Here is a 51,480-nt window from a genome sequence, read left to right on the forward strand (position 1 = left end):
TTCGACGTCGACGAAGAGCCGACGGGCTGAGTGGGTGGGGGAGCGGAGAGTAGTAATTGTTTACATATCTCATGCAAGTTTCACTATCTTCGGTAGTGTTTATAAGAGTCCCAGGGTTGCATTTATGTTGGTCCTTCGTAAATATTCATAGGATATTTTATTATGTTAGTTAGATGAGACATGTGTCCCGAGTGCAATAGGTTAGAGTGTGAATAACGACATCTGTTTCCATGGATGCTTTGAAGTTGGTTAAATAGTAAGGAATAATATCAGAAACCAACGAATGGATGGGAATGTTCACGACAGGTGGAAATGGTGAAATGATGAAATTGGTGAAATTGGTAGAATCGAAGTGTACCTAAATAATTACGGCTGGTGGCGGCTAGTGGCAGCTAGTGACAGCTGGCACATCATGGTGGATATTACCTAAGCCGTGTGTAACCTAAATTGATAGCATATTTCTTTATCGATAAGATGCATTTATGCCCATTACATAATTCATCTTCATTTCCATCCATCATGAAATTTCATACCTCACATCGCCATCAACCTTTGAAATATTCAACGACAGATGAACGCAACGAAAATAAGGCAAATTAAATTCCGATATGACGAGTCTTAAGAGACCACAGGGCGGTGACCCGAACTCTCCAAATCTGTCGAGCAAGATTTACGTGAGATCCACGAAGAGCGGCAAGGTCCAGAAGATTGTACGTGAGGTCTATCTCCGACAAGATATCCCGTGCTCCTCTAAGCTATGCTCGAAATGCATGGAAACTGCTCCGAGGAGCTTCATGGGTGAGAGTAAGTCTAAACGTCATCTCGATACCATCTACAATTAGCTGACGTCTACTCAGGAAGCCCCTTCGTCCTCTCGGACAAACCCGCGGGCACCAAGGCCTATCCACAGGGACATTATCTCGTCCCAGATACAAATGCTCTACTTAACGCCATGGATCTGTTTGAACAGAGCTCGGCATTCTATGATGTCATCATTTTACAGACCGTCTTAGAAGAGCTGCGCAACAGATCTTTACCACTATACAACCGCCTAATCGGCCTGACAAAAAGCCAGGACAAACGCTTCTATGTCTTCTTCAACGAATTTAGACTAGAGACCTATATCACTCGTGAAGAGGGTGAAACCATTAACGACAGAAATGACAGGGCAGTCCGACAAGCCGTCAAATGGTACAATGACCATTTGAAAGGCAAACGAGCGCCCGTTACTGTCATGCTCACCGACGACAGACTTAATATCCAAAAGGCGAAGAGTGAAAATATTCCTGTTATGACATTACGCGACTACGTTTCCGGGCTCGAGGACGCGGATCGACTCCTCGACATGATTCCAGAGTCTAAGGAACGAGGAATCTCTAGAGACAAGAATGCATCCGATTTCCTATATCCCGAACACTACACTTTATCCAAGATGATGACTGGTGTCAAGGGCGGAGTATTACACCAGGGCATTTTTAATGTGTCACCGTACAATTACCTTGAAGCCTCGATCAAGGTTCCCGCATTTCCGAAAGCACTTCTCGTTCTTGGACGAGAAAACATAAACCGCGCAGTAGATGGAGATATCGTGGTTGTTGAAGTGCTCCCTCAGGATCAATGGAAAGCACCCTCGACGAAGATTATCGAGGAAGATACTATCACGAAGAATGAAAACGCCGATAATGAAGATGGGGGCGATATCGTCACAGAACAGGAGAGACGGGCTCTGCAAGAGCAGGTAAAGAAGACCCAAGGTCTAAGCACGGAAGGTCGGCCACAACCTACCGCAAGGGTAGTCGGTGTTATCAAACGAAACTGGCGCCAATATGTTGGTCACATCGATCCATCATCCGCCAGTGATGCCGGAAGGCAAGGAAGGAAGCAGGAGACAGTCTTCCTAGTCCCGATGGACAAGAAGGTACCAAAGATTCGCATACGCACAAGACAGGCAGGCGAACTAGTAGGAAAGCGAATACTGGTCACAATCGACGCCTGGGATCGCGAATCCAGGCATCCTGTCGGTCACTTCGTTAGATCTCTAGGTGAACTCGAAACTAAGACTGCAGAGACTGAAGCGTTATTGCTTGAGTACGACGTCCAGTACCGGCCTTTCCCGAAGACTGTACTAGATTGTCTGCCTCCCGAGGGCCATGATTGGAGAGTACCTACAAGTACAGACGACTCTGGCTGGAAAGATAGAGAAGATCTACGCGGCCTTCTCATCTGCAGCATCGATCCTCCCGGCTGCCAAGATATCGATGATGCACTGCACGCAAGGCCACTGCCGAATGGAAACTTCGAAGTTGGTGTGCATATCGCTGATGTTTCACACTTCGTGAAACCAAGCAACGCCATGGACATGGAAGCCAGTATCCGAGGAACAACTGTCTACCTAGTGGATAAACGTATCGATATGCTTCCGATGTTACTTGGAACCGATCTCTGCTCCCTGAAACCGTACGTAGAGCGTTACGCATTCTCGGTGATTTGGGAAGTCAACCAATCAGCCGATATCGTCAACGCGCGGTTCACCAAATCAGTCATCAAGTCTCGCGAAGCATTCAGTTACGAACAGGCACAATTACGTATCGACGATGCCTCTCAGCAAGATGACTTGACCCAAGGCATGAGGACTCTATTAATGCTATCGAAGAAATTGAAGCAGAAGCGAATGGACGCTGGAGCTCTCAGCCTTTCTTCGCCTGAAGTCAAAGTCGAGATGGAATCCGAGACATCGGATCCAATCGACGTCAAGACCAAGGCCCTTCTAGACACCAACTCCCTTGTCGAAGAATTCATGTTACTCGCCAACATCAGCGTCGCAGGCAAAATCTACGAAGCCTTCCCACAAACCGCCATCCTCCGCCGCCACGGCGCCCCTCCAAAGACCAACTTCGACGAGCTAGCCAACCAGCTCAAGGTCAAGCGCAACCTCGAGCTCCGCTTCGACAGCTCGAAAGCTCTCGCCGACTCCCTAGACCAATGCACAGACGCAGAGAACCCGTTCTTCAACACGCTCGTGCGCATCATGGCCACCCGCTGCATGATGAGCGCGGAGTACTTCTGCGCCGGCACCCAGGCGTACCCAGAGTTCCGCCACTACGGCCTCGCGTCGGAGATCTACACGCACTTTACGAGCCCCATCCGTCGGTACGCCGACCTCGTCGCCCACAGACAACTCGCCGCCGCCATCGACTACGAACCCATGCACCCCTCCACCCGCAGCCGCGGCCGTCTCGAGGCCGTCTGCAAGAACATCAACGTCCGCCACCGCAACGCGCAACTCGCGGGTCGGGCTAGCGTCGCTTACTACGTCGGCCAGTCCCTCAAGGGACGGGTCGCGGAGGAGGAAGGGTTCGTGATGAAGATTTTCAGTAACGGGTTTGTGGTGCTAGTTCCTCGGTTCGGGATTGAAGGTCTGATTCGGCTGAGGGATTTGGCGGAGCCGGAACCTGAGAGTGTTTTTGATGCGGAGGGGTATGTGTTGACGACGAGTGGGAGTAGGGAGGTTAAGGTGGAGTTGTTTCAGAAGGTTCGGGTTAGGATTCGCGATGTTAAGGATGAGAGGACGGGGAAGAGGGGGGCTAAGATGGAGTTGATTGATTGAGTGGAGTGAGAGAGTGATTAAGGGGGATGAAGCTGAGATGTTAAGTGGCTTGGAAGACATTGAATTGGGGTCTTCTAAAGTAATGGTATGGGAACAATTGCTTAGGTGTAGCTAGTACAGCAGATACATTTCACGACAATTCGGCAGCAGAGTTCTTGTGCGTTTCTATTTTCTTCGTCTATTCACTGGTATTATTTGATTCCTCTGATCTAGAGAACACAGGCCGGATAAAGATTCACTTGGTGACTGGTTGTTATGGGTGTAGATTGATATATTGATCTTGATATGGACTACGAAAACTAAATGCATGTGCGAAGTTGATGAAAAGGAGGTAAACTACAATTAATCCTCGCGTATGAACCACAGAGTCTGTTTCTAACAGGCCTACCTAATAAGGGATTAGCATAGGCATATCCAATTCGTCGTATTATAACTCATGTTGGTATTCTATTGTTTTCTATCTGCAGATTCAATTATGTAGGTACATTACCTAGACACTTGAACTGTTTCGATTCTCGACCAAAGCACACGCAGAAGACCTTAATATCTTCGAACCTCTCCTAAACCAGATAATGAAATAGGGGTGCGTATAACTTCATCGCGAACTAGTCGATAGTTTCTATAAGCAGTAAAGTGCTTGCATAAAACCTAGTCGTATATCGGTATTCGCTATATGATAAACAAGCGTAAACCCCATGAAGATCTCTCTACTTGTACATATCTGCATCCCGTCCAACCACCGCCCGAGAGCGCATCTCCTCACCGCGACCATTATTACCGACAACAGACCCTATATCGGCGCCTCAAAACCCACCTACGTACATGCATATTCGCCAGCGAACCGACTCGCGACCTTGGGAACCCGTGCTCGGGTTCTACCGGACGGTAGCTATGCTACTGCACGCAAGTGATCCATGGGTCAAGTTGACAGGTCTCAACAAAACAGCCCCATACGCAGGCAGCTCCCGCGATCCTCTCCCGCGTCTCGTCCGCTAATTCTCCGCCGTTACCTCGCTAACTGTGCACCTACCTGCCTAAACACCCTGCTCTTAAGGGTCTGTATGTAATGTTTATCTGGGTGCCTGGCCTGAAGACATGCACGATCTCTACATACATACCCGTCTTTACCTATCTACGTGCCAGCGCAGGTGGATTAGAAGCAAGTCACTTGACTGGCAGATTGGTAAGCTAGGCTGTCCAGAGTATGTAAGGGCGGACATCATCCATATCTAGGTAGGTAGGGGCACTGGGGACTGGGGGACAGCGTCGGTTCAGCAGAGGCCCGTCCGCGGAACTTACCGCGTAAGTGCCGAGTTTGTCGATATTGAGATGGACATGCATATCTGCACCTGTATGTAGGTAGGTATGTATGTGTGTGCGATACAGACATGCATCGCGTAAGGTCCGCCAGTCGATATCGTTCGCATCGTATGTATGTATGTATGTAGGTATTCTCACATACATACCTACATACTAGCTGCTCATTTGCTCGCGGGGAGATTCTGTATCGCAGAGCGGCGGATGTGCCCCTGAACGGATGTCACGTACGTACGCACGCGTCGCCCAACTCACTAAACTACCTCTATCTCCGCCCATTGCCCAACCCCAAAGTGTGAAAAAATAATGGGGAATATCGATACCTATCCGATCTGGACCTCATTTTCACATACATACATACTTTCCCCTGGGTTTCCCAAGTCCTACCGCTACCTATTATTAAAGTGTAATACGTATGTTACATAGTCCGCCACCAGCAGCGCTACCTCAGGGCTATAAAAGTCCGAGTATAGCGCTAGACAGCGAGCTAGCGGTGGCCGAGTAGGAAGATTAAGCTTATTAGGAAATTAACTGAAGTTTGGGGGTTCAGGGGTAATTATCTACATAATGTTGCAAGCCAAACGGACGAAAAGATATCCAACCTACAGCGTACAATGCATGCTACAGTACGTACAGCACGTCGAAACCCGGAAAGGGTAATGAGCTCCTGGATTCTCGCCGGGGCGTCGATCGACAAGGGGTCCGTTTTGGGAAAGCTCGAAGACCCGATGCGGTATGCGCGCCCGCTGCCGAAGTCCGGAAATGGGGTAGCCCGGTGGGCGCGCGCATGGGTGTGGGCGCCCATTTAAATTTCTTTGGGCGATCGCGAGATGAGGTAGATGCATGGCATGCGCGTTTGACGTTTTTTACTTGGAAGAGGTTGGCTGTTAGTTAATAATACCTAGTGATTAAGCTATGTGTAAGAGGAGGAGGAGGTGAAGGTTCAGTAATCAGTGCTATATTATCGTGAATATACATGTTCTAGTTACATATTCTGGTGGAGTTGTTGTAATTAGTTTGGACGATTATCTGACTGAGACTTACGTGAGGCTATCGTGCATTTTACGACGTATCAACAAATAATTATCTGAGGCTAAAGACTCCAGGGATTAAGCGATTAGAGACGATAATTGCTTCCAGATCTCTTCTCGTATGTTTAGATAGGACCCTGATTTACATCCTAGGCGATGACGTAGAAGAATACGATAGCGAGGCTCGGGGCGTTCCACAGTTGAGATACCCGTCATAACCAAGGCGTTGTCAACAAAAATAAACTCCGGAATGTCCGCCTCGAAACTTCCATCATAGTTCCTGACGTGATGGATCATGTAATTATCTGGTAGTTTGGTTCACGTCTCGGGATCGTTAGGAGTAAACCGGGTGAGATCGCGGTTACAGCCTTCTCTATCCCGTCGCCAGCGTGAGCCGTACGAAGTCTAATTACGATTCGTAGCCGCTCGAAGCACGCCCGCCCTCGCAACGAAACGCACGTCCGTCCGTTCCAAGGCTCGTTCCTAGAAGCCATTTTCCCGAAGCAGTAAACGAGATGTCATCCATGCAACCCGATCAGGTGGGGAATGGGGGTTTGATGATGGAACATAAAATTAAAAATCTCCGAAAGAAGGTTGGTCTAGAAAGCCGAACAATCTGAGTCAAACCTGGGTTTTAAAGGGACCGAGTTTTTTTCTTTTCTGAATCTCTGCGAAATGACCTTGTTGCTTCGACCCAGACGAAGGGCATCCGTGGGTTAACCCACCCTTGCCGACCGTTTACGGCTTGGCGATTCGGCACTGTAGCTTGCTTAGCGAGGTCGCCCGTCTATCAACACCAGGGCTCGCGATATCGACTAATATCGCTACTCGATAATAATGATCGATTCGTGTGCTACTATTACGCCGGATCTAAATCGGGATGGATAATAAATGGCGAAATTATTTATTGCGCACAGATCAAGCCTTCAGCCAACCGAGAATGGTGTCTGTAAATATTCTTTTATGAAACTGCGCCCTCAATTTAGACGTTCTCGAATCAACCACTCTGTCACTTATCGAGGGTGGGTTGTACAGTAGGGTTATCATAACCCGGGTGGACCTGCTTTGTTCCACCTACTTGGAATCCGGTATACCTATAATATATCAACAAGACTCTAATATAGGGGGGGAGGAGGAGGGATGCCATTCAATAGACAGTCGGTTGTAGTGAGTAGATCCGTAGTATGCAGCTTTCACCTACAGGTTACCAATGCCTTAGTTACCTACCTAGTAGTATCGCTACGTAGTTGGGGGTCCAGTTTCCTCCGTGAGCCATATCTCGACATACTTGGTAGTCGTAATTTTCTTCACTTAGCCAAGAGAGTAGTTCTATGAGATGAGGTCAGTTTAGTGACTATCGTGGAGCAATGATAACCAATTACTCACCTCAAATCTGAGGATATCACGAGGCATCCGGACTATTCACGAAATCAATGTTACCACCAATATGTATTATGCCTCTACAGGCAACAGTCCCCAAAGAAAACTGCCCGGAGCACCCCCCACGGGGAGCCAATGTATGACCGGCGCCCTAGTATATGGTGGCGTGACTTGAAGCCGCCACAGCAGACCAACATTATTTCCTGCCCAACCTACCACAGTCTTGGGCGGCGCCTAGGCTCGCGAGGATAAGCCGGCTGCGCTCTCATGAAGTGGGATCATGATGAGACTGGATTTCGGCGCCACTCGCGAGTAATTTTTGAACAACCAATGTGCGACGGTTGAAGAAAGGAGTATTGGTGATCTATCACCTCCATCGAACCCCGTCTAGAACATCAGTAAGCCACTTTTTGCACATTGGTGAAGTACGGGGACAAACATTAATTTGACATGTGAGGATGAGTTTGATAACCTCTCTTGACTTACTTATGCCCCTTATTGCATACCCGTAAATGTGCTGTGCATTAATTGTTGGATCTGGTTTCGTAGTGTAACAGCTTTCTGAGTTCTTACTCGAGATGATCACATTGACGATGAACCGGGAATTTTCTTCTATGCTGTTGCCATTCATCGCGAGTAGGTACCTGGTAGGGTTGCACCGCATATGTCAAAAAGCTGATGGTGTTTCCGAGATATCTCGATATATCCAACACCATCCCCTCACCACCCTTCCTTGGTATAGTGTATACGCGTAGTATACCTATAGTATGAACTCCGTTGATATCCGGAGTAACGGCAATATCGCCGAGTTTAAGCTTGAATTAGTATCCATGCTAATCTGGGAATTTGGAATCAATTAGAGAAAATGGATATGCTGGTCTTTGTGATGTGGTGTGGAACAGCTGTGAGCCTAAACTACTATCGACAACATATGAGCTGCTAGTCTATTTGGCGGCTTCAGCTACGATGGGGTTATGGAGGTTGTAGGCACTAGGCTGTTCCATCGTGAATCTGATATACTAGCTTGCATGGATAGTTTGATACAGCTGAAAATTACGACCGAAGTTGAAATCCAGCTCTGAATCTAATCAAGCTATGTTATCATAAACTAGTCAAATAGAGAAAGCAGTGCCTACCAACACTGTTGCTAACGCTATGATAGACCTGCAAGTCATTAATGCAGCGTCATAGCTAAGGGTCCAAGGCGGATACCAACTCCACTTGGGGCTTGGGTCCTACATAAGAGCGTAGCATGCCGTAGCCGTGATTCATGATTTGCATGCAATTCGAGCGGGAAGAGCCACGTATATTGGACCCTTGTGTCTTTGGAAGAGAAAATAATGCGTAAAGAGAAGCATCGTGATTCATCTTTGGATGAAAGACGTCAAGTTACCCCCTGTGTATGAACCGGGGATAATAATATGACTCCAGATAACGATAGACGTCCAGCCCTATTGGCTTGATGTGTCTACTCGCATATTTAGTAGATGAATCGTCTGATCTTGATAGTTGCCATTGGAATAAGACAGCCCTATATGATCCCATTCACAAAAGACCTTTCAGCCACGCCTCGAGGTGGTGTGTTTCATGATATCCTGGAGGCAAATAGGTCAAATAACGACGTTGTAGGATCCAGCATGTAAGACTGGCGGTGAAAGGATGAACCAAGCTAAATCGTACTGGTGAAGAGTAGAAGCTTTCTAGTTGACGAGAGCGGGCGAATCAGAAGGGAGATAGAGCTGGTGGCCGGTTTAGCGCGTATCCCAAAGGGCTGTCACACTTGGTAGGAGGGACTATTGAATCCTTCACCACCTTCTCCGCAACAAGCCTTATCTACTCCATACTCTTCCTAGTCGTAGGAGAGAAAAGGCTGAAAGCGAAGCTAAGCTCTGAAACATGTCAGCATGCAGTGTATAATGCAAGCACTTTAGGCTTTTCCACGCATGTCCGTTGGATGACCGGCAGATAACCTAAATATATCTTCAGCATGTCAGTGTGCGCAATTATTCAACCCTCCGCAGTTATGTATTGCGTAGTAAACCGTTGCATACAGCATGTCGAGTAACCCCTCATCCTGTAAGGTACGGCGCTTAAGCTGCGCTGGTATGCGAGAACCTATGCGGAGTTCGGATTAGCGTAAATAGATTTGTAGACATCTGTCTCATGCTCCTCCGAGATCCGAGACAGAGCTAAGTGTCTATAAGTGTACGCATAGTATTACACGATAGATTCGTTGGCTAAACCATTTGGTCTCTTCTTTGATTGTTACCAAAGTTCCTTGGGGTCTCTAGCGGTAAGTAGGCTGGTAACATGGGTTATGCCCCCTTGTTACTTAGTAGTGCTACGCCTTGACGATGCATTCGCTAAATTAGTTCGATCAAGTCATGTGGCCGTCTATATTTGATTAGCTCAAGTGCCTATCTCAATAGATGTAATGGAGCTTAAGAACTAGAATGTAGATGTCATGTAATTTTTGACAGTAACGCAGGTATGTATTGAACAACAGCCCTACATAGAAACATCGTGAGCTAGTATCGTGATGACTCGGAGACTTAATGAATTATCCGAACTAAGCCTCGAGATGTGGTCTGAATTGGTAGCGAAGGTCTTGTTAATTGGATTAGAGATGGGTCACCGGAGGGTCTACCCAACTTTGGATAACGACAGGAAGTGTGGTCTGGTCGTCTTACATTGTGAACGAGTATTCTGTCACGGGAGGATGTTTGAAACCATCGTCAGCAAAATCTATCATAATTCATCAACGATATCCAGAACAAGACCTAAGTCCTATGTACCTACATGAAGGGTTTCTTATGGTACTTCCTAATGAAGAAAAAAAGTAAATGTAGGCCCTCTTACTATGTATTTCGTGCATAGGATTTGTCTCACTCCGCGCGGACATATGAGATCGGCATGAGAATGTTCGGTGTTCGGTCTAGGGTGTTGACAAGGTAAGTGATGGTTTGCAGAAGTGCTTTGACTCTAACGGGACTTCTCGGCGGAACCACGACAGACCAGACAGGCTTGGTTAAGCCGGCCGTAAATCAGAATATCAATTCGAAGATGATGTGCAATTGTTTGCGCGTCGATTCTAAAATCGTATCATATGCACCCCGGATATCGACGTGGCTGAGTTGCTAATTGTACCAACGGTAGGATGTGTTTGGGTTGTCTGGAGACGAAATGATGAAATAATTTGGATGATGGAATATTCGGTGATTATTTCTTTGGTTAAATTTTTGGAGAAAAAAAAAGGAGCTTGGGCCAAGATTTGAGGTGGTACAGCTACAATATGGCTCGTGCTTTCCCAAGCTAAGGTAGGTACAACTTAATTAGGTTTAAGCTGGTTAAAGCTTGGCGGATTAAATGGGATCTGCTGCGGTTAATTATGGAGTCAATGTTAGGTAAATCGAGAGTGAGTTTACACCCAGCGTGGTTTCTTTACTTACCTAGTTTCTCTTTAACTTAAAATGGATTGAACCAAAGTCCAATTCCTTCTAGGTTGCATCGCTATCTACTGCGTAGTACGCTTATTCAACATTTATTTCGCCATGAAATTGCGCGTCATGGTATTCGTCCAATCTGCATCTAGAGCCTCAGGAGTCTCTTTGCTTTGACCGCTACTTCCTACTTTTGACTAGATCATTTGACCAAACGCTCTCAACAGCTGTCAACATCATAAGCGAACAGTTGGATCGTAATCCCTTCTGAATTCCGTAAGATCATAGGGGAGGGATCATAGGGTCTAACGAATACTCGATATGAGTAACAACTATGAGTACCTATGAGTATGAATCTTTCGGGGCCGACTATTCCTACTTACGCCATCCTTATGGGGCCTTCTGGGAACTAGTCGAGCGAGGCTCAATATACTAGTCGACAAGCCAATAGAGACCATACACGACAGGTCTAGGCGGTTTCGTCACCTGCAGGTTAGAAGCAGCAATAATTACCTAGTATTCAAATCTTTCAAGTAGCCTCGATCGGCTACATACCATTCTCCCTGCCGATTCGACAGATACGAGATCTTGGTAGCTTACCTGTCACTGGCAGACAGGGTACCGTAGTTACAACAGGAATCAGGAATTCAAGAGGATTAAAAACTCCCGGACTATGGGGTCTTGGGATTGACCAATAGTCGTTCAGATCATCACCGAACTGCCAACGGGAGTCAGAACCTCGACAAGTCGAGCAGATCGGGTCACAATTGGACCGAAGCTGAATACGCTGTAGGTACAGCACATGAAGCACAGCATACAGACGCTTTGTTTCGAAATCCTTACTACATTGTGCATTTTGATGACGTACAGTAAGTTATACCTCTGCATACGAAACAACAGCCGCGGTTACACTGCGAGACCATATCTTTGCTTTTTGGGGGTCATTCGTATTGGTCACTACCTCCCTGTGCCGAGATTGTGGCTTGCTCTCGGTTCTAACACAATTGATAGCCGAATAAGAGATTACCTAGAGACATCAGTCAGGAGACAGTCAGGAGGCTATCGCATCTTGTCCGCTTCAGGCAAGATCTTTCTTGCTCTATTAAAGAGCTTGCATGATACTAAAGCTTGCACACACGGACAAGGCCAGCCCGGTACGTTGGCACCAAAACACCATCAATCGCTCTCGCAGCGATGTGGGATACACCGTAGAAATCAGGACAGGACCGACAATGGTTCCATTCAACCTACTTAGCTTGCCTTAGACCTAAGTGGGAAGAGGTCAGCGAAAGGCTCCGAGACAATAGCACATACGATCGACGAATCCCACACTCACGATAGGAAGCACGTTTCTTGCACGTTGATGCTCCGAGTCAACTTTAGTTCACATTGGTCTGTCGAGCCCTGCCTTACATACCTAATGCGTGGGAATGTGTAACCTGGTTCCCACAGGTTGTGACAGATACCGCTGCGAGGATCCGTTTTCGGTAGTCGAAGTAAGGTAGAGGGGAGGTAGACAAGTTGCTCAAATCGGTCATTGAAGCCCTGCGATTCGTTAGACCAGGACAACCCCTCCTGTACCTCGTCTGCCTCCCCTCTGCCTCCCCTCTATCTCCCCTCTGCCTCGATTCTACTGGCTGCCCTTTGCGCCTAACTCGACTGAGGTTAGTATACACATATCGCCCCACCCATCCACGAGGTCTGCACAAAGTGAAAAAGCCATCTCGAAGCTCTGATTCGCCGATGCTTGTCATTTATGCCTCGCGTACCTGAATCTTAGTCGGCGCCCTATGAGGAAATAATTCCACTGGATCCTAAAGTCGTTCCCAAAGAAGGCAGGCGAAGAAGACTTTTGGCCAAGGTATTGTCTCAAGAAGAAAAAGAAAGGCCGTGAACACATGGCACCATCCGGTCCTTGTTCCTGAATACCTCGACGATGATTGGCCCCGCCCGAGCTTGTCATTGCCAGAGATTTAGAATTGGCTTCCGTACGAAAGTTCGTGGTTGTGTTGTGGGAATGCGGGAATGTCATACAGCTACATACAGCAACCAGCCTTCGAATTTCATACATACATATCCAGAAATTCCTTGCTGTCTGTGCTAATAGTGCAGTACGGTACGAGATATGGATATCGGTACGGATTTCTTGCGAGCTAACCTTTACGGTCGTGGGGTCTGACCATGAATACAACCCTGGCTAGGTTCTCTATTATCCGAGGGGCGCCAACTAACGCCGCCCCTGTCCCTGGTATCATGTAAGAAAGTATCATGAGGTGCAGCAACAGGAGCTCTACAGTACTGCAGCGATCGCCTGCAAGCCAAAACCCAAGGTCCAACATTGTTTAATAAGGTCGAGACGCTGCAAGCTGCAAGCCATACGAGAATTCTTCTAATAAACAACAATTTTAACGGGCATAATGGTATTAAGGAAAGCAAGGCTGCTTATCCGTGCACCTACATACCAAGTTTCAACCACCGTATTCCAGCTCTCGTCGATCGTTGTGGTTTATGGGTTTATGGGTCCTGTATCAGTCAGTCTCTGAATTATACCCACATACACTGTTCTCGAAACAACCCGCTCGAATACACCTGGAACTCGCAGGCTCCGCGTATTAACAAGCTTGCACCTCTACTACCTCACCTTACCTCCCCATACGTACGTACATATGCCCAGCAGGTCCACTCCCCTCTAAATTACAACCACACACCCTCTTCGGCGGGCGTTACCCACATTTCCTTACGGCATGGTGTGCTGTTAATCCTCGTAACGCCGGACTAGGTGGATGCTCTCCTCCTCCACGAAGTGGGAATATCAAGATCTCCTTGCCCGTCTCCCCTCCCTCCCGTTATTTCCCCAAGCGTTGGGCTGTTTTTCTTTGCGCACGGCTTCGTTTCGTCAAGAAGCATTCATCGACCCCGGGTATAGAGCACACGCTCTTATACAGATGGGTGGAATACTGTAATTTCGTATTTCACCAGTCTCTCGTTTCAAGTCTCGCTTTCTACTACGGGGAACTGTCCCTTCTGGCTGAAGGGGCATCGGCTTTGTTGTAGAATTCGATATCAAGCTGGCACTCCCTGTTCCAGCCGCGGCCTTCAGACCCCATCAGGCTATTGTGAGAGAGACAACTTGCGAAGTGTTAGTTAATTTTCTTACCGCCTATTTCCCCCTGCTATTCTACACTTGTCGGGTTTTATTTTTCCTTGCGTTCGTTTTGTTTCATTCTACGAGTGATTCATGACAGCTGTGGCGGGCCAATGGCTGGATGTGACAATTTGCGATCGTTTGCGCGGTGGTGAGCTTTGATAGCTATTTGGACCAGCTGGGCTGAGATTGAACAATTGGGACGACCGCAATGAAGTTTCTCACGATCTTATTCTTACTCGGCTTACCTGGCGTAGCACGAACTTCGCAGCTAGACGCTCGACAGGTCACCCCAAGCGGGAATTCTTCAGTGACTCTCCCATCGCAGAGTCCAAGTTCAAGTTCGAGTTCGAGTTCGGACTTAAGTTTGAGTAGTAGTCAGATTGGTTCGTCACGGGCGGCGGTGTTATTGCTTATAATACCAAATATTCACCGAATGAGTTTGCTAATTTATTTGAATAGAGTCTACGGCACCTTCACTGGTAGCCACATCTACAACTACTTCAGCTACTACTACTGCTGCTACTACTTCAGCTGCTTCCTCAGCTACTTCCTCAGCTACATTTACAGAGGTCACCACCTCATCTAGTCTTACGAAGCAGGAGCGTGATCCACAAGATCCTGATGTTACGACTCCAGGACCGCCTCCCGCGCCGGCTCCTACATTTCTAACTTCACCTGTGGAAACGACGACCCCTGGAGATATTCCTGCTAGTTCAGCAACGACTTCAACATCAATTAGCATTGCAAGCACTACTGGCACGACGACACTCGCTTTTTCTTCACCAACTATTATAGCTTCGCCTGAGATTTCTTCAGCCCAGCTCACGACTGTCGCTACTACGAATACGAACCCTTCTCCGGTGGTCTCATCTCCATCGACTACTCTCATTACCTCCAAAACCACCCCGAGTGTCATCAGATCATCATCATCACCACCACCACCACCACTACCACCATCAACTGAAACATCTGAAAGCATTACTACTACCACTTCTAACTCTAAATCTATTTCCTCACCTACAGCAACAGCCACAGCTACAATGTCTAACGTAACTCCGACGCCGAGCAGCGTAAGCTCAAGCAATGATGGGAGCGGTACCTCAACATTAACAATCGCACTCAGCACAATCCTAAGCGTCACAGGTGTAGTTTTGATCGCAGTAGCAGCGTATTTGTGTACAGGAAACAGGCGGCGAAGATTACCTATGTTCAAGATAAAGAGGGGCATTACGCCGATTGGAGATGATGAGATAGCAACGTGGAAATCGAACCGGTCAGCAGAGAAGGTGACGGATAGGTATACCACACGACCGAGCCACTCGCAGAACCCGTCTACGGCAACATCGACCAGGAGAGCACCGAGTGTGATTCAATATCACAGTGGCGGACGACAGTCATACGAGGTGGCATCACCGAGATCATTTATTGACGGAGGAAAGTATAGCTTTGATCTTCCGCAAGCGCCCGGGGCGGTTTTGGCACGAGCACCGAATGCACGATCAGGTCTGACGGACGAGGCGGTTCCCGGCGACGATCCCTTCTTACCTTCCCCGAAGCGACACCCGTCGAGATTGCACAAGCTACCACCAAACTCGCCGAGCTTGCACGGTAGGACAAAAGGATCTCGAAGTAGTAGTCTTAGGAGCTACGCCGAAGCTGCATGGCGGGATGGTCTAGAACAGAGCTCGTCTCCCAGAGTCTCAAGCGACGCCCATACGCGGACTCACAACCGAATTTACTCCAATTCATCGATACCGCCTCCCCCGAGGTTGTCATTCGGTGACAACGACCAATTGACCGGTCTATCGCCGCCTCCGTCACGGCGGAACGACAGCACGATAGGATTGGCTGTCGGGTGAAGGGCAACGATCTGCCGTCAGTTTCATCATCCAAGCTCACCATCCCTGCCGTCCCACGTTTTCTCATGTTTTGGGGATTAACTGGGGTTCAGCAACGAACCACACCGAAACCGAACAAGCATTATTTTCGTCTTGTTTCGGAATTTTTTCCCTTCTCGAAAAAAAAGGCGCGGGCTAATGAGATGGTTCGGCACGAATATCCCTGCGTCCGTTGAAGAAACACTACTGCATCTTCAGCGGTTCGAAACAAGAACGCGAGATCCGTGCGCCCATTCGCCATATTATCGAGGCTATGCGTCTGCCTCGATAGGGGCACTCCCTACTATCAATCTACCTACATACCCCCTTCCGCCCGAAAACAACTAAACAAACGAATCTTACCGGCCTGTCAGCAGCACGGCCATATCTCATTTCACCTGTCACATCCGACGACCGCATCACTCTTACGGCATTTTTTTTCTTTTCCGTTTATAACCTCCCTACGACTTTACGTTCATCACGGTACCTCTAGTTTAGTACCCAAAGCAACAATTTACGTCCCCTTTAATCTTGCATTTGTTATTTGTGTTTTTTCTTCTTCTGACAATGGAGTTTTTGGAAACGTCAAGTCGCGAGAGAGACGCGAGACACGGAGGATATACCCCGGATTTTTTTTTGTGTTGTGTGTTCCGAGATTTGGGAGGGCGAGAAGCATTATGGCCTTTCCCCCGGAGGAGGGAATTTGAAATTGGGTCAGGTTTGTGTGTTTGAGAAGAGGCATTCTTGCATGGATTATAGGGCACGTTGGCAGGCATATTCACCATCATCATCATTAAGGACATGACGACGTTCGCGCGGTGCGAGGTCTAAGGGGTAGGACGAGGGATAGAGATGAGATGCCTTGGGCAGGTTAATCGGACTTGGTCTCCTTACCCGGGGACCAGATCCGGAGCTCTTGGCTAGGCAGGCTAGACGGAGGACAACGGTACAGGACAGAGGGAGGATAGGGGAGGAATGGATACACTTAGCGGGATCCCAGTTCCCCAGCGACTACTATGTATTAGCAGACGCAGATTCAGATTCGGAAACGTAAGTAGCTAGAGCTACGTAGCTTGTAGTTGGCTAGAGGCTTGCTGCGACAGTTCAATTAAGACGTTTAATTGAAACAAGTAAAACACCGTTCATCTCGGCACTTTTCCTTTCTCGCGAGACCCGTGTCTTGTCTACTTAGGTAGGTACCTCTACGCCTATTACTTAATGCGATGCCGTGATGCTGACGCTGCAGGTGGTGGCGCCGGCACTTAATTTTACGTTTTCTTCAGCGATCTCCTTTTTCGGGTCGAGCTGTAGGTCTGCCTACATGCTTACCTACATATACCTGTGCCTGCTGTACCTGTACCTGTATGTAGGTACATACATACCAAAGTTGAAGTGCGAATAGGAAAAGCCGGACATTACTCTCCGGGCAAATTTGCAAGCACGTTTTCCAGGTTTTTGGCAGCGTGAGATTGCAGTTCACACTTGACACCTGCTAATTATGCTGCTGTGAGGAACCCAAGACCTAGGGGGGGAAGACCGGACCGATGGTCCCCGGGGATCTCATCTTGCGGGATCGCGATTGAGACACGGGTTGGCTGGGTTTATCTGGCCAGGCAGTCTAGAAGGTCTGCTGCCACGTTATTGCCATGGGAAAATCTGGATATCGCTTTTCATGCATGCTGTGTGATTAATGAGGTGATTAGGTAGGCAGGTAGGGGAGGGTGGAGGGTTGAGGGTTGGGTTAGATTGATTTGAATGGGAATGGCCTGAGTAATCGGGTGCTCTCCCCTGTCGTCGATCAAACACGCACACACCCCCGGGACTTGCTCGGGGCGGATTCGATTGGGGAGGGCAGGAGGGGGGGGTTATGCCGAGAGATTCCGCTGGTTGATAGGTTACTTATTTACTGGGTGTTTCCTGGTCGTTACTTGAAACATACAGATGAAGATCTAAATATGGCGTCGTCGATTAGCTCTGAGATTAAGCCTTTCGTTGAGCTGATGCGATGAGATGTTCGCTCGGGTAGATTGAGATTGCTCATCTTAGTTGATTTGGAATGAGAGCTAAATATAGATTGTTCTTGGTTGAATTTTATACATATAATATCGTTGGGTTTTCGTGTGTAGACGGGTGGTGATACATGTGTGTGTAAATGTCAATATTCTTAACTTTTATGTGAAGAGACATCATAAAAGACTGATAAGAGTGTCATTTCTTACTGATAATAATTACAATGGTACACGATAATCTATATTTTCTTAACAATACATACATAGGTATATACCTGTGTATGTAATTAAATAGTATTTGGACAATTGAATATTGGATAAAAGTGGTGATGTCGAAGTTAATAGAAGAAAGTAAGGAAAGAGGTACGGGGTACCTTCCCTACTATATTCTAGGTCCTTTACGCGTCTCAGGCGCGTCAAACGTGGGGCACTAGTACGGGCTAGGTAACTCTATCTCCAATTTCAACTTTATCAACTTTATCAACTTTAATTGTTAGATTAGATCGTCAATTATTCAACCACAATTTGCTTTTTGCGATCCAATTGAATTACCAGCTTTTTAACTTCATTGTTCAAGCTACCGACGCCATCCAGTGACCTTTCGCTTACTACATGGTCCTGTTTTGTTAACATTGTTGCGCGACGATGCCTCCTCGAAAGAGTGACAATGCTCGATCGAGCAACGTATCTATGGCCCAATTTGCCTACGATGGCTCTGATGCCGATGTTTCTTCGAATGCTCTACGACCTGCAGCTGGTAATACGTCTGTCCCCTCGCGATCCAAGCCTACACCGTCTATAGAGATGGATTCCCAACGACCTTCTACCGATGGCGCGCCTTCAGCCGAGAAGGATAAGGAGAAGAAGGATTCTAAAGATAGCAGCCGGGACAATGTAGCTATAGAGGTATGCAATACGATCATATAATCGCGTGTAGATTCCAACTAACGAATCGAATTAGGACCTCAACCTTCCTAAGTCGATTATTACTCGTCTCGCGAAGGGAGTTCTGCCTCCCAACACACAGATCCAAGCAAATGCCGTCCTCGCCATGTGCAAAAGCGCTACGGTGTTTATCAACCACTTAGCTAATGCGTAAGATCTCCATATCTATCTAGATAGTGACATTTTTGACTGATTTACTGGACACAGCGCGAACGAGAAGACGCTTAGCTCCAACAAGAAGACAATTATGCCTGCCGATGTCTTCGATGCGCTCGACGACATCGAGTTCGAATTCATGCGCGAGAGACTCGAGGCCGAGTTCAAGAGTACGCAAACATTATTCAGTATAATAATATGGCACTATAAAGATCACTAACTCTACCCCCCGTAGAATTTAACGAAGTTCAGACGACCAAGCGTAGCACCTACCGTAGAAAGGTCGCCGCCGCCAAGCGCGCTGAAAAAGCCGCTGGTGCGGACCCTAACGCATCCATGGTATCGACCACGAGCACGGCCGCTGACGCTACGGATTCGGGCGCCCCACGCGCTTCCAAGAAGCAGAAGCCCAACGCCCGCGACGACTCAGCGATGGATGTCGACGGTGACGTCACGGTCGAGACCCAGGAGCAGAGCGATGCCGAGACAGAGCCGGAAGCGGAACAGGAAGAAGACGAGGACGAGGAGAATGAGGCTGAGGAAGAAGAGGAGGAGGAAGAAGAGGACGATGAGGAGGGTGGGGAGGATGATCCGGATCGTCTTGAGGAGCGAGAACCGAAGGATGAGCAGGACGATGCGCTCGACGATGGCGATAGTGATTGAGCGTTGTGTTGTGATATTGGATGTGGATTACGACTCTACTTTGCTCAACTTTCCCCTTGGGTCTCCGACGGCAAACCGTCTTGGCAGGCCTCTTGTGATGTTACTTGGTTGCGAGGTTGAAGGCATACCTCAGGTCCAGGGGCTAATTGGCTTAGCTGGGAGATTCTATTACCCACCATGCTGTCCAGGGCCGGAATCTTGATTCTTCGTCGCCGTACGCGGGTATGGATATGAGTCTGGAACTAATGCTGAAATTGAAAAAGGATCGCTTGCTAGGATTGGGCGAGTTTGGGTCTAGATACACTTCACACTCCGTTTATCACACGATAACACGCCCCTATTCCCGGTAGCTAGGGGGTATAGGATCACAAAGTGATGACCTAATGAAATGACTAATGAAAAATCTAGCTATGCGCTCGCTGTATGTGCTCCGATGCTTGCCGTGCGTATTAGACCGAATTGACACCCGCCTGTTGTGCTTGCGTATACAGAGAGGGGAGAGCTGAAGAGCTCATAGCTCATCACCCTTCCATGATCACCGTTGCAGCGGCGTGACTGTTACCTTGAGGATTTTCGAAACCTACCTTCCTTTACCTTACCCTCCAAGTCTTCTCGCCAAGAGGATCTGAGCATATCTTGGTTTACTGTATCAGTTTGAAAATTTCGGTAATTATATAGTATGTAAGTTGCTGCTAAGTCACAAGTGCTCTAGTAAAGAGTTGTTGTTTCTATTACCTAGGTAGTTTATGTGTGTGACTTACTGCGTACTAGTTACGGGTAGAATGTGGCCTGACTCTCATCTACACGGCTAGGAACCACAGATTATACTCATCGGTACCACCGTTATCGAATAAGCGTTAGCCCTTGTTAGAATAGAGTATACAGACCCGTTGTTAAACACGCCCCTCAACATCGAAGCGCCGATATCGAACTTCTTTCCTTTAACCCGTCTTCCCCTCTTTCCCCTTAATATTCCAAATCACAACCCTCGCTATGATTTATACTAGCAACGATAGGTACCCTCGTGCAGCAAGGCCAACGAAGCTGGACCCACGATACTAAACCCCGGCCATCCTATACACTCACCCATCACGCACCTATAGAAACCCAGTAGATAGGGTAGTCAGCAAGCGCGTTGACTAATCGAACCAAAACCTCAAACCAAACCCTCCCGCATCCCGGATCGCGTCCCGTCGGCACCCATGAGCTACAGAAGCGCCTCACCCACCACCTGCATGCACTACTTGAGCGACCCTACTTGTCGCTAACAAGGTCGAAATCCGGTTTCCAGCCACATACACATCTACTTACCTATAGGACCAGTCCGGCAGTCATCGACACATACATACCTAGTACCTACCGCCCTGCATCCACGATTCCACAAACTCCACCACACAACCCAAGAAAGCCCTATCTTTCAATACCTCACCATTGTGGCGTCCTGTGTATCCCAACCCACGAAATTCCCGAACTAAACCCAGGCACAGGGACTATCTACCTGGTACCTATGTGCCTACCTACATACCTACCTAGTACCTAGCTGCGAAGAATCGTGCCGTAGGTAAGAAGGTACCTAGGGTCTAGCCCATGCAGTATACTAACTCCGGACTCCGCTCCGCGATGCATTGACATCCATGACTTGGCTGCTTAGGACCGATTTGTATCCATACCTACCTACCCAGGTACCTATTACTAGCTTACAGCCTACATAGTACATACACCTACATACGTACGCACGTAAATACAAGTATGATAAGTATGTAATACTAGTGGTGGTGGTGGCGGTAGTTGTGGTACCTATCAGCCAGCCCAGCCCCAGCCTAGCAGCAGCATGGTGGAGATTAAGGGGGCGAGTTAATGCTGACAAATAACCAGGCGCATACGCATACATAACCCAGACATACATACATAACATAACACACGTACGTACATACATACACATACGTACCAAGCATGTAACTAGTCTACAAACAGACCATCTTACAAAAACATGCGTAACAGCAATAATTTCGCACGCCGGGACCGTACAATCAATCATTGATACAAGGGTATTAGTATAGTAGCAGTAGTAGTATCAGTGTACCTAACTTACAACTCCACCACCACCACCGCCGACGACGGCCGATATATCCCGGCCTAGCTAACATACAGTTCAGTTCAGTTCAGTTCAAGTCCGCATCAATCTCGCCCGGGAACCAAGAAAAAAAGGCTGAGACACCTATATGTACTGTACGTGCGTACTGCTCGTCAGGGTTAGACACAGCGCAGCACGGACGACAAACTTCGAACTCGACGAGCGACTGAGAAACCAGACACCTCCTCCTTCCTTCCACCAGACATCTCGAACCACTCCCCTGATATGTGCAACAATAAAACGCCCCAATTATGCAGAAGTGAGTAGGTAGGTGGATAGAGAGAGGGCAAAAAAAGAGTCGACAAAAAAATGACTCTCGACTCCGTCGCTCATGCAGCCGGACGTATGAATCTGAAGCCGTACAGTGAAGAAAATCTTCGCGAAAAAAATAAATGGGTAACCTCGCTGCCGTAGTCGTATATACACCTCCCTGCGCTAAGTAATATGTTATTATTGTTTTTTTTTTTCGCTTGTCCCCTTATTAACATCTCAGATTAACCGTGTTATGTTCGTGAGGTATTAAGGTCCGCTGTTGGAAGAGCCGGGTCCAAACTCTGATACGAGATCATCGTAGTGCGTAGAGGGAACCACGGCTGATTCGGACTCCGCTCGTGCCCTCCGAACGGACTCCCTCCTAACAGACTCTCTGACCTGCGCTCTCCTTGCGGACTCTTGAGCGGCCTGCATGCTGGTAAGAGGAAGCGACCTGTAGCTCGTGTTGGATGATTGTCGATACATCGTTATCGGAGATTCAGCTATAATATCTTCGAAGCATGGTGGTGACGCGGGTTCGCTAGGCAGCGCGCCCACATCCTCGTTCTTTTCAGTTACCAGATCAGAAGGTAAATCTTCAGGAGGCCAGTATTCCTAATAAAAGCCGTCCGCACTTCCCTTACTTCCCGCCGAAAAAGGATGTGGCGTGCTCGCCGAATTACTGCTTGTATCACTAGGAGTAGGCGGTTCAACGACTTGGTTTCGGATGCACATAATCCACTCGTGCTGGAGGAGCTCCACCGCGCTCGCCCTCTTCTTAGGATCTCTGACGAAACATTTGTTCAAGAAGTCGATCCCCGTCACGCTCAGCTGATCCGTGTTAGGAAGCTGCGGGGGATTCCCTTGAGCAATATTGTACATGATTGCCCATTCGTTATCGAGGTTGGACCAAGGTCGACGACCGGTAACCATCTCGAGAATCACGCATCCTAGAGACCATACGTCCACGGCTCCAGCACGACCCGGATTCTCCCCTTTAATAACTTCGGGAGACATATACATAGGTGTGCCGGTCATCGACTTGTTGGGCTTTGTGGCAGCGAGACCATGAACCAAGGTGCGTCCTTGGCGAGCGATGACTTTGGCGGCACCGAAGTCGACATACTTGATGACACCATTGTGATCAAGGAGGATGTCTAGGCAAGGGTTAGTACGAAAACAATACAACAATGAATATTAGAGATAGAACTTACTTTCTGGCTTAATGTCGCGATGAGCGATGCCACTTTCATGTAGGTATGCAAGACCCTCAAGAAGCTGCAACGCGTAAACCATCACAACCTGCTCATCCTCGATCCGACCGTGTTCCAATAAGTTAGCCAATGAACCACCCGAGCAGAATTCCATGAAAATGTAGACCCTGTCGCGATGAACCTCGATACCGTAATAGGAAACGACGTTGGGGTGATCGAGAACTTCTAGAACACCCATCTCGTCTTTGATCTGCGTAGCGATCTGAGGTATCAATTTGGGGTCTTGCAATCTGATCTCCTTTACTGCCATAAGATGGCCGGTATCCAGGTTCATCGCGGCGTATACATTTCCAAACGTTCCGCCGCCGACGAAATGTCCTTGTTGCCATCTCATGGTTACGTTGGTGGCAGACGATGATAAATATGCTAGCGATCGGTCGACTTCGTTGGAAACCTCTAACACTCGCCCAAGTCCCTGCCTCTCTTCAACAGTGCGCCTCTGTACCTCGTCGATAGTAGCAAGTTTTTCTAACCGCTGTTCCTGCTTATACTTGGTAGCCTCTTCGTCGGTGAGCATTCTATTCTTATCGAACCTCTTGAACTGTCCAACGAGAGCCTCGATTCGCTCCCGTTCCAGTTGCGCTGCTTGATTGGACTTGGCACCGAGAATATCGAAGTGTGAGATAAGAAGTGACATACATCCCGAAACTTTGGCTCGTAGTTTTGAATACTCGTCGTCACCGAGCCCTAGGATGTGTCGACCTCTCGTCATGCCCATGGCAAATTCCAATGCTGGTACAGCCCAGCGGAAAGATTTGCGATCGGTAACCTTACAATCGTCGCAAATAAAGCTGACCCAATCTAAACTGAGCTTGGTCAGCTTCATATTATTCATTTGCCGTCGATTACTGTCCATATATAAGAGCGATCGCTGCCCAAATTCCGTCGCAAAGACGAAGCATGTCTGGATGAGGTCTTGACAATCCAAACCCTTAGTTTGCTTTCGAATGACCTCAACACTGTCCATGAAAGTATTGGATAATTTGAAGCCGACCTTTCGAATCTCAAATAGTCTGGTGTTGACCTTGTGGAGATTTGAGCGTGCTTCTACGATGAGATCGAGATGCATATCGATCGTGTCTAAGAAGCGCTTCCTTGCATTTGCCAATCGCCCTTGAGACCCATCCGCAATAAGGCGCATTTGACCTAACTTGAGATCTATTGATTCAATGTTTAGGGATTGAGTTCGTCGATTTCCAAACCAGTGCAATGGAGCTTCTGGGCGAAGTATTAGTATGTACGGGTTTGTGGGATCCTCGGCCCTCGTCAGCTCATGGAAGCAGTTTCGTAGTATTGATTGGACTTCCTCGTCACGACCAGAAAGGGCTGGTGACGCGATGATTTGGATGCCGTCAACTTCGTCCACCAGGAAATGACCAGTTATCGAAAAACGTTCATACAACGTCTTAAGTCCCTCGGCACCGAGAGCGATGCTTATATCTGATGCGTTCTCATAGTGCTCGCTCAACATCCTCGAGAAGCGTTGAAGCATCCTTTGCCTCACTCGTACCGAGTCTAGCATTTGCGTGTATCTCTTACTCATATCATCCGCGCTCTCCTTAGGCTTCCTCTGTAACTCGCGCTCGAACGTCTGGCTAAGACGATTCAGAGCTTTGTACGTGAGATTGCTGAATTGTTCGGCAACTTCGACGTCGCCCCCAACAAGATGCCGACCAATCTCATTGGCGAATTCCCATTCCTGAAACAGGACTTCAGCCTCTTTGAAGGTGTTTTTGTTCCTGCTGAGTTTCCAATTCAACATCTTGAAGTAATATTTCAGGGCGTCGAGTACGACCTGGTCGAACGACTCATCGATACAAGGTGGTAAATTCCATCCGGGTTGAGGTTGGGAGACCATAAGATTCTCCTGCTTGATTCGAATCGCGAGTTTCAATAGGATCTCAAACTGCGAGATCATCTGGTCCTGGAGGATAGGAGTTTGTTGGGTAGTCTCTTTCATTTTTCTCGCATAAGCGACCCTGACCTTGATGATTTCCTCAATTAATCGCGACGGAAAGCTGATAAGGGTAAGTAATTCTTCGATATATGGAGGGAGATGTCGCTTATGAAAAGCCGCCGAGTTCATAATGAGAGTTTCTTTCGCTTTAGCAATCGTAGTCGAGATCGGCGTTAACATGCTCCTTCGGATGAGTGATTTGGTCTTCAACGCGTTTTCCAATGTCGCAGCCTCGTCATCTTCGTGCAACGATCTTAAGCTATCTTCTTTTAACAGACGATCTAGGAATGAGGTTTCGTCACTTAAACCGTTGGTACTCGGTGACCTCTGCCTTGTCCTCTGGAAATCCAGATCATCATTACCAACCCATTTCTTCAGGATTGATAGTTCAGTGTTGATCATTTCATTGGTGTTATACCAGGACATGACGGCATCGTAAGCTTCTTGGAACGATTGAGACGTGACCTGCGAGTGCGCTACTCCCAGCATCTGCCACGAGGGATAAAGAGACTCGCAATTTTCAATCTTCTTAACAATATCCCGAACTTGCTCAATGGCGGGTTTACCGGCTGCGGTCTCGCCTTGCACTTCGAATCGCGTGATTTCGTCGACGGTCCGATCAAGGTTCCCTCGCGCCTCCTCGACTACCTTTCGCTGGACAGCGAGAGAGCGCCCGGTCCTTTTGGATCTGATTCCAAGCCATAATTCGCCCCTGTAAGTAGATTTTCCGCCTTGTGATTCAGAGGTTCCGATAAGTCGCTTCTTCTCTTGCTTTACAACATCACCAGTCAAGACTGCTGCTAGCATACCATGCCACTCTAGCCTCTCGCGGTTGACTGGATCTTTAATGTCGTCTTCGGTGGGTTGTGTATCGTCGATTAAATTTTGGAACATAATAGTCTCGTCGTTCGGGAATCGATCGTCGAAAACACCTTCCGAAGAAGGGGTCTCGCCCTCGGACTCTTCGTCAGAGTAGTCTATGCTAGGAGTGTAAGGGTCGAAGTATCCATTAGGAGGTCGATCCTGACGCATCATGCGCAGATAAGCAGGTTCTTGGTCGCGAAACTTGTCGGCGGGATCCCGCCTACGGGATCCAGACCGGGTCGAGGTAGTGATGAATGACGGCGGCTGCGGCGGTGGGCCCCTCATCGGAGCATATGTGCTGGAAGGAGTTCTCGTAACATGTGGCCTTTGTTGCTGTTGTTGCTGCTGTTGTTGGCGGCTCCCGACGCCATTCGTGGCAGTATTGGTGTTGGCTTCGCCAGCAGATCCCCGTTGTCTCACGGTATTATTAGCGACCGAGTTCAGAGCTAGCGATGTCATAGAGCTTGAGAGACTGCTATCTCCATATGGGGGAAGAGAGCCTAATTCGTCCTGGCGCTCGAGCTCGTGAGCATAATCTTCGGATGAGCCCGAGCCATCGGAATCGGTGGAGATAGCAATGGGTCGCGGATTTTTGGCCTTATCTTGAACCAGCTCAACCTCGCTGGGGGAGAATCGAACGGCGCGTGGCGATGTTTCGGCGGGCATGTTGGCAATTAACGAATGCAACTCGCTGGAACCGGATCCAGAGGTTCTCAAATTGGTCAGTTTGTCATCCGGGGAATTGACTTGAATAGTTCGAATTAAGCTAGACCGAAGTTGCAAAACAACAGATTACCTAGGATAGACAGGTAATGTACCTAGGTAGGTGAGTAGACGAATAGGTGTCAATGATATTAATGAGCGACGATGGGTATCGGTGCTCGTTGGGTCGCAGTCAAAACAAGGTCGCCAAGCAAAGTCAGCTATTCACGATGGACCGGGCCGGGGTAATCCATGAGGAAAATACCCTTGGACTTTCAAAGTGGACGAATGTGGACGAAAGTGGACAAAAGTTATTGACTCGGGCTCTGCAGGTTTCCACGCAGGTTTCCACTTCCACTCAGTCGGGCACTTTCATATGATTCGACTGAATTGATCAATGCGATAAGGCGATGAGGAGCCTCCTTCCTACATGTGATTTTATTTAATAATAATTAAATGCATTAAGTTCCCAGATCGGAGGCTGACGTCGTCTTAAAAGGATAATGATTGAAATTGATCGAGATTCTGGTACGGCGACGGTGACCTCTCAAATAAAGTAAGGCAAGGTAAGGCAAGGCAGCTGGGTATGTAGATGGTCAAAAATCAAGATAAAGGTGACAATCACTTATAATAACTCTGCCGATTCAGAAGCTTGCATAAGTGCCTTTTGTAAAGTTGAAGCTAAACAAATTGTAGTACGGAAAATTTCTAATGATTGGTTGGGAGTTGGTAGGAGTAGGTGGGAAAATCATTGGGCAACTAAACCTTCCTAGGCTTGGGAAGTGCTGAGTTGGAGCTAGAGCTCCGCCGCCGCTGCAGTTGTCGCTGTATTACGGGAGAAATCTAGTGGATGATTTGCGCCTGTGACTGCCTGTGATAGGGCAAAAGTCAAACTTTCACAATCTCTAGCTGCTCTAGCTGCCCTAGGTGCTCTAAAGTTTTCTTTGTGTAGCCGTTTCAAAATGCGTGAGTGCAACATCGAACGCCACAATTTGAACTGTCGATTATGAAATATTACGGAACAAGTTCTCCGAATCTTGAACGTCTGAGTACCAGGTACTTCACGATGTAAGATCTAGATAGCGTTGGAGGTGCAGAATTGACTACAAGTTCAGTAATAAAGGATTCTTGTCATTTGAATCACACCATGATAATTACCTAATGACCTGTTAAAACTGGAAAGCCAAGGATTGCAAGAAAAGGCTACATGTCGCTTATTCCGAATGCGGCAATCACCTTACAATTCAAGCTCTTTAAGCCACAAGATCACCGATCATCACACTGTCTAGCCTAGTAGCCACAATCAACTTCCCCAATTTGTATGTAGCTGTGTGGCTGCGGAGGGGAGGCGATTTCTTTCTGTACCCCTCATCGCGCAAAGACGCGTGCTGGAACTTGCCCTACGAATTTAGCGTTTTGTGGAACAGTGACCATCCATTCCTCCCTTGGCGCATTTTAAGATTTACCAGCAATTAAACTGGCAACCTGCAAGTACACCGTACCCTTTTCGATATATCAATTAAAGATTCAAGATCTGGTGCATTCCGCACTACGCTACTTACCAACCTATAGACCAATCCATGATAGAATCACTATTATTTTCATTTCTTTTCATTTTCCTTCAAGCTCATTAATAAATGGAATCTCATTTAGGGGTTCGGTATGTCTTCTAGAGTTGCGCCGGTTGCGTCGCGTCGGTCATCTGGCGCGACTCTTCCAAATCCTCCACGCAAAGAGCTCTTGAACTCCAGTCACAACAACGCCGACATTAGCTCGAGCCAGAAATCTAACAGCGCCGTTGAAACTCTAGAAGACTTACTTAAGCCTTCAATTGTTGTCAAGGTAAGTTAAATCACAATATTTCTCCTTATCTACTAGGTAGTTATTATTAAACCAATTATAGCCGTATCCTCCAAAGCTGTCTATCCAACCACGAAGTCTTCAACCATTAATGCTCCTCCCTCGAGAACACCTCCAACTATCATACCTTGACCTGTCTGTACCTCATGGAACCTTCGAATACTCTCGCTCTTTCGAATCAAGTATCAAGATTCTTGATCTTGAAGGCCGTTTCGGACCTCGCCCTGTTGTTCTCATCGCTCGATTAGAATCCGACAAGTCTATCTACGCGCTCGAGAGGCAGAACGGCGGGTTATATAGTCTCTGCCATGTTGGCTCTTGGGTGGATCTCCAAGACCTCGAGAAGGTTGCTACGGTCTCTTTACCCCAAATAGTCAAAAAGCCGACTAGTACATCGAAAGACTCCCAACCTCCCGCATTACCTCCATTAACAACTCCTCGCTTGCACCATGAGACGAAGAAGAGGAGGCTTGCGATCGAAGCTTTGGAGTCGATAGTTAAGAAACCCGTGAGACCTCGTTCGGCGTCAAGTACATCCCAGCTTCTACCCCTGGGGCCACCTACCCCTGGGGAGACCGGTACCGAAACTCAGGTTGAAAGTGCGCGTATTCTTAGGGATGAATTACCTACTGGTATACTTGAGACTCAAGGGGAAAATCAAGCGGCGAAGATCTCCGAAGTAGATGATACGCTTACTGCGCCAACTGCAGGAGCTATATTCGAGAATATCCGAAACCAATACTTTGAGTCCCTATACCTCTCAATGGTAGGTTCTGGCGATATATTTTACTCCATTTATTGTCTGACATTAGTAGGGTTCCCTGGGATACTTCGCGAAAGGTTCTCTATCTCGAGCACGTGCTGCTTTTCACCTCGACTGTGATGCGAACCTCGAGATGAATGACCTGATAGGTTTCTTAAGAAGCCTTGTCATGACGACAACGCAGCTCGACAAGAAGTACCGTGAGACGATTCCCGACATAATAGCCAAGATGAAGTCTCTATTTCACGATTCAGACAGCGAACATGCCAATGCCAAGACTAAGAAACGGAAAGCTAAAAAAATGAAGCTTGGCAAAGATGGCCTATATCCGATGGAGGATGACCGTATTAGAAAGTGGTGGGGTATCCGTAAACCGCAATCTAAAAGGGACGAAGACATGACGACAACTGATACTGAGTCTCACGAGACCAAGCTTCAAGTAGCCTGGCTACGGTCGAGGGAAACCCAGCTACAAATGATCATCATCCTCGAGATTCTCGCGTTAGAGCCATTGGTTGCATCTCGAGACGAAGATTCTCAGCTCCCAGGCCTACCCGGTCCCGAACCGGCTGCGGAGGCGCCCAAGGAAGCCCCTCCCAAGAAAGGCAAAGGCCGCAGTAATCTCCCAGTACTTGTCGATCTCCATGCGGATCGGTTGTGCATCTGGCAGTCTACTTCTCTGGACGGGGTTAAGTTCCTCGCCGGCCAGGATAGTCAGGAGCAGAATACCCAGAAAGCCATTGACCCTTTGAAGGACTTTTGTGTCGATATTATCGTCCCATTGTAAGCCTACCTTAAATTACAGTTAAAGAGTTATTTACTGATATTTCCAAAGCTTCTCCGCTAGGTTACCAGAACAGTCTGATTCCATTAGCCGTAAGTTGGGCGGGCCGCTTATGATGCCGCCCCCGCCCAAACCTAAGGTGAAGCCGGAGCCTGCGCCGAAATCAAAGCCAAAACCTGGCTCGGCAGCAAAGCGGCCAGTGATGTCTAAGTCAAAGGCTTCTAAGTCACTCGAAAATGTTCTTTCTAGGGAATCTGAGAAGCATCGGCGAAGCATGTCGCGTGGCCCGAGCGGAGTGATCGCCTTGATGAGATCTGCCACCACTCCCATGCTAAAGCGGGAGGCTAGTGAGCCGCTGTCTTTGAAGAGCATACCAAAGGCAGATTCAACTACGCCAAGAGAAAAAGCCCCGCGCCCGTTGACAGCAGCGCCGCCCAAGAGATCAGATGAGAGGGCGAAGAAGGAAGCTCTGGTTCAGGCAGAATTGCAAGATGCCATATCTACACTAAGACGCCCTAATAGAGAAGTCGTGGGCAAGGATATGGCGGAAGCAGCAGAAAGACGAGCTAACACCAGTCTTTCCCAGCTGAAGAGTAAGTTGAAATGAGCTTTATCTTCTGCTTTGACTTGATACTAATTTATCTACAGAAGCACGAAAGCCCACGCAGCATACACGCCCCCAAGACAGTATAGTTAAAGCCACACCCGTGGGGAAGCGGTATAGAGATGTTTTTGGCACGAATGCCAATCACCGACAAACTCCTCGGGGACTGGGACCCAATGAACCAAGCAGCACTCCATTTTCCTTAATTCCTTCTTCGGGTATAAAAAAACGTACCCACGAGTCAGCATTCGCTCTGGAGAGTTCGCCGAGCATTACACCATTTGCACATATCGCAGCAACTCCAGCGAAACAATTGACTTTAAAGCAGAGCTTCTTGTCTGTACCGAAGCCCAATGACGAAGACATTCTTGCCTCTTCGCCTCTTGTGTCTCGGAAGTCATCATCGCTATCATTCCACGATAGCGGGATTGGGTTCGATGAACTTACTGAAACGCCTATTAAACCTCGCGCTGTCCCCATCCCGTCAGACGGGATTGTAGCTGGAACACCAACCAAGCGGAGGATTCTCGAATCAACTGCTGCTAATAACAGTAGTAACACTAAAAACCCCACCGCCGAGCCGGCTAGGAAGCTTTCGATCTACGAGAGGCTCGGGTGGGATGATGACCTAGACGAACTTGGCTAAGAGCTTGTAACGAGTATTGGAAGGATTTATGGAAGAGGAAAGTGTAAAGAGTTGCTTCTGTACATGGATCACGACGGATGACGAAGCGATATGAAAGCATTCAAGGCGTTGAAGCATTGTACTGTTTGTACCTACATAGAGCATTTCGGAACGGGCATAGCAAGCATGGCATATGATACACCTAATAAGCATGAGACTTTGTTTGCTGCTGTTGAACTTGAATTTTGGGACAATGAGACTTAATGCATCCTTAATAATAATATTACATCTACACCAACGTAGTATGCCGTCTGTGAGGACTTTAACCATTGGTCCCTTATTACAATTGTAAAAAAGAAAACCTTAAGATTTCAACCCATCCCACTTTACTCAAAGCGTGTTTATAGAAGTGATTATAGAAAGCTCCTACAACCTTAGGTACTTTACCTACCTATACTCTCTTGACCCAGATTCTTTTATCCGTGAACACGCCTTATAATCATATTTATTATGTACCTATCAAGGCGTCTTAAAATTTCCGATCTAGTAAATATATACACAAGAAGCAACCTCCCCTCTCTTTCCCCCTCCCCTAAAAACCAAGCTCCCTAACAAACCCCTCAGAATTAATAACCCCACACCGCTCCCTCAACAACTGCTCCCTCACAACCTTCCTCGCCCCATCCCCATCCACAGGCGAAAACCCCTCCTCAGGCCCTCCCGCCACAAACACCGAAAACGAGGCATTCTTCCCCCCATCCCCTCCTTTCCGAAAACTAGTTCCGAAACCCTGGAACGTATCTGTGTCTTCCGTCCCCGGAACCCCGAGACTCGCAAACGTAGACCAGGACCGCGAGCCGCGGCTCACGAGGGCGTAGTCCGCGGGTGTGGGGGCGAAGGGGTATCCGGCTGTGTCCCAGTGACTGATATTCCCGAACACGTAGGCGAACTCGCTGGTATGGATTACGCCTAGGTCTGCGGGGGCTTCGTTGAGGTACGCGAGGATGGGGTCGAGGATCGTCTGGTTCCATTCGTAGAGATACACGGAGTTACCTGCTGCGGCGAGGGCGGCGCCATAGTACACGGGTTCGCAGACCATGAGGATGTCGCGGAAGATGCGGGCCGTGCGGTGGAATTCGGCGGAGAGGGATGGGGTGGCGGTGAAGGAGGTGGAGGGGTAGAGGGATAGGAGGGCGTTGAGGTTGGAGGTGGAGAGGGAGGGGAGGTAGGAGGATAGGAAGGATTGGGTTTCGGCGGGGGTGGTGATGCTGGTGTCGGTGAAGAGGGCGACGTCGTCTTGACACCAGCCCATCATTACGTCTACGTTAGCGAATTTGTGCTCGGCGATTAGTTGCGAGGGCGCGAGGGGAAGGAAGTCGCCGTCGACGGTAGGGAGCCAGATGTCGCCGATGTTGTGCGCGATGTCGTCTCCGTGCGTGGCTTCTTCTGCCGCTTCCAGGGTCTCCATTGATAGCCCGCGTAAGCATTCGACTGTTTCGGGAGAGTGGAGTGCGGTTGTGTTGCACCCGACGTAATCAACTACCGCTTGCATCGCGTTAATGGTAAAGTTCCCCGTGATCCCGGGTTCTAGGGCTTGGCTCTCGCAGATGCCGCGCTGGAAGGGCGCCGGCTTGCTTCCGCCGAAGGCCATTATCTGCATGCCAACGGCGAGTCCTAATTTTCCGGTCAGATTCTGGATTGAGCGTAGTTGGAATTGGGTGCTTACCGCCAGATGATTGCCCAGAAATGGTAATTTTTGAGGGATCGCCGCCGAAGTTCTGAATGTTATCACGGACCCACTCGATGGCAAGGCGCTGGTCTCGTAAAGCGGCATTCTCCGACCCTTCTGAGTTCAGGGCGTCGGACTTTGCAAATCCCCAGACTATATGCGGGACGCGCGTTAACAATAGTCGTGACGCACGTGGCTTGATATACTCCATCATCACTTACCCCCAAGACGATAATTCATAGCAACATGGATAATCGGAAGCCCATTCTCGACGGACTCAAGGATCATGCCATCCGGTTGAGTCACGAGCTCGCTGTTCTGACCTGTCCAAAAGCCGCCTCCGTAGATATAAACTAGGACGGGTAGTCGGTCCTCTGTAGTGACATTGGTAGGCCTTATAATATTTAGGTTCAGGCAATCTTCCGAGATCTCGGTGACATTGCTTAAGGTGAGAGGAGGGAGACCCTCTCCTAGAGGTTGAGGGCAAGCTGGGCCATAGGTTTGTGCGTTGATGGTGCTCCCTGATTTGGGTACGAAAGCTCGAGGTGGTTTAAATCGATTGGCGCCACTGGTGTCCTGGCCATAGGGGACGTTTAGGAAGGCTTCAACTCCATTGCGGTTAAGTCCTTTGTAAGTAACATTGTTTTTCGTGTCAACAACTGACGGGTTGCTTGTAGTCGCGACCACGCGGCCACAAAGCACCAACGTGCCGAAAAAGGAAGGTGGGCGCATGACTGCTCGTTAACCACCAAGATCAGGCCTTAGAACAGCGTTGAAGCCAATGTTGAATCTCAGGCAGAGTGATCTCTCCTTAAATATCTCTTCTTGGCATCCCCCAGAACATGAAGGTCCCAACAGAGGGTATTTATCTAAGGTAAGCAGGTTTCTAGAAGTTGGCAGTGCGTAATGAACCCCTGTAGCTCTTATCGTGGGATTCCCGAGCTCGGTCCCTAACCGGATGCGGAACGGAGGTTGTGCCACGTCTTTCAGCTCCGAGGAGTCGATTGGTAAGGAGAAATGGTAAGGGCGAGTTAAAAGGAGGGATCAGGGCTGGGTCAGCTCTCAGCTAGACTTGATATGCATTGGATTCCGTGCCATGTGGAACTAATCGCTGCCTTCCGTGTGTATGTAAGCATTAGACATGCTCGTATCGTATAGACGGATCATGCGGTATTAACTTGAGTTGAAATTGTTGAAATAGTTGAAAGAAGACATTTCTATTATATATTAAATATATTCCTTCGACAAACCTGTGCTGCGCTAACTGCAAGCTGAACTCATAGTGTTGGTCATAGGTAATCTCAATAAATGTCTCTAGGTAAGGGACGGAATCTAATAAGCAGCCTTGGAGGAAGTAGAGCGCTGAGGGACCCTTGAACTATGCAAGGGATACCAACCAACGTTATTCCATGACTTTCGGGATGTGCCGTGCAATACCGTTTCATTTTAACATCCCGCAGTTGCGAGATTCGCTATGCTGGTATTTTATCGATATCTGTTACACAACAAATTGTGGCTTGTTGGTCTAGTATCTTTTGAGTATTAACAGGTAACATGTTGCATCTAGTTATCGGAAGATGCGACTGAAACAGACGTGGCCTTAAGTCGGGTTGATACATGTTACTGGTGTTTATGAATAAACATTCAATAAAAATAATTGATGTTCGTCATAAAGTAACAGTCTGATAACCTTCGTCTTGGCAAACTAAAGACAGAGCCGCAACTTCCTTTGGCAGGTACTTAGCTGGTGATGATGAATAATCCATTGATAGCATTGGATGTAACTCGGCAAAACGGGGCTATAACGGGCTCCACGTGATACCAACCCACACCACACAATATAATGTTTCTTAGCCTGTTGAATATTCATCAATCAGCGGGGATAGCTCAGCTGGGAGAGCGTCAGACTGAAGTCAACTTCTGTTTCTCAAATCTGAAGGTCATGTGTTCGATCCACATTCACCGCAGCTGATAATCTTTTTCTCTTTTCTTTGCTTCATATAATTGGATATTTTTTTGAGGTTTGCTCCATGTACAATTGCTTAGAACTTGGAACTCGAAGCATGTAGACTTGATGTTGTCAAGAGAACATCGTTGCATGTATGCTGCATCATTCGGGCACTACGTAAGAATCAGGGCAACGTTATGAGAAATTTTATAAGGTATCTAGTCAACTAGATAACTCCTTCCATTCATTAAGGTCTGCTATCCCATATGAATAAAACTCAATTATGTAATTGCTCATGTGTATTACATAATACGTTAACCCGTATATTAGATGCCGATCCCCCTCTTTGTCTTTTTCTTCCTTATCAACTTTTCGCATTTGATCACGTTCTCAAGCCACCAGTGGTTTGGGGAAATAGGCCCTTAAACCACTAAGTATGCGGGTGCGGAGTAAATACTTTTTAGTATGATTCCAGCGCTGGGGCATTTCATATCTGTACCAGTTGACCCAGCTGGTTTCTAGACTTGCAGATCCTCAATGCCGTGGAAAGCTTTGCATCTTGGTGAGGTTACCCTTCACGTGCTCAAATTCGCATCGCCGCAAGGGTGTCCATGATGGACGGCGCATGTCGAGTGCGTGGTGATGGCTCTCGGATCAAGTTCAAATAAATCCAACCAATAGATTCGCCGGATGTAGGGAGAAGACCTCTTTTGCCTCCTCAAACTACCCGACCAGACAGGTTGCTGGCAGGGCCGTGGACCCGTTTAAAAGCACCTAAAAAGCATCTAAATGCACTTCAAACTGAGACGCGGCTAGGATAAGGAAGGTTGCGAGCGTCCTAGGAGCCGAGACTCAGATGTTGCACATGGGATGGACCAGGATGGGGTCGAGATTGAGTCTGGGATCCAATCCACCAAAGCACGTTGTCGAATCTGAGCCTCTGATTGGCCACCCCTTGACTTCAGCCAATGTTAGAGCTCGAATTGATCGCGTGCCTCGACTCGACACCTTTCAATGCTTCGTTGACGTTGAAACTTTTCAATATGTCGGACATACTTCTCCTCGACTCTGACCCCTCCCGGAATCATCTTTTTTTTATCATCGAAAACAACGAATTTTCACGTTGGAAGTTCGTCGCTTACATCGTTCTCTTCGGCTTCTAAACCGTGGGGCTATGAATGAGAGTGTTTCATTCTCGCAACATCTACCACACTTCCAGGTTATCTTTCGGCACTTTACGCTTGTGTAACGGCTATTGGGTACCTAAGTAATTATCGCGGTACCTGATTTTCCGCTTCAAATTTGTGTTTTATTCGAATTCAAACGTCGGGATACCGTAGAGTTGTCGACTATTGAGTCCCTCCTTCGACCCACGTTAGGAAAGATAAATCTGCGATAACATTACGCCAATCATTCTTGTTGTGTGACCAGGCGAAGTGATCTAACATATCATTATTCAATATGACACGTCTAAAGATGCCACCAACTCCGGCGTCCTCTACCGAGATCAAAGGCCAGGATCACTCGCATCAGCTATCTACTCTGCAAATGTCTTTCGAACTACCTCCGTCGGCTATTACGCAAAATGCTAAGTCCCAAGCATCCGCTGCATCTAAGACATCACCTGTATCGCCATCTACCAAGACCACATATCCGGTACAACCAAGCGAGACAGTCAAGTCAAGGAGGCGCTCGTCAGCCGCGCAGAAAGAGACGTTTGCTTTACCCCCTCCACCAACGAGATCCCGCAGGATCATTCAAATGAAGCCTCGCCCCCAAGAAGAATCTGTAGAACAGGCGGCCTCAGACAAGGCAACTACCGCGAATACCGGAAAGAATGCTAGTGGCGCCGGGTCCAAGAAGAAGCAGCCATCGGCGACAAGTGCAGCCGGCAGGAAGATTGCGAGGAAGACGGCTCATAGCTTGATTGAGCGTCGCCGACGATCGAAGATGAACGAGGAATTCGCAGTGCTCAAAGGTTTGATACCCGCCTGCACGGGCGAAATGCACAAGCTAGCTATTCTTCAAGTACGTTTACAGAATATCTCCATCGCGTATACTTTTTCATACTAACCTTCACACCTCTAGGCTTCGATTGAATATGTGCGATACCTTGAAGACTGTATCTCGCAACTAAAGGAACAACGCGAGGACCAATCAACAACCCCGGCTCCACCCCAATTTAAACTCCCCCCATCTAACGACGACACATACGACATGGACGAGGACAAGGAAGACGACGAAGAGGAAGAAGGCCAAGAAGACGTCGAAATGACAAACTCAGAAGCTCCCTCGCCTGTCTACACCCAAACCCCCGCCCGCTCCAACCAATCCTCCATATCACCCGCCTTAGTAGCGCAGGACGCGCGTGGAAGACAGCAATCCTACTCATCGGTGTCTACCGAATACCGCCATTACAGCTACAGCGGGCCATCAGCTACTTCTCCCGCTTTTGGACCCCAGGGGTATCCGCAGCATGTGGGGCCCGCGTCCGCGATCACGAGTCCGGCGCTAAGGCCCCAGCAGGAGATCGATCAGGAGGCTTCGGCGGCGTTGCTGATGCTCAATGTTGATCGGAGGGCGGGGTCAGGGTCGGGGTCGGGATCGGGGTCTGGGAGGGGGATGAGTGTGAGGGATTTGCTTAGTTCGTGAGAACAGCAGTGCTGTTTTCTGGAAGGCTCTGCTCTGACGCTTAAGTTGCGTTATTGGTTGGTATTATGGTTTATCGATGGTTGGTTGGGTTGTGCGGCTGTCTGTTTCTGCATTTGCATCAGCGGAACGCACGCATGTGTTGCGGGTATGGCATGGATGTCGCGGGAGGCGGAAAGGCTTTGCTGTGTTTGTTATCATTGGTATCATGGATGTTTACATTGCGGAATAGGGTTGTCGTGCTCTCTTGAGGGTATCCATGGATATATGACGGCGTTAGATTTACTATGTTATGCAGCATCTTGGTATTCGATACTAAAATATGGGGCGGGGGATAATGATACCGATGCATTCTTTAGGATTGGACTCCTGTTCCATGGGGAGCGGTATTTGAGATAGGATGGGAACTGAATCCAATTCTTTGGTGCCCAGGGAAGAGGTTTTGTGTGCCCCCGTTCCCTTGTGATAGTGAAAGAACTCTTCATGATCTTAGTAAGTGCCTAGTTGCTACACCAAGGTCATTTGGTTCCTAACATCTACAAATTTCGAATCCCATCTTAACCTCGTAGTAGATCTTAGGTGATAAGATGTGAGGCGAGTAATTTAGGTAGGTTGAAGATTGTCATGTTCATTCTACATTTAAGAAATAGTGCGCAGTAGATGAAGCGAGTCGTAACTCACTTGAGCTTTCCTAGCTGTCATGTATGCTTCTGTGACCTGGCTGGAAGAGCAGTTTGTTTACCTAGGTAGGTATGACGAATGTTCGTAGTTGATAGGGGGGGGCCGCGGAAGTATTGTTGTATGTGCGCGTGTGGATGATGTAAAACCATGTGATGCTATCGTGGCTCATAGGCGCCGGGCTTCTAAGTGTGGCAGACTGGATAGAGCAAGAGACCGATCTTGACTTTTGGTGTTGCATCAATCCTTATTTATAGGATACCTCGACGAGTGCCGGGAGTGAGGCTTACCTTTTGCTTTATCGTCACTTCGCAACGGCATGCGGTATGTGATTGACATGAAAAGTCCGTAGTTGGACTTCAAAATCTTGAGGATTCATCTCGTTAATCTCACCCGGTCCGCCGTCGCTTGAATCGGCTAATGAGAAAACGGCTCCCATTTGAACGCTGGTAAGGCCGGGCTTCTTGTGCCAATGTATGGTATCCTAATCTCTTTAACGAGCTTCAGAGTAAAGTTGACAACATTGAAACTGAATCGGTAGGATATATTGAACGGACGGTGTGTACACCATCAATAGTACCCCTCTAGATGAAGGCGTTGCGAAATCCTTTCGGGGAGGTTCGGTAAAACAACAGGACTTACGTACTATTTAGAAATTGGGAACAGTAGCACTTCCTTGGTATGATTGGCGATATTCTCTCAGCTAAGGGTTGTCAAAGTTGAGAATAAGAGAGGGGGGCTGCTCACGTCCTGATTTTAAGACATCGGAAGAATCGCATCGAGATTATAGTCCTATAAGCCTTTCTGAACGCTCCCAACATATATGCGCTTAACCTAATGATGGTGCTGTTGTCGCGAAGTATTGATGTCGCTTGCTGTACCGTAGAGTCAGTGGCTGTGACTGGAGAAATGCCTCAATCCCCCTTTTCTGGAAAGTAAACTCTTCTGATCTTTCATTCTCTCCTATCATATAAAAAATGATCTGAAGTATAATTTTTATCCGTATAGTTGTTGGTATTGTTATAAGGTTGTTCAAGAGGGTCGCATAGGTATAGAAATGAGTTTAGTTAGTTAGGGTATGCTTTTGGCGTTCCTCATAAGCTCTGAGCGTACGAAGGGCTATTGGAGTTTGATCCAGTTTGAAAACCCTTCCAAACCGATTTTCATTGTTAGTAAGGGTAACCGGATTATGCAGTAGTTATTGCGTACGCGTAAGGCTTTGCTATTGAACGATGTTAGTAGGTCAAGCCATAAAATGGTGGCGTGGCTCGCCCTTGACTTAGCTATAGAAAATATGACAGATAGAATCTGACTGTTATAACTTAGAAGTTATTATGAACTAGGAAAGCTCAATTTGGCATTAGTTCCTTGGCTAATTGATAGCGAAATCTCTTCCCTCTCGTCCTTCATTACACTGAGTATGAATGAGTCACAGATAAAAGTATGCGTTGTCGTCCACCGAGATAGGTATATGAAAGCCACATATGGCAACCTATTCGCAAACTGTGTCCCCTCGATATCGGGATCTACTGTGATACTGCTGTTGTGATGGCGGTGTGAAAATTTTGCGTGGAACGGGCCAGCCCGCTGGGATCTGCTTTCCAGGCTCCCGTTTTTGAGAATTCGCAATCGTAAGTATGTTGCAATGAATATGTAAGTTCGATGCGCCACCGGAGAAAACGTGCGAAATATAATTCCCTCAGCTTGATGCCCAAGACCTCCCTTACATACAACAACTGGGCGACAAGAAGATATATCGGGTCCGCGACAAGACATAAAAGGCTAAATGATATAAAATCTCGTGTTTCGTGCGTATATCAGGTAATCTTGAGAAGGTGGGTGGTACTGTAAAGCAGGTGATAAAACTTCCACGCTGGCGCACGCCTATGCATGGTCTGAATGGCCGGGTCTCATCCGGGTGTCACGTCGAGACGTCTATTGGCAAGTTGCTTTTTTGAAGGATTCTTAAGTAGTATCTGGTGTTGTATGGAAGCTGACCGAACGAATTGCCAAAAAAATGAAAAGGGCCAAGAACAGGAGGTCAAATAAGAAAATTCCCTCTCGTTAGAGTCGTTCTGCATAGGGCCGTATTAAGCTTAATGTCGTCGCGTCGTATGCTTCGGCATTCCGAATACCGAGTTATAGTACTACCAAGATCTATGAGCGTCGACTTAGGTGTAGACACAAGATTTGAGTTGTTAGTCCACTTGAAACTGAAATAATTGAAGCGATATTTGTTTTGAATTTCCTTCAGAGTATTCTCTTAGTGATATATTTAATAGACGCGCTTAGTCAGTACCCCTGAAAATCCCCTGATCGTGCCTGGATTATCCTCAAGTTCCCGGAACTCTTCACCGGGAAGCTATCATAAGCGCTTGGATGTAATTGGTCTACGCGGCAGAGCGTTCCCCTAATTTGCATCAAGTAATGCCGCCATCTGCAATTACTAGCAGAAAAAAGAATGCAGCTAAAACCACGTGGGCGAATGGATTTCATTCCTGATCTTTTGACCATTCCTGATTTCTGATAAGATTCGACCAAAACCAAACCAAGTATGTTTGGGATAAATGACGTGCATCTTCAGTAGGTCATATGCTACATTGTCTATCGTCAATGCTTCTTTACATGGCAGTTTCCTTAGAATTAGGTTTGTAAATGCGTCATTAGCTTACAGTATTCTTGACTTACGCAATGGTGACCCCGCAATATGAAGATCCAGTAGCCAAGTCTGCCAAGTCAAGCTTGTTTGCTCGTTGCTTGTTTCCGTTTCCCCATTTTTCAGCCTCTTAGTGCAACCCCCAAACAAGACCCACAGGTCCACAGACCCCCATCTTACCCCGAGATGGAGACCCCCACATTTCCGCCTTTACCTGGGTACCAAATGCACAATGACGTACGTCTTGGAGTTGAAGTCTCGTGGTACATACTTGTAACAGTAGGAGGCCTTTCCTCCGCGTCTATTCCGTCAGGTGGAAATGCAGAACTTTCCGATGGAGATGCTTACTACGAGATATGTAAAATGCCTGCTCGGTGCCTAGGTTCGATGACTTCCGAAACGGTTGACTTTTCCCAAAGTCCAGGTGAGTCGATGTCTAGGGCTGTCCGAATGTTTCCGGTAATTTATCAATTCCCCAGCTGTTCGCATGCGCTGCGCCGTCTCCCGGTTCCAACAAATTAAAGATTGTGGAGAGATACGGCGTTGCTGGAATGCAGCGCAACCGAACAATTCCATTGATATGTAACTTCGATGAGATCTAGAGGGGTCCAGATTAATGAATGTGAACGTTGACATGCATTTACATACATGAGCAGGTACATACCAGGTACATCAAGCACCTACCTATACATCTGTATTCTTAATGTATTTTTTGTCGCTATCTGTTCCGGCTACACAAGAATTCAACTAAGTGGATCCTGGCGTCTTTTTTGGGCGGGTGCCATTCTCGGCAAACTGGATAAGCATTTCCTTTAGTCTTGTCCCGTATTACCTAGCAGCCTACTAGTACCTTCAAGGTTCACAGTGCTTACATACTAATTGTAACCACGTACATCTATTTACTCTATTTTCACAGTCTATTTTATGACATCGTCACATCGCTTCGGCTTACAATACGCTTTGTCTCAGCGGTAACTTTACGTGGCAACAATATGATTGGCTCTAAGAAGACCGTGCCGATAATAGCATTCACAACTTCACGTTGACAAAATGCGGCAAGACCCAGTCACCTGATGTCTTACGCCCGGGATCTCGAGGGGAATGGACCGGATTCTGTCTCCAGCTTTTCCCCAGACTCATCCACTACCGGGTCGAGTCCAAGATCTGATTGGACAATTCCTCGACGCTCGGTATAAGACGATATCTGTATCGGCATCCTTGTCGGGCTGTACTGTGCCGGCGTGACACCAATCACCTTTAGACGTCAGGATCTTAGCAAATACATCTTAATGTCTTGAAGTACATAGTAGACTTTTGTATATTATATAAGATTCTCATACCCTCTCCCTTTTGTCTACTAAAATTCCCCTTCGAAAATTTTAGTTTCTTACCAACTTTCCCTCTTTTTACCTATCTACATCTCCGAGTAGAACTTGGGGAGTTTATAAACTTGATTTTTCGGCGTTAACCACAAGATGGCACCTTCGAGAACGAACCAGCCCTACTTTGGGCTGAAAGGCCAATGGCTGACCTTCTGGATCACTGTATGCTATTCTTCTTCGTCTCATACTACCTAGTAGGCAGAGATAACATGAGCTAACATAGCACCTATAGGTTGCTTGCGCTACAGACATGACCTTGTTTGGTTACGATCAAGGTATCTTCAGTATGTTATCACCATACCGCTTAAATATTTACGTTGATGCTTACCTGGAATCAAGGCGGTGTTGTCATTTCTCCTGATTATCTCGACGTCCATCACTTGAATGGTCCGGAGAACACAAGCACACTATCTATCATAACGGCCATTTACACTATCGGTTGCTTCTTCGGCGCCGTCGCGGCGTTCTACATTGGAGAGGCAATCGGTCGGAAGAGGACCATCCTTACTGGTACCGCGATTATGACCGTGGGCGCCATTCTTCAAGCAACTTCTTTCAGTGTTCCTCACATGATCGTTGCTCGTATTGTCTCAGGGTATGTGGCTTCGGGACGTTGTTGGGAGTTACCCGTAAGGCTAACAGGTAGAACAGTATCGGAAATGGTATCAACACAGCTACAGCACCCGTCTGGCAAACGGAAACCTCTAAAGTCCACAACAGAGGAAAGCTTGTCATGCTCGAGATGGGATTAAACATCCTCGGTTTCTCGTTAAGTAATTGGATCAACTACGGAATGTCTTTCGTTGGAGGTGCGATAGGGTGGCGGTTACCCTTGGCTCTCCAACTTGTCTTCTGCATAATCCTCTTCTCTACTATTCCGTGGCTTCCCGAGTCACCTAGGTACGTGGTTTTCCGCTTAGATAAATACTATAGTACCCATCTTCGTTTTTCTAACCTTATTTGAATTTAGATGGCTACTTGCGCACGGGCAGGAGATTGAAGCTACCACGATCCTTGCTGACTTGGAGGACAAACCGATCGATGACCCATACGTCGTTGCTGAGCGCGCTGAGATCATTTATGGAATCGAATATGAGCGCGAGAATGCGATGAAATGGGGTGATATTCTCCGCGGTCGCAGCAAGACTGGAACCAAAACTATTCGGCGATTGGCACTTGGCGCTGGCACTCAAGCTATGCAGCAATTCGGTGGTATCAATGGTACGTGGAGACAAACCTTTTATGTTATTGAATGCATATACTAACTATAATGTAGTGAGTATTAACCCAAGTCTTGATTTGGTCCCTCTTCTAAACTAGTGATGTGAGGAGGGGACACAAAATCTTACGTCCGCGCTCCAGGACAAGCTATGGCGAAGAGTGAGACTTCATGTCCGAATATGGATGCTAACGTTGAGTAGATCATGTCTTATTACCTTCCCACCGTATTGATTGAATCCGTCAAGCTCGACTCTAGCATGGCTCGCCTCATCGCAGCCTGTGCGTCGGTTGTTTACCTAATTGCTTCTTTGATAGCAGCACCCCTTGTCGAAAAGTTTGGCCGTCGAAAGATGATGATGCTTTCAACAGTCATTCAGTTCTTCTGCTTTTTGCTCGTGACCATATTGCTCCACTTCGCGGAGGAGCCGGGTTACGCGCATCAAGTCGAGTTGGCCAAGTCTTCTGTTGTGTGGTTCATTCTCTTCTACGTAGCGTTTGGCTTGGGAATGCTGGGCGTAAGTCTCGACCGCACTCGAACTCATCGGAAAATGCTAATTTGGACTTACAGATCCCGTGGTTGTACCCTACCGAGATCAACTCGTAAGTTCTAGAACATTTTTTATATAAATGTCCTAATTGCTAATTTTATATAGTCTTCCCATGCGTACCAAGGGCGCTGCTGTTGCTACGATGACGAACTGGATCACCAACTTCGCCGTTGTCGAAATCACACCGATCGGCATCCAAAAACTGGGATGGAAGTTCTACATCATTTGGACCATAACGAATGCACTATTCCTGCCGGTCATCTACTTCTTTTACCCAGAGACGGCCAACCGTACTCTAGAGGACTTGGACGCCTTTTACCGCGAAAACCCGCCCTTAATCCTCCACAAGGACCGCGACTCCACCTCGGTACGAAGACCCGAGCGGTTCGCCCAAGCTCAGGGCCGCGACATAGAGGAAGCGGCCGAGAACCTACGGCATCGCGGATCGATCCACGGGTCTATCTTCGAGCACGACGCTACTAATAAGTCTATCAGCGATTGAGTCGCTTAGTTAACGATATTACGATACCCACTGGTGGAGACGGTTCGACGACTGGGCATGGAGCAGGTTTACGAATACTACCTGGCGAACCTTAGGGACCTATGCATGGGCACTGGGGTTTCTTTTTTCTCTCTTCTTTCCTGTACTTTCGTATAGATTTCTTCTAGTGATACCACATTACGTTAGAGAAGTAAAAATTCGATACTATTAAACATATGATGATCTCACGTCTCTTGCTGTATGGAATATAGGTAGGTACTTACCTCGACGTCAGATAACTGCCGTAGCCTGCCCAGGTCCCAGAAGAAGGCCCGATTTAGGAAATCCCCGACTACCCCGTATGTTCGAATAGTTCAGGTATTCTATCGGCGTTAGCGTGCGGACGCCATCCTGGTCGTCGATCAGGTGGAGTAGCCTCGGGACTTGTTACCGCTAGTCGGGCTAGTGCGTTTCCTATACGAGACAATATCGCCGATTCCGTTCTCTTGGTCGGGTGCTCCCGAGGCCAAGATGTAGGTTAATTGAGCTGAGTACGTACTTATCTAGTACCTTTATATAAGAGAGGAGGAGTTGGTCTATGGCGAACTTCAACGCTTGTGTTTACGGCGAGTTGGTTGTGTATACCGGGCGTACGGATTCGAGTATGACTTGACTTGAGATGCGAGATCATCACTGTAACGTGACAGTGAACCCACATATGTACACATGAAGAACCTGGGGAAGTGGGCTGATGGGTCTGGGGTGAAGAATATGGTGTTGGAATGAATGGGGACGTACGGTGGGTCGGAGGGGTTTGGGACCCGCTGCTTCACGTCACTATCGCTGGAATCACTTCCGCATTGGGGAGTTGCTGGAGTTGATGTTACTGTGGATGTAATTGTTGGTTAGGTACCTAGCTAATGCTTTGAACGTCATGGTTGGGTTTGGCTTGAAAGATGGTTTATGTGTCTCGGAGGAAACGCTCCTTGTTTTTGTTTGAGGGGGCGTTGAGCGTAGGTTTTCATGAATTGATACTAATTCCGGGTTTTTCTTCGTTGTGTGAGTATTTACTTGATGTGATCATATAACAGGATTGGATTTTTAACGTTTCGAGAAGAAGTAATGAATATTTTCATTTCGTTGGTTCCAAGTGCGATAAGGTTTAACCACCCAATCGCCAGGGGGTTGAGAATATTGAGCGCCGTGTGCTCGAGTCTCGGAAATATTATTATTTATGTTCGCCTTCATAATCATTCTATTATTTTAATCAGGAATAAATTATTTCCATACCTACCTGGTACAATTTGAGGGGGTTCAATGGATATCACTATTCGATGCTGAGAGGTGTAGGCTAAGTAGGAAGCCAGCTATGAAATGACTTCCAACTATCCCTCATCGTTTAAAAGCTACTAGGTACCTACCTAACGTTTCTTATGAGGATATAATGCTTTCTTTACCTAGATAATAAACATCCGCTAATTTCATACGCGGCTATCCCCTAAAATTGCTCTACAAGCACTAGAGATGCCTAGATCACGAGCTGGGTTTATTAGTTTTTTTTCCGAATAGTCCCTTTTACGTTTATCGTTTATAATGTCATTGATAAGATATTAATACCGTATCTGAATTCAATTACTCGCTATTGCCACGCTCTCTGAGACAACCTAGGTGGTTACTAGGTAGCTGTTGTAAGAACTCGGAAGGGGAGGAAGATTGGAAGTTTTGAATGAATTAGTCAAGGCCGTGCTTCACGGCAAGAATCAATTACATGAATAGACCCTTGTTGGGGTTAAAAATCCGATAAATAGGTATCAAATACTCCTTAATTAGGTAGATACCTGGTCTTTGGGATGGTACCTCTTGGTTGCCTTGTCAAATAGTCCCCAGCAGTTCTATCCATACAAGATGTTCAATATGTAGACGGAACGTAGATGAACTGTAGAGAAACTAAACCATCTCATGGAAAGAGAAATATATATTATGATGCCTTTCTATATGGTGAGAGACCAGGTTAAGATTATCTGGACCATTTGGAAAATCTCGCTAATGACTGATTTGCTACATTGTCACTCAACGATATTCTTAGCATAGAAAATTGTAAAAATGAGATATTAATTGTGTTAATACGGGAATTGGACTAATTTCATATTTAGTATAGACCTATGATTTTATTTCCGTGGCGTCGAATTAATTATTGCTGTCAAAAGGGTGAGTACAATCGGGTGAGTTTCACTAAGATCGTGTTGAATTCCACCACATGCCACTTTACAACCACGATAACCTTTAGGTATATCTCTGGGATTTTAAAGATAGTTTTGATATATAAGTCAATTCAATTAATTCTCTTCGTGGCAATCCCGGGTACATAGTTTCTGCCATTTTTCTTCGTGAGAATATTGTTGAGTGATAAGATGTGAGTCAGGCGTGGATATTTAACTTCTTGCTGTGGACTTTGAAGTATTTTCGCAGAATAAATAGGTACCTTGTCATGTTCTATTTTTACCCGAACTACACTTTCATAAAGCAAGAATATTGGATTTTCCTCGATAGAAGGACGTATTTTATCATCTTCATTACTCGGGTGCGGGCTCGTGCTCCGGTACAGAACAGTCGGCTGGTTCTGCATGGCTGAAAAGCTCCTATACTACCTAGTAGTATTCCAGATTCGTCGATATGGTACAAAAGTTCACCATTTGGCAACCTAGCTAGTTGTAAAAATCTTGTAGATAATCTCTTAGGGACAGTTATATATGGTATTGGCGAAGAAGATGATTGTTCCATGTTTTAGTACTGTTAGGGATTGTTGAAATGTCATATCTCACTGAGTAGAGTTATTCTTCATTATTCATGCTACTTCACCCATGTCGCCCCAGAAGACCACCCTCAGAAATCGTCTCTATAATAACCCATGAGATGATGTCCCTCATATTCGGACCGGTATGCATCAAATTGTGTCAGACTTCACCGCCCTCACCCGAAAGAGACCTCCATCCCTATTTTCCTCTTCGAGGCGGCTGAAATTTTGCTCTCACGCAAGCGTTCAACACCACATCCTTCTCTAATCTGTAGTAAGCCTCCACAGGCCATCACCAAGGTAATGCGCGTCCTCAATAACCGGGCCCTTCCCCTTCTCCTTAACCTCCTTCGTACCAACAACCAAAAACCCAACCGCACACGCCTCCGTCTTTCCCTCCGCCCTCACAATCACCGGCTCCCCCTTCGCCAACTCCCTCGTCCACCTCTCCTCCTCATCCAACCCCTCCCCCTCAATCCCAGGCGTCCCTTCTAAAACCCCACTCGGCAACCTCCCCCCCACGCTCGTGAGCCCAGGCGCCATGAGCGTAGCGCCGGAGAGAACAAAGCGGATGGCGCCGCGGTCGATGCGCAGACTGGGAAACGCGTCGGGGAAGCGGTGGACGAGGCGGAGGTGCGGTAGTAACGTGTCCCCCCCGTGCTGGAAGAACAGAGGCTGCGAGTCGAGCACGTACAGTGTGCACCGGTCCGGCAGCTTCATCGCTTCGAGAGAGCCTTTCTTCGGTAGGATCTCGTCCATGTACTGGTTTAGCAGCGGGTATGTTGTGAGCAGCGATTGCCGCAGCGAGCGCTGCACGGAGGATTTGAGCTTGGATTTTGGGGCTGCGGTTATTCTGTGAGGAGGGTGGTGGGGTTAGCTTCTTTGTCTTTGGTTTGGCTTTGGTTGGGGTTGGATTGGAAGAGGAGGGAAGGGGTGAGGGTGCTGGTTTACTCTTTCTTGAACATCGTGTCGGATTACGGTCAATTCACCAGTATTGTAGAGGTAAATAGGTGTAGGTATTGTGTGTTGACGAGATCTAAGTATGTGGCATGAAGCTTGTGAAAGTTTGGAGGGGCAGTCGATTGGAATGCCCCGCAGTCGCAGTTCAGCGCGGGGCAAACTCTGGAACTTTACCCCCTTGCTCCCGGCTTAGCGGGGCACGCGGTACGGGGGTACCTGGCAGCTCCAGCAGCTCTGACCTTGATGCGCTTCTACTGTCCTCCAATCCTTCCTTACGAAGAGAGCTGGGATAAAAAGCTTCCTAGAATCACACCTAGGAATGACGATATAAGAACTAAAAGTTTTGAGGTCATCAAGGTACTCAGGTACCGTGCTCGGGAACGCACCTACTTGTCGGTTATCTAAGGCTAAGTGACCAACACGTGACGACCTCGTGGCGCTCGACCTGCCCTGTTTAGAAGAAATCCCGAGGAAACCGAATACGTCATTGCATACGACGGCTGCGAAACATTAGTACAAGTTCGTATCTTAGAATGTTGCTTGCCTAAAGTTTATAAGAACAGACCAAGAATATATCTGCCCCTCGTCTCTTTGACAACTTTCATCTTCAACTACCTACAACAACTTCACCTCAACGAAATTAATACAATAAACTAATTTCAACTCAATTAAATCATACTAAACAACAAGCACAATGCCTCTCGTCATTCCAGGTATCACGGATAACTCCAAAGACAAGACTGCGGACTGGACGAGCAAGTTATTGGGCAAGACCGTGTCTGATAATGGACACAGCGAGACGGTGTGTAGAATCTCTTTCGGGCATCATCCTACCAATAAATATCAATGTAAAGTAACTAACATAACAACCTCTAGAACTTCTGCAAGAAGGATCTCCCGCAGGAATGCCGTATCATCGAGCCGGGAATGATGGTAACTCGTGATTTCAAGCCTGACCGGCTCAATGTCCACGTCAAGGACGACGGCACAGTCCACCACGTCCAGCACGGCTAAGCTTCTCGTACGACGATTTTGGAGTGTTATCCGACGAAGCGCGACCTTATCAACTGAAGATACTGATAGGGACAGAACTATCGTTCAAGATCACGGGCTTTGGATTGGAGGTTTCGCTAGCCGAGGATAATTTGTGTTATTAGTCTTCCTATCCTTTAAGTATGAGCAATGAATAATTATCTCTTTCCGAGTAATCTGATTTGCGCTTTTGAAGATCGGAGTTTACGTATTGGTTCGCTGCAAGATGTTGATCTCTGCGAGTAATCGTCGGCGCTTTCCGAACACACCAACTTCAGCGTCGGCGTAGCCAATTATGGTACCCCGCATTATCGATATAAATTTCAACTGGCAAGACAATTTCCTTCTGAATGATTCAGTTGACGCTCTGTATTTCATCTGTTTGACCATTACTCATACCAAATGGGACATAGTCAGCAAGAGTCTCAATACAGCTAAGCGAAATGATTCTAACCCAGCTTGTGATGTCGTTCCCGACATGAAATGCCATGTGAAGTGGTAGAATTGGAACCAGGATATCAATCCTACGCATGATAGTCGAAGAAGTATCAGGAAGACATCTCCTTATTGGAATTTTCCTGTGTCGTTAAATAAACCCATGTCATTACAATTTCTAGAATGGCAAAACGAAAAAAGTGCAACCACCGCTAACTTCGTTGATCTGAGCCTTGGTGGAAAATGTCCTAAATCCTAGCCGAGGATATTGTTGCGAAGTGTACAATGAGACTTCTCAAAACTTTGAAAGCGCCCCCCCAAACATCATATTCATTTCTGATGGATCAGACGTGTTGAAAGGGCTTCTCATTTCCGGAGGTAGCGGTCAAGGACTCTCGCTTAAGCGGAGTAGTCTCAATAGGAAATATGTTGCGACTTGATTATATTCTCTCCTTTTTAACATGAAAAAACTTGTGTCATCCTTAAGGCAGGAGGTCGTGTAGGTATTCAACAACGTGGATTTGAAGATGTTGTCGTGGCTTTAATGAATTTACCCTCATAAAGATCGAGTTTTTGGTTTACTGGCTTTTACTGCGTTTTTTAGCTAATGCGATCTTGTTGTATAAGAGATAATATAAATCAACTTACATGTATTTGTAAAGAATTCCAACCTATCCTTAGTCTCTGTCCTTATCCGCTTGTACATTATGAATAGCTAAGCAGATAGGTAAATAGGTTAGAAAAAAGAGAAAATGGTGAAATATTCCATATTAAAAACATCCTCCCTAGAGGATGCATCATTAACACCGATGCCCGAGGTATCTAACAAGTTTCATAACAGCGTATTTCCAAGTTTTGAACTTCAACTATGCCAGCCCGTCCATCGCCCTTCATGCTCCGCTTTGTCTTTCTCAGTAGGTACCTCTTAGTAGTGTTCCATGCTTATAAACCCGCCACGCGGGTGATTCCCATCTTTCTCCCTTCCCATGCCATGCTATCCCATCACACAATGCATATGCCCAGCGCTCAAAATCCCTCTCCCTACCATGCAAACTCAACTCAACTCATCTCACACTTAGAACCCTCACTTAACCCCTAATAATGACTCCGATCCGCAAACGGATTCCCCGGCGCAGGGCTAACCTCGCGCTTAAACGGGCCCGCCGGCTCCTCGACCGGCGCAGCCGGCACCGGGGCCTCGTCAACCGCGAGCGCGGCGTTCGTCTTCGCGATAGCCGCAGCCTGTTTCTTCGCGCGCAGCTTGCGGTCGCGGCTCTTCTCGCTGCAGGCGAAGAACAGCAGGGTGCCGAAACCGCCGGCGAAACATATCGCCATGAAGATGGTGATGACGAGTTCCGCGGTGTCGAGGCTGTCTTTGCGAACCATGCAGATGTCGTTGCCGCTGCTGTCCGTTTGGCAGATGTTGGTGGAGGCGCAGACGGAGGTTGTGACGGTCGTTTCGATGCAGGCGAGCGTGGAGCCCGATGCGGTGCCGGTGGATTGTACGGGGCAGTAGGAGGATGTTGTTGTGGTTGCGGTGCTGCATTGTAGGCCGGTGGAGGTTGCTGTTGTGGC

General features: G+C 47.5%; 11 protein-coding genes and 1 non-coding gene across 12 annotated transcripts in view; 8 read left to right on the forward strand and 4 right to left on the reverse strand.

The window, feature by feature from the left end:
• The first annotated feature begins 538 nt into the window (after positions 1-538).
• GGS22DRAFT_41270 (RNB-domain-containing protein) lies at positions 539-3,850 on the forward strand. Its single transcript, XM_047967018.1, has 2 exons — positions 539-804; positions 858-3,850. Exons 1-2 carry the CDS (start codon positions 609-611, stop codon positions 3,605-3,607), a joined length of 2,946 nt encoding a protein of 981 aa, XP_047816639.1. The 5' UTR covers positions 539-608; the 3' UTR covers positions 3,608-3,850.
• Positions 3,851-13,932: 10,082 nt separating this feature from the next.
• On the forward strand, positions 13,933-15,871 carry GGS22DRAFT_41303 (uncharacterized protein). The gene is made up of 2 exons (XM_047967019.1): positions 13,933-14,306; positions 14,383-15,871. The coding sequence occupies exons 1-2, from the start codon at positions 14,132-14,134 to the stop codon at positions 15,780-15,782; spliced, it is 1,575 nt and encodes a 524-aa protein (XP_047816640.1). The 5' UTR covers positions 13,933-14,131; the 3' UTR covers positions 15,783-15,871.
• Positions 15,872-18,283: 2,412 nt separating this feature from the next.
• Positions 18,284-19,700, forward strand: GGS22DRAFT_168841 (histone-fold-containing protein). The gene is made up of 4 exons (XM_047962225.1): positions 18,284-18,715; positions 18,771-18,904; positions 18,962-19,080; positions 19,146-19,700. The coding sequence occupies exons 1-4, from the start codon at positions 18,455-18,457 to the stop codon at positions 19,571-19,573; spliced, it is 942 nt and encodes a 313-aa protein (XP_047816641.1). The 5' UTR covers positions 18,284-18,454; the 3' UTR covers positions 19,574-19,700.
• A 2,684-nt stretch (positions 19,701-22,384) lies between these two features.
• Positions 22,385-26,811, reverse strand: GGS22DRAFT_41331 (MAP kinase). Its single transcript, XM_047967020.1, has 2 exons — positions 23,174-26,811; positions 22,385-23,116 (listed from the first exon to the last, which is right to left on the reverse strand). The coding sequence occupies exons 1-2, from the start codon at positions 26,718-26,720 to the stop codon at positions 22,575-22,577; spliced, it is 4,089 nt and encodes a 1,362-aa protein (XP_047816642.1). The 5' UTR covers positions 26,721-26,811; the 3' UTR covers positions 22,385-22,574.
• A 1,607-nt stretch (positions 26,812-28,418) lies between these two features.
• On the forward strand, positions 28,419-31,413 carry GGS22DRAFT_190790 (DNA replication regulator SLD3-domain-containing protein; the record flags this gene model as incomplete). The annotated part of the gene is made up of 5 exons (XM_047965026.1): positions 28,419-28,598; positions 28,660-29,382; positions 29,432-30,162; positions 30,215-30,756; positions 30,812-31,413. The coding sequence occupies 5 exons, from the start codon at positions 28,419-28,421 to the stop codon at positions 31,411-31,413; spliced, it is 2,778 nt and encodes a 925-aa protein (XP_047816643.1).
• Positions 31,414-31,984: 571 nt separating this feature from the next.
• On the reverse strand, positions 31,985-33,853 carry GGS22DRAFT_180918 (alpha/beta-hydrolase; the record flags this gene model as incomplete). Its single annotated transcript, XM_047963813.1, has 3 exons — positions 31,985-33,066; positions 33,119-33,274; positions 33,343-33,853. The coding sequence occupies 3 exons, from the start codon at positions 33,851-33,853 to the stop codon at positions 31,985-31,987; spliced, it is 1,749 nt and encodes a 582-aa protein (XP_047816644.1).
• Positions 33,854-34,997: 1,144 nt separating this feature from the next.
• GGS22DRAFT_t101 lies at positions 34,998-35,088 on the forward strand. The gene has a single exon. It is a non-coding gene; the product is annotated as a tRNA-Phe (tRNA).
• Positions 35,089-36,336: 1,248 nt separating this feature from the next.
• On the forward strand, positions 36,337-37,780 carry GGS22DRAFT_41346 (uncharacterized protein). The gene is made up of 2 exons (XM_047967021.1): positions 36,337-37,097; positions 37,158-37,780. The coding sequence occupies exons 1-2, from the start codon at positions 36,531-36,533 to the stop codon at positions 37,719-37,721; spliced, it is 1,131 nt and encodes a 376-aa protein (XP_047816645.1). The 5' UTR covers positions 36,337-36,530; the 3' UTR covers positions 37,722-37,780.
• A 4,187-nt stretch (positions 37,781-41,967) lies between these two features.
• On the forward strand, positions 41,968-44,908 carry GGS22DRAFT_168854 (general substrate transporter). The gene is made up of 8 exons (XM_047962226.1): positions 41,968-42,596; positions 42,667-42,718; positions 42,774-43,029; positions 43,086-43,334; positions 43,405-43,654; positions 43,856-44,170; positions 44,224-44,255; positions 44,309-44,908. The coding sequence occupies exons 1-8, from the start codon at positions 42,528-42,530 to the stop codon at positions 44,703-44,705; spliced, it is 1,620 nt and encodes a 539-aa protein (XP_047816646.1). The 5' UTR covers positions 41,968-42,527; the 3' UTR covers positions 44,706-44,908.
• Positions 44,909-47,453: 2,545 nt separating this feature from the next.
• On the reverse strand, positions 47,454-48,771 carry GGS22DRAFT_168856 (uncharacterized protein). The gene is made up of 2 exons (XM_047962227.1): positions 48,430-48,771; positions 47,454-48,331 (listed from the first exon to the last, which is right to left on the reverse strand). Exons 1-2 carry the CDS (start codon positions 48,441-48,443, stop codon positions 47,743-47,745), a joined length of 603 nt encoding a protein of 200 aa, XP_047816647.1. The 5' UTR covers positions 48,444-48,771; the 3' UTR covers positions 47,454-47,742.
• On the forward strand, positions 48,749-49,836 carry GGS22DRAFT_168858 (uncharacterized protein). The gene is made up of 2 exons (XM_047962228.1): positions 48,749-49,240; positions 49,315-49,836. The coding sequence occupies exons 1-2, from the start codon at positions 49,133-49,135 to the stop codon at positions 49,450-49,452; spliced, it is 246 nt and encodes an 81-aa protein (XP_047816648.1). The 5' UTR covers positions 48,749-49,132; the 3' UTR covers positions 49,453-49,836.
• Positions 49,837-50,917: 1,081 nt separating this feature from the next.
• The window catches only part of GGS22DRAFT_41398 (uncharacterized protein), a 1,207-nt gene continuing 644 nt past the window's right edge, over positions 50,918-51,480 (reverse strand). The window contains exon 2 of the mRNA XM_047967022.1: positions 50,918-51,480. This exon is cut by the window's right edge and continues 68 nt beyond it. Within this exon, the coding sequence (XP_047816649.1) occupies positions 51,001-51,480 (480 nt within the window). The 3' untranslated portion in view covers positions 50,918-51,000.

The sequence above is a fragment of the Annulohypoxylon maeteangense genome (genome assembly GCF_022496945.1).
Source record: "Annulohypoxylon maeteangense strain CBS 123835 unplaced genomic scaffold GGS22scaffold_14, whole genome shotgun sequence".
In the NCBI taxonomy this organism is placed as follows: domain Eukaryota; kingdom Fungi; phylum Ascomycota; class Sordariomycetes; order Xylariales; family Hypoxylaceae; genus Annulohypoxylon; species Annulohypoxylon maeteangense.

Bases quoted from the DNA above. Each gene is read 5' to 3' on its own strand.
- GGS22DRAFT_168858 (XM_047962228.1), top strand. From the start codon at position 49,133: ATGCCTCTCGTCATTCCAGGTATCACGGATAACTCCAAAGACAAGACT. The intron at 49,241-49,314 runs GTGTGTAGAATC...AACAACCTCTAG, and splicing joins ATAATGGACACAGCGAGACG to AACTTCTGCAAGAAGGATCT.
- GGS22DRAFT_168854 (XM_047962226.1), top strand. From the start codon at position 42,528: ATGGCACCTTCGAGAACGAACCAGCCCTACTTTGGGCTGAAAGGCCAA. The intron at 42,719-42,773 runs GTATGTTATCAC...CCTGGAATCAAG, and splicing joins TTACGATCAAGGTATCTTCA to GCGGTGTTGTCATTTCTCCT. The intron at 43,655-43,855 runs GGTACGTGGAGA...AACGTTGAGTAG, and splicing joins AGCAATTCGGTGGTATCAAT to ATCATGTCTTATTACCTTCC.
- GGS22DRAFT_41331 (XM_047967020.1), bottom strand. From the start codon at position 26,720: ATGCCCGCCGAAACATCGCCACGCGCCGTTCGATTCTCCCCCAGCGAG. The intron at 23,117-23,173 runs GTAAGTTCTATC...ACCCTTGCCTAG, and splicing joins TCGCGACATTAAGCCAGAAA to ACATCCTCCTTGATCACAAT.
- GGS22DRAFT_41303 (XM_047967019.1), top strand. From the start codon at position 14,132: ATGAAGTTTCTCACGATCTTATTCTTACTCGGCTTACCTGGCGTAGCA. The intron at 14,307-14,382 runs GTTCGTCACGGG...TTATTTGAATAG, and splicing joins TTTGAGTAGTAGTCAGATTG to AGTCTACGGCACCTTCACTG.
- GGS22DRAFT_41346 (XM_047967021.1), top strand. From the start codon at position 36,531: ATGACACGTCTAAAGATGCCACCAACTCCGGCGTCCTCTACCGAGATC. The intron at 37,098-37,157 runs GTACGTTTACAG...TCACACCTCTAG, and splicing joins ACAAGCTAGCTATTCTTCAA to GCTTCGATTGAATATGTGCG.
- GGS22DRAFT_168841 (XM_047962225.1), top strand. From the start codon at position 18,455: ATGCCTCCTCGAAAGAGTGACAATGCTCGATCGAGCAACGTATCTATG. The intron at 18,716-18,770 runs GTATGCAATACG...GAATCGAATTAG, and splicing joins GGGACAATGTAGCTATAGAG to GACCTCAACCTTCCTAAGTC. The intron at 19,081-19,145 runs GTACGCAAACAT...TACCCCCCGTAG, and splicing joins ACTCGAGGCCGAGTTCAAGA to AATTTAACGAAGTTCAGACG.
- GGS22DRAFT_41270 (XM_047967018.1), top strand. From the start codon at position 609: ATGACGAGTCTTAAGAGACCACAGGGCGGTGACCCGAACTCTCCAAAT. The intron at 805-857 runs GTAAGTCTAAAC...ACGTCTACTCAG, and splicing joins GAGGAGCTTCATGGGTGAGA to GAAGCCCCTTCGTCCTCTCG.